The sequence below is a fragment of the Leiobunum rupestre genome, chromosome 1 (genome assembly GCF_980474605.1).
Source record: "Leiobunum rupestre chromosome 1, qqLeiRupe1.1.hap1, whole genome shotgun sequence".
Taxonomy (NCBI): Eukaryota; Metazoa; Arthropoda; class Arachnida; order Opiliones; family Sclerosomatidae; genus Leiobunum; species Leiobunum rupestre.
This window is the reverse complement of record NC_143384.1, coordinates 48,360,298-48,432,386: the sequence shown is the minus strand read 5'-3', so window position 1 is coordinate 48,432,386 and position 72,089 is coordinate 48,360,298. Positions and strand designations below refer to the sequence as shown.

General features: G+C 36.9%; 2 protein-coding genes across 2 annotated transcripts; both read left to right on the top strand.

Annotated features, from left to right (window-relative positions):
* The first annotated feature begins 26,756 nt into the window (after nucleotides 1-26,756).
* Nucleotides 26,757-28,379, top strand: LOC149963129 (speckle-type POZ protein-like). Its single transcript, XM_090155892.1, has 2 exons — nucleotides 26,757-27,037; nucleotides 27,236-28,379. The coding sequence occupies exon 2, from the start codon at nucleotides 27,252-27,254 to the stop codon at nucleotides 28,377-28,379; it is 1,128 nt and encodes a 375-aa protein (XP_090012018.1). The 5' UTR covers nucleotides 26,757-27,037; nucleotides 27,236-27,251.
* A 13,762-nt stretch (nucleotides 28,380-42,141) lies between these two features.
* On the top strand, nucleotides 42,142-50,027 carry LOC149963128 (uncharacterized). The gene is made up of 2 exons (XM_090164699.1): nucleotides 42,142-42,461; nucleotides 48,852-50,027. Exons 1-2 carry the CDS (start codon nucleotides 42,142-42,144, stop codon nucleotides 48,949-48,951), a joined length of 420 nt encoding a protein of 139 aa, XP_090020825.1. The 3' UTR covers nucleotides 48,952-50,027.
* Nucleotides 50,028-72,089: the final 22,062 nt, after the last annotated feature.

Genomic DNA, 72,089 nt, shown 5'->3' with positions numbered 1-72,089 from the left:
AGGCCTTAGACACCAGCACACAATAACTGATTAATCAGGGTGAGATAAGTGTAACGGCCACGCCAACGGGGGTATACGTGGGGACAGGGGTGGGGACACCCGTGGCGAAAGTATTCCAACCACCCGTTGGGGGATTGGTGGTCGTCCTCACACGGCCATCCACAAACTCTACCTCCCAGACGCTTGGGATTACAGGAGTACGCCACTACTCCCGGCTACCTGAATCCACTCAGGTCACTCACTCCGGACATCACATAAAAAAACCATAAATATTTGATTGCTAATAAAAAAGAGTTGTTATAATAGATGGCGCTTCACGCCTGTTATGTTCTTATCGACTTTGGTACTTCCGGATCTCGCCACTATATAAATTCGCCGTCGCTCAAGCAGGGTAATCCAATTTTGGAAGGAATAAAGTTCTCTTTCTTAATTATCATTATCGTTTTATTAGTATTTTATATCAAACACAACAACAGTCATTCTCTCTAAGTTTAAATAAATACATTTTTGGTAACCTATATTGGAGATCTTGTTTAGGTTCTTCGCCACAAAGGCAAACCGTAAAACGCCTGTTCTGAACTTACGATGTTATCGCTTTAGGGTCGTCATTACTTAAATGCCGCGCATGCGCATCCTGTCCGCTCTATTCCTGGCAGACTTGGCGACTCTGTGAAGAGGGAGGGAGAGAGCGGCCTGAGCAGGTGCTTCGAGAGGCGCACGCGACGAAATATCTCTCGTGCGCGATAATAATCTCGTGGCGTTTCTCGAAAGGCGCTGGATATAAGTACGTCCGAGAACCTGGCAGGACGCGAAAAAACGAGGTCTCGCGTGAGGTTTGGGGAACACAAGAAACGGGACTTTTCCAGGAAAGAGTCGCTTTGCGGTACACTCTCTCTTTCTCCTTCAGCTCGTTGCGCGCTTATTCTCCCGCGAGAGTCAACCAGCTGTACACATTAACAGGTACGTAACGATATAGATCCTGGGGCGTTTGTGCTGCTGTAGACGAAATAATTGATCCTTTCAGAGCGCCGTTTTAAATACGGCGTCCGAGATACGCGCGCTCATTATGGGGCGAACCTTACGCGCTTTGATATATCCACTAAGTTTGAAAGGGTTATCTATTGAAAGTAGCTTAATAACAATAAGTATGACGTTTGTTATTGTTTTAACGACACTTTTAAGGCACTCTCGCCAAGCTCCGACTTGAGTAGTATGCGCTATTGGAAAAGGATCATTGAAACCAAATCTCGGGATCGCGAGGCACGTGCGAAACTTAAGATGGTTTAGAAATGCACGAGGATTTCAAATTCCGTTTAACCAGAAGTAAATATATCTCTTACGAGAAAAGTATTCATTTACATATCTTGCTAATGTTATTCGCTTGAAACCTACGCAGGTTCTTGTTGATAACGATTGATTTTTTCAAAAAACGTTTGCAAAGAAAAACTATTGATTTTCTAATATCATTTTACCATAAAATTGTGGTTTATTAATAGGTAAATATTTAATTAATTGTCTAGCGACTTGCACAATAGTATAGGGAGAAATGATGAAATACAACGAAATTCTTAGAGTGCACAAGATCTTGTGCACTCTTAGACTTTTGTTGTATTTTATCATTTCTTCCAATAGGTAAATACCCCTAAAAATAAAACCAAATAAAACAAAAAAAAATAAAAAAAAAAATAAAATAATACATAAATAAAAAGTAAAAAATACAGCTGTTATAGTATATTTTTCGAACGAGCGATTTGCACGTGCGCTAGAAAAAGCTATATTCCTCTGGCGACTGTAGCGCGCGCTCGTAGGCTTGTAAAAAGTAAGAGACTGTGACGGAAGAGCACCATTAAAACTCTTAGGTAATAACAATTTTTACATATATTTAGTATATTATCGTCCTTGGGCGTAATGGTGTGATATCTCTGAAGATCAGTTCGGTGATAATTTTCGATACTTGTCGTACTTATTTATATTATGTTACTTATAACTCTAATAAAGCTGGTGTTTGCACAAAATGTCTAAAATGTGCTTACCGTAATTTTAAACGAAATTGAGGGGTAAGCCTACTTAAGAACCGTGTACAGTAAACTTGTAGGCGTAGCTTTATTGCGTACACTCTTAGACGTTCACTTTACACGTTTTCCAGGTGGCTTTACCAATGTTGTGATAACATTTAATAACGACTTGCGATATTTCGGTTATTGCAATGTATGAGGTTTTGTGTCACTCTAAAAGAAAGATTGTCCTTTTTGTAGTTCTAACTTGGTATTTAAATTACATTAAATCAAAAACTTCTTTATGTTAACACACATTTAAAAGTGTATTAAAAATTTTGACTCGTTTTTAAGAAACTTGAAAATATATATGCAAATATGCTGTTGACTCGCGTGGCATGAAGGGCTCGCCACCACCCTCCTACGCATTGTAACCCGGCCAGCTGAAATAATGGCTTTTAAAGTCGCTTGATGACTTAAGCCTAAGGTGGTGCCTTGGGCATTAGCCTATAGCTGATTATTATTATTATTATTATAGAAGAAAATGTTTGATTTAAAGTCTTTTTATGTTTTAAATCCCAAATTGTTGCGATAACATGTAATAAAAAGGTTAAGCCAGCTCTAAAGGAACGTGTTGATTAAACTTATAGCAGTGTAGAAGTATTGTGTAGATTCTACCCCCGTTCCCTTATTCCAATGGTTAGCTTAACCTGTATTTCAACGTAATGAGGTTTGGAAAGCATGCAATTATTTAAATCATAAATTGAACATTATACTTAACTAGAGTTATTTTAAGTTAATACAGATAAATTTACCATAATTTTTTATAAGATTAACAGGGTAAGATTTAAATTCTGCTTTATCGTTGTAATCGCACAAGCATATTATCGTGAATAGGGAAGTATGACACTTTGCGTTCTTCACTTGTCAATGTAAACATATTATAGGTTTAGCATTAGATTTTTGAGGAATTTTATTAAGAATATTACCGTTAATTTACATAAAAATATCAAACGTTTTTGTCCAAAGTATAGTTTATTTTCAATCTTTGTTAGATGTAGAATGAAAATTGAAAATCTTATCAGACGCAACGACTCTAAAAATGACTGAAAACCAACATTTTTTCTACAAACACGGTTATTTTTTGCTCACAAGCTTAAAGGGAATATAACCTGCAAAGTAATCTTTAAGAAGACCCTTTCAATTTTACAAATTTCCCTGTACAGTGGCGCCAAACATTTTTAAAGCCAAAGGCAAGAGCGGCCAGAGCTGCAAACGTTGGTGTTCCACACCAAATACCTGAGGTTATACTCCATTTGAGTAAGAAGTACCAAAGTCTATAATATTGTTTCATAAGTAACGGAGTGACGTCATCACCAGAAGAAATTCTCCCCCTAGCGAGGCGCTGTCAAAGGCTACGTGTGATTCAGTTTGTCTTGTGAATAGCTCTCAGTAAAACTTTTGCATGTGAAGAATAGGAAGTGCCACACTTTTGTATCCATATTATAAACTTATGGAAGTACGTATACTGTGAGGTCGTTGTCAAACAAAAAAAAGTATTATCTGCTTATCAGTTTAATTAATGGTCGTCTGATACGGTAAATTAGTAGTTATTTTGGCCGGTCTAACGTGAGGGTAAATTGGGAACAACGCTAAAAATCGTCTTTTACTATAGTTATTCTCTTTTAGTTGAAATAAATATATTCTTGATGAAAGAAAATAACTCTACGAAAAGTAATTTATACATTTTAAAGCGTTAAACACTGTAATAAACATTTTAAAGATATGTATGGATACTTCTCCAATAAGAGATATCTTATTCACGACCGCAGCGGCGTAGGAGTAGGGGGGTACAGGGGTACAATGTACCCCCTTGAAACTGGACAGGGGCGCAAAATTGGTTCGAAAAGGGCGCGAAATTGAATTAAAAGGGGCGCCAAAAAAAGGGGGGGCGTAAATTTAAACACACAAACTGTACCCCCCCTTAATCCAAAACGTTCCTACGCGCCTGCACGACCGAAAACTATCGCTACGCCCCCTTGGATTCGCCATTGAAAGCTAGATAGGTAGCGGCTACAGCAGACGCCATTAGTTTTGCCTCATCCTTATTCGTAGATTTGACTTTATAAATAATGATACTTGCATTTTAATATAATTTATGCATCGTTTGCTTATATTTTGATAGGTTTATTTGTTTTTACGACTTTTTAATTGGTCTGTAGCAGACGCTATATCATAGGCGCTACCTCGGAGAAGCTAGCGCCGATTAGCCACGAGTTTTCGATCGCGAATAAACTTCGGTTAGCGGTAAATGCTTTTTATTTTTCAATAGAATATATCCATGAAAATTAAGTTAGATTGAAGCAAAACATGGTTTATTTCATTTTATTTTTTAAATGAAATGAAACCCATAAATTTTGCCCATTTAAGATTAATTCTAATTAATTCCAGAAACAAAATTGAGACTTACATTGTAAATAATATGCCCAGAATAATATCTTAAGCATTTGATATTTTTATATTGCTTTACGTTACTGGCAGGTTTTTGTAATAAAATTAGGTTGCAGATAAGGAGGGTTTTTGGGGGAACTGGGAACATATTACGTCTAAGGGATGGGCAGTGATGGGCGCAATCCACTCATAAGAGAGTCGCTCGGAACATTTGGAGTTGGAATGAGAAGGAAATTATATTATTTTTATCTATTTCTCTATTCGTGAAAGAGATGATCGATAATCCAAATATACGATTGGTTAAATGAGCCGAATAAGGGAGTGTCTCCTTAGGGCTAAAATTGAGCGTACCTTGTAGATGAGTGCCGCGCCCCATAATAAATAGAGCTAAAGAATACACAGAGAAGAGCGAATGTTAATTAGGAGGAAAACCTGGTTTTTTAGGCTGTAAAATCTACACTTTTACGTTGATTTTTCAGAATTTCATAACATTTATATTTTACAATTTATTTTATTATTCACTATAAAAATAGTTAACCTTTTTTTTAAAGAAGTGTAATTAGTACTGCATTTAGTTGAGATCTTTGTTGAGACGAATGAAATCTATTGCTCTTTTATTGAACAGAGCGTGAGTAAGCGTTAGCTCTAATTAATTGGATGTTGAGCCAATGAGAGACCCGGCTATTTCCTTTGAAAATTGAGTAAGTGGCACGTTTCTTATGAGACAGACAGATTAAATGAACCGCTCTCAGGTCAGGTTAACATGAGCGGCTTGTGAGCTAAGTATGAATTTTTAAAAATGGCCATTACCATTACTGACTGTAATTAGTACTCTATATTAGTTAGCTCTTGGATGAGACGAGTGAAATATATTATATTTTATTGAGCTGAGCGTGAGAGAGTGTTATCTGTAATTAATTCGATGTTGAACCAATGAGTGAGCACGCTAATTCCTTAGAAAATTGAGCGAGATTAGATATTGAGCCCAAAGAAAACACTTTTGATCTGGGTGGCTATGAGAAAGAATGAGAGATACGAAGATAAGCTGAACTTTTCTTGGTTTTGAGCTTGTTGCAGCCTACTTCCAGGGGCTAGTAGGCCACACTTCGAAGCTCTCTGGCGCTCTTTTAACTCACCGTAGGGAAATGGTGAAAAAGTAGGCATACTTCTCAACTCACCCCCTACAACTCTTTAAACTTTTTGCCTAACCTTTTGAAACACCCTGTATAATGTTAACATGAGTGGCTCCGTGAGCTGAGTATGGACTTTGAAAAAATGCCCATCACTGTAAAGGGGAAGATTTATCCCATTAAAAGGAGATTGCTATAAATAATACAACCTTGACGTGCCACTATCTTCTCTTTAAATCAGGGCTCGCTTTAAAAGTTTTTATATTATTTTCCCGTTTCTGCTTCAAAATTGTTCCATTCTTTCTCGTCGGAATTTAATTTTCTTAGACGTACATGAAATATGAACTCCGACCTTAAAAAGCAGGAGTATCAAACAAAGGGAAAACTCATTATCTACAGCTTTTATGGCTTTTTTTCGAATACTTATGGCTAAAACGGTTCTTTGTAATCCCTAGCGTCGAATCGTATTAAATGAGAACGGGAATTTATATGTGATACTAGGAATGGTTAAGCCGTATACTTTGACGTTCCTCATTTGTACCCAAAAATATATTTAAAATATAAATTTGTCATTAACCAATTGTGAAATGTAATAACATTTGTGTATAAATAAGTAAGTCAGTTCGGTATCTTCCACTTGTTAAATGTTACTGAACTATTTCTAAAATAACCACAAATTTTGGTCATTATACACGCTTTTTCCCTTTAGTCATTGTGAGCACTTGCACTTCTAAGGCACATGATGTCAATTCTACGTCACTCCATACATCAATAATAATTTCGACTTTCACACTTATATATAATCATACACTAATTCTAACCTTAATTAAATACCGATTTATAAGCCATATTAATCCCATTGAAATCCGTTACGAAAAAGGTAAACAAAATTTTATTGAAAAATTATATCCAAAATTGGGCAGATCCAAATTCGACTTTGATGAAAATTTTATTAAATTTAATTCAAGAGACGCTTCAATAAAAGACCATCTCTCTTTATTGGCCCCCTTAGTGGCGAAAAGAGGATCGCTGAATGAAAATTTCCGGTTGGTCGGTTAACAGATTCACCTGGCTAGGCAAAGAAAAAACTACAAATCATACTCAAGTAAAACCAAGTCAACAAGGTTCTACGTTAAAATCGTTTTACTATTCAGTTCTACGTTCTCTTTATAAACATAATGGCGAGCGTTGGCCTTGGTTTCCACTAGCGCGCGTCAAGGCGCATCTCTCAACTTTTGCGTAGAGAAAAATGCTCTAGTGGAAACCAAGTATTAGGATTAAAATAATTTTTTTGCAATCACGGAAAAATTTTCGTTAGGCCTAACACAAGTGGTTCGCGTCGACCCAAAAATTCCAGTTAGGCCAAAGCCTTGGTTTCCACTAGCACTCCTCATAATGCATTATTCCTTACGGGCGTCCAAACGTTTGTACGTCCTAAAGTTGTATCACGCCTCGTTAGTGGGCAGGTGGAAACCAAGGCTAATCCACGTTTTTCGCGTCGACGCAAAATCTTCCTTAAGCTTGGATTCCACTAGCGCGAGTAATAGCGCCTCATTCAACTTTCGGACGTATAATCGTTTTTACGTGCGTAAAGAAATATATATTATGACGCGTTCTAGTAAGGCTAAAGCCTAACACCAGTTCAATACAAGGTTCCTTACAAAATTAGATTCAAACGAGATGAGTCTCCATTCGAGTTACATCCAAATTTTGACATTGAATCCAGTAATTTTCGTACGGAATAGTTTTAGAAATGAATTTTGAAAAAGCCAGTTGATGGATCGTGGAAACGAAACTCTTCAGAAGTATAGGAACATAATTAACAAGGAGACTACCCGAGGTGTAACACACCGATTTTGTTCAAACTCGGGGGTTAAGTAGGCCCTAATGAATCATGAAAATTCCCAAAAGGAAAAGTTGCAACGGGCATTAGTTTTGCCATAGCAACCGAAAATGTTTTTGACAACACAAAATGGAAAATCCCTTACCGAAAATAACATGGGATTTTGAAAATTTCTAAAATGCAAAAACTAGAAAAAAATTATCAAAATTGACTAAAGTTAAAAGTTTTTATTCACTATAAGCACTTAAACAAACTGACTAATTGATAAAAAAAATCTAGTTTTTTGCATATAAATGTTTTTTAATTTTTTGGAAAATTTTCAAAATCCCATGTTATTTTCGGTAAGGATTTTTCCCTTTGTGTTGTCAAAAACATTTTCGGTTGCCATGGCAAAACTAATGCCCGATGAAACTTTTCCTTTAGGGAATTTTCTTGATTCATTAAGGCCTACTTAACCCCCGAGTTTGAACAAAATCGGTGCATTACAACTCGGGTAGTCTCCTTGCAAGTCTAACTTCCAACTTTTATTAACAGTCGGATTTGATTTCAGTTGACGAAAACGAAACCCAATTTGAAAGTAGTGATTTATTTATCCCAAACCTTGTTTCAGAATGTCGCGAGGCAAAATGTCATTGATTTGGAAGGGAACGAGCACGCAAGCTCGTGCGCCAAAAGCCATTTGGTCCTATAAACACGACTCGCCCGTTCCAGGGAAATAGGTCTTGAATGACTGTTGCCCGCGTACCTTTGCTCAACTAATAAAAAATTGTATATCGATCTCAAAATGTGCAATAACGATACAACGAAAGTGAAAAATATCAGGACAAAGCGAGGGGCATGTCGCTATACTTTAGGGGTCATTATTAAATTATTAAATTTTTTATAAAGGTTTAGTCATTTAAACACGCTTTAATCATTTGTAACACGATTTAATAGCTTCAATTAGGATTAAATAATTTTAATCACAATTTAATAATTTTAATAACCAATTTATAATTTTAATAACCAATTTATAATTTTAATAACCAATTTATAATTTTAATAACCAATTTATAATTTTAATAACCAATTTATAATTTTAATAACCAATTTATAATTTTAATAACCAATTTATAATTTTAATAACCAAATTATAATTTTAATAACCAATTTATAATTTAATAACCAATTTATAATTTTAATAACCAATTTATAATTTTAAGCACAATTTAATAGTTTTATTCACCATTTAATAATTATAATTACCACTTAATAATTTTAATCCCCATTTAATAATTTTAGTCATCATTTTAAATCTTGATTTCATCATTTTAAATCTCGATTTCATCATTTTAAATCAATTTCATCATTTTAATCATTTTAAATCTGATTTCTTAATTTTAATCATTTTAAGTATGATTTCATAATTTTAATCATTTAAGTCTGATTTTATCATTTTAATCATTTTAAGTCTGATTTCATCATTTTAATAACTTTAATCGTATAAAAATTTCGTTTTCATCATTTTCGTCTCCATTTCATCTGTTTATTGTGCTTAATTACTTTAATCACCAATTCAATCAGTTGAATATAATCTTGATCTAATAAATTAAATCACGGTATAATAAATTTAATCGTGATTTAATAAATTTATTCATGATTTAATAAATTTATTCATGATTTAATAAATTTTATCATGATTTAATAAATTTTTATCATGATTTAATAAATTTTATCATGATCTAATGAACTGAGTCTTGATTTAATAAATTTAATCATGATATAATAAATTTACTCATGACCTTATTAATTTAATTATGATCCAATAAATGTAATCATGAATGATTTATTCTTTTGACTGCTAGGCAAAAACTTAAAATAAGGATTTAGATTCTTCTGCAACACAAGTATTTGATCGATAAAATATATGTAAATCAATCCAGTTTTAACCACGCACGTGCTGAGATAAGTTTAACAGCTGATACCAAAAAATGTTACACTTCGATCTTTACCAAATCTTTTAATATAATGTAAAACCAGGGTTGTTTGATTTAAATCAAGTTGATTTAAATCAGCGATTTAAATCGCAATTTTAATCATATGATTTTTTTTTAAATCGTTGATTTAAATCTGTTCCTATCAAAGATTGTTTAAAAGGTATTAAATTTCCATAAATGAGAGATTTACTATTGAATTATTATATTTTAGACAAATTTTGTCATTATTTTACACTATTACCTCTCACACCGATAATACTCTTCTACCACGATCCCTTCCCCACCTCATTTTTGGGTTTTTGAAAATAATGGACTCTCCCAACCGGGAAAGTTTTAGTTTTACTTCTCCTGTGATACAAATATACTTATTTATTGGAATAAATATTTTTTGACACGATAAAACTGTCTACAATTGAATATTAATTACACAAAAATAATAATTATATCAATAAGCTTATATATTGCTTTTAAAAAGTGACAAAAACCTAAAAATTAATTAAATTTAAAAAAATCAAAAAATCAACAACCCCGTGTAAAACATTGTATTAAGTCATCAATTTTGTACATAATATTTTATTATCTACTCATAATGTTTTAATGACGTTTTTCCAAAAGTAATGTTACCAAAATACACAAATACTATACTGTAAAGATAGCTAAAGATTTAAGATGTTGTTGGTGAAATGTAAACTTTATTTTGAAATCAAGTGTTAGCTACCGCGTCAGGGCAAAACACGAAAAATAGTCTTCGTTTTCAAACAATATCGGAAAAATATTAAAGAAATTGGTTCTAATGATTAACTTAAAATGTATCGCCATCAACTGATACACTTTCAAGAAATAAAGAAAACTAATATAAGAAACACATGGTGTTCAAATTTTACTTTATTGAGGTGTATACGACCCGCAATAAATACGTGCTGAGCTTTCAAACCCAAGGTCTTTTTCGAAGCAGTAAAACCCAATAATCATCAACATAACAATTATATACCACGTTACCAAAAAAAAAATTAAAATTGCTAAAAATTATAAAAATATATAAATTAAAAGTCATCACCCAGTTTTTTTAAATAGAACCTTTTTAACAATGTTTTACTTCTTCGTAAACTTAATTTAAGTTCATTAATTTTTTTGAATAATATAAACGGCCTCAGGAATCCATACCTCTACTTGGAATGCTTATCCCGGCAAATTTTCATCGCGATGTGGCTGACGGTTTTTTTGACGTCACTTTGTTAACTTTTAACAAACAACAACGTGAGAGGGGAGCGCGCGCAGAGGGGATTTTTTTTCTCTCGTAGGCGGAGCCAAAGCCGTCAGAGTGAGCTTACCATACGCGATACGGCAGGATAAGCATTCCAAGTATAGGTATGGATTCCTGAAGGCCTCTGTGAAGCGACGTTGAAAAATATTACCCTCTTTATACAAAACTTCGGGTTCATCAAATTTGACAATCATTCTTCGATTTGCATATATGAACCGCGGGGCTATTTTCACTATCCCCTTTTAATGCAATCTTTATGGCATCTTACGAAAAGGCCATTTTGTTTCACCTATTTATTTAGTTTAATTTACAGTTAACCTTGTACACCGCAGCCCGAGTGTTCACAATGTCTTCTTTTGTCTCATGTGTTTATGAAATTAACTAACTATTCCTCTGAGGTTACCCCCTCCGTCAATTTATTAAGGTTACATTCAATTTTCGAAGAAGTCTTGTCACCTTTTCAGTAAAACTTTCTTTCTACTTTTTGACACTCACTATTAAATTTTTTTTATAGTATTTTCTTGGAAAATAGCACCAAATACTTGATGAGTGTAATAATCAGCTAGGCTATATAATACCCAAGGCACCACTCTATAGGCCCAAGTCATCTAGCGACTTTTTTTGCCTTAATTCAGGTGACTGTGTTATACTGCGTTGGATAGCCCGAATTAAGTAACAGTTTCCTGACAATATTTTTTTCCACATCTGGTTTATCAGAAATGAACTCTGCTCTACGTTTTAATGCCTTCATAACACTTATTTTTGTTTATTTTGTACGGTAGGAATCGAAATGTGAAAATGGTTTGCTATGCGCTGGTTTCTGGTAAAGGGAAATAAGCAAAAGACGATTCTTATTCGCGGGACGCCCGTTGGAAGCACTCCTATTGCGTAAACAGTCATTAAGAAAACTAGTTTCGCGGGGAACTAGGTTGTGTCATACTTATGTTTATTACCTTACTTATGGCGGGGCCAATTTCTGTTTGAGCACTTAAATCTTTGTTGCGTTTAGCGGAAATAAAGAGCATCTGTCCGCCCAATCGGGTCTTGTTCCCCAGTGACTGCAATTACGAAACAATCTCGTTAATGGAATTCAGCGCTTTCAACTGCACTGCTTTTCTTTGTTACGTTCAAACTCTATGTTAACCATGGATGTCTTTCGAAATTATAAATATATAGAATATTAGATTTTATTATAAAAATAATTGGTGTTAGATTTTAATTTAAATATAATTGATAATAGATTTTGCTATAAATAAAATTGATATTAGATTTTATTATAAATATAATTGATATTTCATTTTATATTAAATATAATTGATATTTCATTTTATATTAAATATAATTGATATTCAATTTTATTATAAATATAATTCATATTAGATTTAATATAAAGAATAATCTAATATTTAGATTAAATTTAAACTATAATCTAATGTTTAGATTTTATTTAAAGTATAATCTAATATTTAGATTAAATTTAAACTATAATCTAATGTTTAGATTTTATTTAAAGTATAATCTAATATTTAGATTTTATTTAAAGTATAATCTAATATTTAGATTTTATTTAAAGTATAATTTAATAATAAAATTTTCCATAAAACCATACTAATTTTATTTTAAGTATAATTAATTTCATATTATATTTTAAATATAATTAATAAAGCTTAGTTTTTTCTTAAAAAAATTAAGATTATCCATAGTTTTGTTCAAATTGCTTAGTTTTTCCCGATAAAGTTTAGTTTTGGCTAAACAATCTTAGTTTTTCTTTAGTGTTTACTTAAAAGTGTATTTTTTTTTAAAAAATTAGTTTTCCTAAAAGCTTTCGAGAAAACAACAAAAAAGCAATTAGTAATATTGAGATATATGGCTTTAGTAATTAAATATTTGAGTCTTACGCCAAATATTAAATGGCGTTGTAATTTCTTGAAATAAATATTAAAACTTAGTTTGACCATGGATATATAATTATAATCAGGATTGAGAACTTTCCACGAGCTTTGTTACAAGTCTTTGAAATCATGAAATAACAGTGCCCGGAAAAAAGTCGATGGCAGTCTATTTGAAAGCTAGGCAAAGGCTTATTGAAAATTGATACGCTCTCAACAGTATGAACTAAATCGAGATAAAAAACCGCGTTTCACTTGGTTTTTAACGAAACTAACGCCAGTTATCCCTAGCTTATTTTCACCATAGTGGCAGATATGTCAAATTCGTTGATACATAATAAATATGGAAGTTTATCGAAATCTTTCCGAGTCGTACTTACGAATAATACGTTACTTATGTCCGAAGTATTTAATTGGAATGAGCGACGTCAACCAATTTTTCGGTCAATATAAAACGAGAAAAGGTGTTGGCCTTTGGAGACGCGACCCCTGGCGGCGGAAGCATCAACGGAATTACAGGGTGGGGCGTCTTTGGGGTATACATACGCTTGTACAGTTTTTGGATATTTTTCGCGTAAGCCCTTCAGAAATAAAGAGTCTCGAAGCTGGGTCAATATCGTACGCGTTTAACAAACGAAACGCCCACTTTGGAACAAGAAAATTACACTTCCGACTTTCTTCAATGATATATTTATATACTTGAGCAAGAAAGTATAGGGTTCACGTAGGAGAATACGAAACTGCAACTGCAGCCTCTGCTTTCGTGGTATATATATACGAAGAGAAAGCGTACGAACGTACTGCAGTGTCTTCCCCTTACCGGGAGAGGCGGAGGGGCGTGGTTTACCATCCAGAAATCATGAGGGGAACAGCTTGCAACAAGCAAATTCTCTGTTCATCACCATATATTCTTGATTGGACGTTATATGAAATAATAGGTTTATACTGAAACAAAAATATATAATACAACCTATGGACTGTGAGAAGGATGATAAAATACGCGAAAAAGTACTTTTTCGCGTATTTTATCATCCTTCTCACAGTCCAGTGGTTTCTCCTGACTTAACTTATCGTATATTCTATTCTCCACCACACTCCCCCCTTTTTGGCTTTCCGTTGCTATGCAACGCGTATTGAAATTTTTAATGTTTAGGCTTAGTTTCTCTTTTCGATTTGATAGTCGCCAGCCAGATTTCCCGCACGGTACTGATGAGTTCCAAATAGAACGAAACCGGTCTACCGTTGGAATTTCTGGCTATTTTATTTATTTTTAATTTAGTTTATTACTCGAAGATCTATTTGATCCGAGTTTCGCGTTTTTTGTTTGCTCGAAGACCTATTGGTACGAGTTATTAGTAAGTTTTTTAATTTCTTCAAATTTGTTTAGGATTTAGCTATATTATCCCTTTTAATTATGGATTTTTCTACTTTTTCACGTATATATAATACAATACTACCAACGACGAAAATAAGTCTACATGATAATTATACGTCTACACCATTTAAATGAAACGTGTACCTTAGCAGGCAGATTCCAGGTTGCAAAGCATCGCCTTATGTGGTCTCGGTATATATTAACAAAATAAATAAATATAAAAATTGGACGTCGTAGAGATATCAACTTTCATTAAAGAAACAATATTTGATTACGGATTCACCGTCGCACAATTTTGTCTTCCGAAGTGAGAGAAGCGACTAGCGAGAGCCTATGAAGGTTCATGTGTCATGCGAAAAATATTTTATACCGTAGCCTATTTGTTTTAAAAGGCTTGGGCACGCACCTGACTATTTCTTTGCTTTTGAGGCAAAACAACCATTAATATTAAATCCATATAGGTTTGTAAGTTATCTCCCTTCTGGTTAGAGCATTGTTTCACCGAGATTTTAGGTCTCCCCTTTCCATAATAACTTGCTGAGGTTAACGGTAACGGTAAGTTTAGGGAGCTGTTGGCTCGCGTGGCATGAAAAGCGGCTTTCCACCACCCTCCTACGCAATTTAACCCAGCCATCGGTAATTGGCTTCACAAATCCCTAGTTGAATTAGGTCTGTATGGTTCCTTGGGTTATATTTCATGAAATATGTGTCCTCCTCTCTTTTAATTTTGGAAATATAAAGCTAACCAAACAAATATTTTGTTGCTGGTCTTGACCCGTTGCCCAGATACTAGAAAAACTAGTGACCAGATAAGACTAACTAAAATGCCAGAAATGGAATTAAGAAATTTCCCGGGCCGGGTATGGGTCTTTATAATAACGAAGGCAACGCTTTAAAGGGTTACATCAGCCTCGTAAGGGGAGGACAGGGGGGGATGAAATATAACTATTTTTTTTCGCGGAAGGAGACAAATTTTTGGTGATACGAAACTTTACAAAACACGAGGGCATTTCGCGGAAATTCGGATTTCGATATCGGCCTAGTTTGCTTTTATTGGGATTTAACTAGAATTAATATGAAAAGTTGATCGTGTTCAACTTTTGACCGATCTTTTTTCAATTGATTTTCTTTTCGTTGATCACGTATTTCATTATTACCATTAATTTCATGGCTCAAAATTGTTAAATCCGAAAATTTTAAAACAGACTGTCGAACTCGAGGCCGAATACTACTCGGTCATCGTATATTCGTTTAGCGCGACGCGCGCCCTCTAGTGGTGGTAATCGAAATCCAAATCCAGACTGGCTAGGGGGGGGGCGCAAGTTTTTCCCCTTACGTGGCTGATGGAACCCTTGAAGAGTTTGCGAGTTCACTATACGTTTGAAATTTGTTTTGGATCTCGCTTGCGGATTTCCCCGAATTGAGTGCCAACGCTGCGTTAATCTTCCTACACCCACACTTTTACACTTTCCCTTAATCGATTTTAGGGTGGTTTATCTTCTCTAATGAATGTAAATAAACGAATAAAGTTTCTGTTCTCAGTTAATCGGAAAATCCAAAGCATTTCCAAGTAATAGGGAAAGTCTAAATCAATCGAATCAGGAAAGTCTATATTTAGTATACATCGAATGAAGAATGAATGGAGGTGAACGGATAATATGTATCCAGTATTCTGCGTCTCCCGTGGATTCCCTGGAGATAAACCACGCCCTTGCGCCAATCCTAATACAATGTTATCCCCTTTTCCCGCTAAGGGGGAAGACACGGTCACACTGCAGGTTCGATCCCAGATTGTAGCACTGGCTGAAAACTCGAAACAACTCCTTCCGCGTTGAGTTTGCGAGTTCTCGTTCCACTGGTTAAATGGGTAATAGTTAAAGTAGGGAGCTGTTGGTTCGCATGGCATGAAGGGCTTGCCACCACCCTCTTTCGCAGTCAGGAATTCATACCTCAAACTTGGAATGGTTATCCAGCCGTATTCCCTATGGTAAGATCTCGGGTACAGTTTTCGGTGACGTGTATGAGAAAAAAATCGCCCCCTCACCCGCGTCTCCCCTCTTTAGAAGTTTTTACCCCGCGCAACCTCCCATTTTTACAACTGTAGTTTTGTTGTCGTCTGCTCTTCAAGTTCATCAACCAAAAAGTTACCTAGAAGTTGACTGAAAAAAGTTTCTTTTATTTCAAAGTACAAAATAAAATTATATACTTACAATTCCTAATAATCCGTTCAGCCAAAGTTACGATACTTTCTACAATTTTTGAATTGGTAGAGTACCATGCCCGTAAAAATTTTGCCTTCTTTATTATTTACTATAAAATCATTAATTCATTTTTCCCACAAAGCTTTGTATAAAGATTCGAACGTGTTTTCCTTATTCTCATTGAATTCCAATATATTTTTGTGGCTCTCCGTAAAATTAAAATGACCATCTACTATATCCAACGTTTTTGTTTCAATAGGTTTAGTGTTACTTTCGACTCCCCGGACATTTAGAAATTTAGGGTTAGGTTTTTCCAGATTATCTAGCAGACAACTATACTAGGTAACTGGGGGTTCCAGGATATTTTTCGTAGGAGATTTTTAAGCCAATAAAAATCGAAAGAGAAAACTCGTATGCTCTGACGTCAACAGGATGAAAAAAAAAAGGTCCCCTAGATCAGCGGTTCCCAATTTTATTTTTCTATGGAACCCTAAATTATCCACCTAATTCTGGCGGAACCCCAACTCATTTTTTTTACTCATCTTAAACTCTTGACACAAACAAAGATGGCCGCGCTGCGAATTCTCGGAACCCCTGTGACCCTTTTACGGAACCCCAGGGTTCCGCGGAACACCTTTTGGGAACCGCTGCCCTAGATAGAGACGGAAATCGGCCGAGATAACCATTCCAAGTTCGAGTCATGAATTCCTGTCGCAGTATAACCCGATCGTCTGATTTAAAGGCATCAAACGTTGCTCGATCACTTCGTTATTAGCTGAGCTGATTATTGTTATCATTGTAACGGAGGCTTAAGTTGCAACTACCTATTCTTTGCTTACCTAAATACATTCTTGGTTGAAGCAACATAATACAAATAAGTATAACATTTCCTATGCTACCAACGCAATTTTTAAGATGGCCAGTTTCGCTAAGGACCGCATAAATCATAATGTGGCCAAGGACTGAGAATATTGCCCTAATATTTATCAGCCAAGGCTTAGGGAAAATTGATATAATAATAGTAATAATAATAATTACTTCGGTAAAATTAACGTGAATTATTGCCTTTTATTTACACTAGCTTCGTTACTGAGGGTAATTATTTTATAATTTGTGACTTAAACGTGTTTTAATGGTATTTATCGCCATCACACTAACCTGGCTGTAATCGTCTCAACCTAGTTGAAAATGTTATGATTAACTGATAAATTTATATCTCATAAACTTTTGTTACCCCAACGCTCGAAATCGTATCACTCTAGTTGAAAAGGTTATGCTTAAGTGATTTTGGGACAATTTATAATTAAAGGAAATCTATCAGTGTCATACTGATGTATATTATGTTACTTATGGTTGAATTTAAATGCAAATCGCCATGTATGATAAAGTCCCCTTTTAAGATTACGCTTTTTCACAATATTTTTATATTTCTTTACATTCTTTAGTTTGTCTGTAGGGACCCCTACAAATATCTGTTGCAAGCCTAACGTCATACTTACGTTACAAGTTTATCCGGGTTGGGAGAATAACAGTACTCTAAAGAGGGGGGGGGGGCTATAGGCCCCGTGGGATTGCATACAGGTTGCCTTTGAAAAGCTCCTGGAATATCGTTGCTGGGGAAACCGTCCACATTTATGTTAAGGTCTTCCATATGCCATAGTGCTTGCTTACAGAACGCTCTTCGCCGAGTTATATTGCTTTTACCTGCTACGATGCTTCATTACTAAGATATGATGTTTTAAAGGGAGCTTCAACTTCCATATTTTTGGGTTATTAACGAGTTTCACATTTATGACACTAGCTTTAACAGAATCTAGAGGTGATTAAGGAAAGTTTTTTTTTCGAGATAGAATATATTCTACTTGTATTTCAATCAGAGGTGGTCATTCTGAACAATTCTGGTAAAATTGTAAACTAAGAAATGTATCTTTAATTTTAATATTTAAAAACCTTTGTGACGAATATCTGGCAATAATATAATTTTAACTTTATTTGGAACAGAATCGATACTTTGAAATAGCTTGTATTCATTGTTAGACTTATCTTACTTTTAAAAACTAACCAATGAACTTTTCTGAGTTGTTATTCATTTTCGCTCTTCGCCGATACAAACAATTTTAAAGGAAAAGTCCAGGTTGGGTAAAACTTGGGTCTATTTGAATGATCATGTTTAAATATACTCAAAAATATCAGTCGTAAAATTGTATCTTTTAATGACGAGAAATTAATTTTTAAACGAGCCAAGCGAGCTGCCATTTTCTTTCGCCTTCCCTCCGCAGACCGCACGCAGGGAACAGAGCGCTGTTAAAGCCTGTTATAGCGCGAACAGCGCGTGATTAAAGTCCTAAAACGTCACCGCGAAACAAAATGGCAGATCACTTGGCGGGTAAATTTGGCTCGTATAAAAATTAATCTCTCGTCATTAAAAAAAGATACAATTTTACGACTGATATTTTTGAGTTTATTTAAACATGATCTTTGAAATAGACCCAAGTTTTACCCAACCTGGACTTTTCCTTTAATCATTCGTCAGGTTCAAGGCGGTGTACGGTGTTTTGCGGAATTGTTTTGGATACAATATCAGTCTCTGAAAACCAAGCACTGTAAGACCCATGCTCATTAGACATTTTCTAGCTATTAGGACCCATAGAACACGCCCTAGATTGTATGACATACTTATTGGAAACACCCTGTATATTCTCGAAATGGTACGTATATATTTGACGCGTTCGGAGGGATTTTCTATCTGGATTTTGAATATCAGCACCACGACGTGAATAATAGGTTCCTTAAATGATGCGACTCCAGTCTCTGGCTGCTACAGACAATGTAGACTAGTCTCTTCCAAGTCCAGTCTGAGTTTTTCATTCAATCTGCCTTCAAGATAAATGGAAGAGGCGTGTTTTAACAGAAAAACTACCATCAAATTTAATTTCGTTAATACGTCGATTTTTCTCTCGAACCGAAGAGGGCCAAACATAGACGTGTCAAAGCAGACGACAAAATGTATTAATTTTATCTGGCAGCCCCGCGAAAGAGAAATATAATGTGTCGAACAAATAAAGTCTGGTTTCCACTAGAGGCAAAAAAACGCCGCGACTGGGTGCGTCAACGCAAACAATCTCCATTAGCGTCGGTTTTCACTAGCGCGCATAACGGCGCGTCACTCAACTTTTGGACGGAGAATCGTTTTGACGTGCGACCAAAAAAAATGCATTATGACGTGTGCTAGTCAAAACCAATTATAAGGCTTAATTCAATCTCTTTTCGTCGACGCAAAACGACTTCCGTTAGGTCCAAAAAATTTCTATGCGTCGACGCAATAACCTTATGTTAAGATTAGTCCCAAAATACAGAATAGCGTTTACCCACTTCCTTAATTTTTTTTGTACGCGAGTGGTAAGATATTAATTTGCATCGACGCCAAAATTATCCGTCAGGCTTGTACATTTTTTGTACGCGACTGGATAGATTTAGACCTATTTTTTTGTGTAATTATCCGTTACACCTATTGCAATGTGGTTTTTGGGTCAATGCAAAAATTTTCGGTTTCGGCAACAATAATGTTGTTCCGTCAATGCAAAATTTCTACATATGGCCTAATACATTTTTATTACGGCCGCCGCAAAGGTTTTTACGCGCGTTATAAAAATAACATTATTGAGGGCGCTAGTGGAAACTAAGGCTTAAGCTTGGTTTCCACTAGCGTGCTTAACGACGCGTTTTGGATGTACAAATGGTTTTACTTACGTTAAAAAATAACATTATTGCGGGCGCTAGTGGAAACTATGGCTTAGAAGTCACACAAACTTTTTGACGTGCGTAAAGAAAAATACATTATGACGCGCACTAGTGGAAACTAAGCTTTAGGACTAATATTTTTTGCGTCAAACCAAAAAATATCTGTTAGGCCTAATACGTTTTTTCTTTTTACGTAGACACAAAATTTCTCCGTTAGAACTAATATGTTTTGCGTCGACGCAAATATATTCGTTCTTTACGACAACATTTTTCCGTCCTAGTGAAAACTAGCCTCGGAAGTGGGTGGGGGTCACCCAACCAGCGCCCAGTCCAGGGAGAAGGGCATAAAAATATCATTATCCGAAGAAACTATCTTTTATCTATTGATTTACGTCTATCAGGGGGTGGCGTGAAGAGTAGAAACCAGACAATTTTTATCAAACGGGGCTCTGCTTCATAGACGGACTGCAGGTCATGGCTCTATTATGATATTGGCGTCGTTCTGAGTTAATCTTCGGAAGTGCTGACGACTTCTTAAAACTCAGAGCAAAACCCGAGCAAGTCCAATAGTGCCTATTTCAGGAAAATTGAATTCTTCACGTTTTATATCTGTATTATTAACAACCGAATTATGTAAGAATTCCTCTGTATAACATTTCCTTAGAACCAATTTCAATGAGACCTTGTTTCACACGGAACATGCAATAAGTGGACCCATTAATTGTAAATTAAGTTATAATCCTTGGGCAATTTAAGGGTTTACCATAGCAACGAAATCACCTGATCTCGAGGCACGAGCTAAATTATAGATGGTCAATAGGAAAAGACGCTTAAATAAAACCCGTTCAGCGATTTGCCTAGAAGTAGTAATACAGAGAGCCAGAACATAGTTGTAAAAGCGTGATATTTTAAAGCGCGCGCTGCTCAATATTTCAATATAGAAGGGCTAGTTCAATTTCACACACGCCTTCTGAAAGAGAAGAATGTTACTTCTGTCAGTTTAGTTGCAAGTCCAAGTCGGAGCTGGGCGAGAGTGTCAGTATCAAACAAATTGATTAAAACAATAGTGTCATACTTATTGTTATTATGTTACCTGTAAATAATGGTTGATAAATAATATTAAAATTAAGTAATGAATCAGTAAAAAATTTTAAAGCCATTTAAAATAATAATCCTGTTAAAAAGGTCACGTATTCCGATTTACTTGACTTTTGCTGCATGGTAACGAAGGGCGATTTTTTGGTCACTTGCTAGTCTCTCTCGTTGTATGGTTTCCGGCCCCGATAGTGTCGACAGATGGCACGCATCATCGAGAAATTTGATCTATTAAATGGGATTGGCTTCACTCGTTACTTTCTGATATTTTGGCCTAGGTATATAGCAGTAATAACATTTAAAACTAGGCTCTTAATTTTGAAACAAAAAGCAATGAAGTTAAATGTGATATCCGATGACTGGAATAAATGATGTTACTAGGAATGGATAATCCGGCTTAACCAAGAATTGGTACATTTAAGCCTTGGCTAAAATTAATTAATTAATTACGTACCTCATTCGCTCTTTTTAAAAGCCGACTACATAAATATTCGGTTTACTCTGTCTTTCACTGGAAGTCGGCTGACTGCAATTCACGTATGCCATGCAGTCAGCCGACGTCCAGTGAAAGACAGAGTAAACCGAAGATTTATGTAGTCGGTCTTTAATTAAGATACGAAAATTAATTATCAAACCGGTAAATTTTTGATAAAAGCCATTATGGTTCCTTAAATTCATTTCCTGTTGTGTTCAATTTTACGGCCAACATCGTCCTTTTTTTAAAGCATTGACGTCAGAGTGGTTTACTTTAATTAAGTTAAGTTTCGATGTTTATTATTGCACCCTTAGAAGCAAAGATCTCAGAAGCTTAGTATTTTTTACCCGAGGCAAGTTTTTTTTTGCATTATTTAAGGTTTGATCAATTATGTCTATTGGTTTAGGAATTAGCAGTAAACTTTTGTGATGTAGAAAAGAAACTAACATTGTAAGCATAGAGTTACCCACTCACATAGAGTGGAAGGCTATCAGTGAAACACTTTTCGTACGCAACGTCTTGTTTTCGAAATTAACAAGTTGGCCTAAGGGTATTATACAAAATCTAGATAAAAACGTAAGTTTATACTCTAAGAATTTAAAAACAACACCATCGTTTCCCGGACTATATTTATTCTCGCCTCGAAAACCAGTTGGCCCGTTAGGTTTATTGTTTCATGCGCTTCCATAGGGCCTTCACAAGGAGAGTACCCGAGGCGTTTATTGCCGATTTTGTTCAAAGTTCGACGTAATGTAGACCTATATGAGATATGAAATTTCCCAAAAGGAGACGTTGCACTACCCATTAGATTTGCCATGGCAACTGAAAATGTTTTTGACCACATAAAACTAAAAAATCGTCGTTTAAAAAAGCATTGGATTTTCTCGGTTTACGAAATTTAAAAAAAAATTGAACCATGGATAGTAGATTTTAGAGGATCGGTAAAAAGCCTGGTTTTTAGCCCCCGTAAACGGAGTGCCGGATTAAGAATTAGGCACACTAGGCACGTGCCTAGGGGCCCCCGAGGGTCAGGGGGCCCCGAATGATCCCACGTCAATACGCTAGTTCAAAGAATAAATTATTTGAAAAAAAAAACATTAAGCTTATTTAAATTTAATAACAGTTTTACGGCATGTTTTTTCAGAATGAAAACAATCAATAACTTTGAAACTATATTGATTCTTTTTTTAATATTTATAATATAAATGAAATATGAAATACTATTCCGAAAAACACTAAAAACGAATTCGAGTAAGTCGAAATAAGGTACCGCGTAGCAGTGGCCGACTGGCCATAGACTGGGCCTAACCGCGATGGCAAGGAAGGCCCCATGATAAATCTGGTCAGTGGGACACCTTAAACCTTCAACAATATGTCAACATTATAGTAGCTTCAAAATATAATAGAAGTTCCAAAACTTTCAATATTAAATTATATTTTTACTGAATAAAACTAAAAATTAATATTTTATTTATAAAAAAAAGTTCCAATGACATCGTCGGGGTGCCGAGGCGCTGGCGGTTCAGCGTGGATTCATTTTCAAAACAATTTTAACCATTTTTAACACATTTTTAAAAGTTTGGCTAAGCCCGAGTACCCGACGAAAGAAACTACGTAGTTGAACAGTACTAAGTTACGTCTTATATTTGGCAGGGTCCCGCTGATTTAAGAGTAAATGTGTTTAACCTAATAATGGACCGCATTGTCCAGTCATTAGATTCACGTTTTTTACAACACAAAAAGTTGTATAAAGATTTATCTTGCTTGGACACAGCAAATTTTAAAAATATTACAGAGAAGGGCCTAGAAGATGACGCCTTGGATGGTGTTAAGCTTTCTCCACGAATCAGTAAAGATGAAGTTATGTTGGAATTGCTTTCTTTTGCTTCGAACTTTGACGTATTAAAATTATTGCTTAATTGAAAAGGAATTGTTAGATGAATTGGATATAGAAGCAATTATTGACAGATTCGCACAGTCATCTAGTGTATTCCAACGATTACTCAAAATATAGTGGAAAATGAAACATGCTTTTAAACAACCGGTTAATAAGTAAAATTTCGGCATTTGTCTAAAATATAAACTAAAAATAACAATCTGTATAATTATGTTTACATTTAGTATCGACTGTATATTGCCTTTAATATGTTATCTGTAATTATTAAAAACATTAAATCGCTAAAACATTTCTTTTATAAATGGCGACGAACCAGCGACCTATGAGTTGCCGTTTCAAAGAGTATTCCAATTGAAAGGAACTGTTACAACTAGGTGATTTTTAAAATGATATGGCTTAATAAAAAATCGGGATATATTTTACGCGAGACAAGGGAACACCTATATTGTGGGCTTAGTAGTCCAAAAGGAAGAGGCGTTGGGACCGCAACCCACAGGTCGCTGGTTTGATTCCAGCCTGAGGCATGCCCAGTGGTATTCCTTGATTTAATTAAAAATATTATAGCATTTATCCTTCTAGTTTTCGGCAGTAGCGTAGTTCGCACACAATTGAGTAAAAATAATGAAAGCGAAAAAATTATTAACATAAAACAATATTTCAGGGGGGAATGTTCCTTTTTCAGAGGGTGTCTCCCCCCTGTCTACGCCTCTGGTTTTGGGTGGGCCCCCTTTGACCCCTGGCAGTCCACATTTTTAGACCCAGTCCGCCACTGCCGCGTAGCCTCTATTTCGTTTTACGGTGATCTATAGAGGTAGAACCGTACCAAAACGACTACCTTGTAACCTTGCATAACCAAACTCTTGTCCACTCTGTGATTCCGTGTCAGGCCGCTGAGCATAGAGGGGGTTGCCCCACCCTTGTTCATTTTGTTTGGCCCCAGAATAGTTTTTTATATAAACATCGTTAGGATTTGAATTGACAACATTTTCCCAGCATTAAACAAATTTGAATAGTCGAACTATAATTTGGATAATCATGGTCCAGTTATTACTTCCTTTAAGTGGGTGCAATGGCATTTTTATTTATTTTTTGGTTTAAGTTACGTTGTGAATTGTTACATATGGAATTCAGGAACGTGTGTAATTAAGTGCTTCGTCTTAGAAGGGTAGGGCGAATAGTTAGGTTTTTGCCTAGTCAAATAGAAAAAGGTTGGTTTTTGGGTTCAAACAAAGTTCAAATAGAGAGGAGCATGCAGTGGCATAACCAGATGGGTGGACCAAAGGGAGAGCATGGACGCCGGCAGAAATTATTTCAAGTCATATAGCGAACTCGCCCGATGAAATATACAACCTTTACACATACAACGATCCGATAAATGAACGAGCTATAGCTAAAGCTTAGTAGGAATAGGGATATAAGTTTCCCGAAATTGATGTAACACACATTTCAAGTAACTGGATCACTCTTCTTCGTCACTGCACTCCCCAAAACGTTCGACAGAAAAAAGAGGTATGGCTAAAGAAAGGGGGGGGGGGGTGGAGCAATTTCCCCGTTTGCCCACCTCTGCGGGCGCCCATGGAAAAAAACCATTTCCCATTTTCAAAATGGTCATTGTGTCAACTCTAGAAAAAGTTGGTTTGCTTAGCTACCCTCTTACTCCATCCTTGAGTCCTCTACTTGTATTAAAGGGGCCCCCGATAGCCTAGTGCCTAGAGGCCCCCAAGGGTCTTAATCCGGCACTGCGTAAACCAATCACACTAAGGGAGTCGTCCAAGGTTATTTGAAAAAAAAACCACTATCGCTAAGAGTGGACGATACTGTTCGAAAAAAGAAAAAAGATAAAGTACATTTTTACGCCAAAAGGTATTTTTTCACGTTTTTATAGATTAAATATGTAATACTGAATATCAGTTGATAGTTTTTATTGAATTAAAAAAAACAAAATTAAAAATTACTAAAATATAAAGCGCAAAAAATTACGTAACAATATCAACCGCATTAGATTGCCATTTTGAAATTTTAAGATCACGGAGTCTCTTTCGAGCTGATTGATACGCGGGGAGAAATAAAATGCACTGTGGAAGGGTATCGAAAACCTGTCCTCTTAATTTACTGTCCCTGTTTGAACTACATTTCGGTAAATTTCATCAAGTTTGGGTAAATTGTTACATTTTTGGGGTTAAAATTGTAACACTTTTTGGGTAAAATAAGGAAATTTTTTATTTTTGTTTTAAGTGGTCAAAACCACTTTCCGTTGCCATGGCAAATCGAATGGGTCTCCTTTTGGGAAATTTCATATCTCATATAGGTCTACATTACGCCCGACTTTGAACAAAATTGGAAATAAAAACCTCGGGTACTCTCCTTGTAAGTGCGTGGGTTACTATGGTCGTGAAGATTCATTCAATTAATAATTTGCTTTTTAATTTAACGAGTTCCAAGTAAGAGCAGAATTAGATTAGATCTAATTAAATTTTGACCGGTGGCGGCGATCCGGTGATTTTCCATCGGTGGCGGCAGCACGATCGGCGTGCGCCGACTTTTTTTGTCGGCGGAGGCGTAGAACCAAGATTTAACGGCGGCGTCGACGGGGCACGTCGTTTATATGATTTTTTTGCCACTACCAAAGTAATAATTGAAATGTGATAAAGAAAGAACTACATTTTTGTTAAAGCTGCAAAGAGACTGATATAAACGGCAAATCGGATAGCCCTGTTAAAAAAATATTATAAACCGTCCGCGGCGCATGGTCAAATATCAACCAATCTGGTGTTCCCTCCCTAGCTAGCGTCCCGTTTTTAACGAGCAACGACGCTTTAAAATTCCATCCCCATTTATTTTACCGTTTATACATATTTACCGTTTTGAACTTACCTTGAAAGCTGGACAGAAAAATACTGAAATTTGGTGGCCTAGATACCACCAGACCTAGGCAAAATTGAATCTGAATTTTTACGAGTATGGGGTAAGTCTAGAATTGGTTGGTGGTGAAATTAACAGTTGTCGATTTTTGTTTTATGAAGTCTTGTCGCCTTGTTATAGAAAGGTTTCTTTTCATGTCACTGGCGTTTTAAAACATATGGCAGCGTTGTCTATTAACAACGCCTGTGACGTCACGCCATAATAAACCAATGACTTCTGGTTTTTCTGATGGGCATCATGACGTCAAAACAGAAAACGCAAAAAGTCGTATACGCAGACATTAGAAAATGATGACATCAATTACTCACCGATTTTTCTGATGAGGGATACTCAAAGTAACCAATGACAGTCGGTGTTCTAAAATTTGACAGGCTAGCTCTGATATATTATTGAAAATCAATGACATCGCACAGCTCGTTTTGTCATTAGTCGGTCTATACATACTCTGGATCATCGAGTTAATTAATTTCATTAGATGGCGAACTTTTTAAAAAAATAGTGTGTGGCTGGTGTTGGCTATCTTTTAAGTGTTTTGGTGGATGTACAGTACATGTAATTTCTTTCGCCGTTATTTGAACAAAGTAAACAATTACGCAGTCAGCATTAGTCACGTCTCCAAACTTTTAAGAAAAAAATTGTGAATCTCCCTACGAAGAACGCCATTTTCTTTACGGTATATAAACCCAAACGTTAGTTTTGGTTTCGTTCAAACGGCCGAACGACGTTTCTAATCCGTTTTTGCCTCCTCGAAGTTGATCAACGATTCTATTAGAGATTTTGAAAGGTTAGTTATTGTTAAAACTTATTGAAATTTTTATTCATAAAGGATTTAACGAAAAATAGCTGGACTTCTTAGTTTAATTCTAATTCTTATGATTAAATTCTAATTCTTACGTTTAAAGTGTGTCGCTTATCTTCAATGCAATTTTCTGAAAATATCGCTTTGTAATTTAAAATCTCTAATGGATTTCTTCGTGTACAGTTATGATAGTGAAACCATGGTGAAACGCAAAACACGTTCCAGCATCATGACTCCGCCGAAAGCAAAAAAGACCGGTACAGTAACCGACGCGGCAGCAGCTCACCCTGCTATCAAAATATGGAAGCACACGAAGGTTTGGAACATTGGCGAAGCGTTCTTGGCCCTGTCGGATACCAAGTGTCCATATTTTTGCTCGTACAACCAGGGTCCAGGGGACCCCGATGAATGGTGCTTCAACATGGACGTTAACACGGACAGGTCGGACAAACGAAGGTACCTGAGCATCTCGGTCAGCAACAATAACAAAAGCGGATTGGGCTACAACCACGGCTTCAAGTCCTTGCAGTTCGTCTTTAAAGTACAAATCTTGGATAAGCACGGATTTCCGGTGTTTTCGTTCGGTCGCAAGCAACTCGGATCTTGGGACGTAAACGTCGATATCCGGAAGTGCGTCGCGGTGGAAGAGCTCTTCAAACGCAGATCCTGTTTCCCGGAAAACGGAAACTTGACTCTCAATTGTCAATTGATCGAAGTAAGATTTTACGATAACGAAGCCGGTTCCAGTTCCAGTTCCAACCGTGTTATGTCAGGCTTGGGACAAAGCAAAAACTCCAACAGCACCTTCAAAAGAATGCTGGACGAAATGATCTTCACGGACATGAACATCAAAACGGCAGAGAAGGTGTTTCCTTGCCACAAAGCGGTCCTGGCTTCGGCTTCGCCCTTCTTCTCGGTCATGTTGAACACCAACATGAAGGAGAAGAACGAAAACCTTCTGGACCTGAGCAACGTCTTGGACGCCGCCACTGTGGAGGACATGCTGAAGTTCATCTACACGGACGAGGTCCCCAACATCGAGAGCACTTGCGAGAAGCTCTTGCTGGCGGCCGACGTCTACAACCTGTCCGCTCTCAAAGAAAAGTGCGAGAAGGAAGTGTCCAAAAAGTTGACCAGCGAGAACGCCGCCGAGATCTTGCAGTTGGCCGTGAAACACAACGCCCAGCTTTTGAAAGAGAAAGCGACCATGTTCATCATTAACTACAGCAATGAGGTCCTTCAGTCGGAAGCTTGGAAGAACATCCCAGACGATGTCTCCAAAGTCCTATTCGAAAATGTTGTTAGTCTCGTTGACTACTTAATTTAATTTTTTTCCTAGTTTCAATGTTATACGTGTAGTATAATATATTCTATGTATGTTTTGCGTTTGAAATAAAAGCATTTTAAAAAAATTCCCCACCTGGGTTTCGTACGAAATACTACACATTTATAATTGGATAATTTCTCAACCAAGTACATGTTTTAAAGGTTTGTGGCTTAAAGCAAGTGGCGGCTCTATTATTGCCACCTGTATTAAGAAAAGGCCCCTATTATTAGAGATGGCCATGAATCCGATTCTTTGTAAAACGCGACTTTAGTGGAGAGCGTGGTGCCATCTATTTATGGCAAAGGAACCTGAATTTAAAAATAGCCTAATAACAACGTCGTCATAGAGCCATTGTAGAGTATTATAGTTAGACAACTTATACCGTATTTACTGGACTTTAACCTAAATTATATATCCTGTATTAAATATTGCAAGCGAGCCAATGACGCTAGCGACATCTATTGGAAAAAGAGCTACTTCACGTCAAGCCGCCACTTGCTTTAATATAGAACATTTATGAAAATAGGTATTATCCGTAGTAACGATAAGTAACATAAGCACAGCCATTCTCACTCGCATAGATGTTATGATAGGTGGTGATTTCAAAGAGTATAAAAACTACGTAACCTAGAGATATAATGACGGTCGAAAGCAGTAAAGGAAGTTGTAGCGACCGGGGGGGAAGGCACTCAGTGAATTTGCGCTTCAAATTTCGGTACCGCAGCGCCACTACGGCAGTATTTAGTACAATAAATAATAAAACCGGAGAAAAATGGCAGTTACGGTGTTGCGGAGGTGCTAAATTTGGCATTTTGGATATTTAATTGTCTAATATCTGTCAATTCAAAAAAAGTGACAGTAATTGGTTACTGTTTCGTGATTTTTTTAGTTAGAATTTGTGGATTCGTTGTTTCGGTGTTTATTTTCAAAAAGTGAAGAATAAGTCGTTTGTTCTCTAACGTTGCCAAGTCCTAAAGCTAACCAATTCCTTAAGGAATTTTCCAGAATGTTGAACTAAATCAAAATGATTGCCACTTAAAACTGCCGTAGTGGCGCTGCGGTACCGATATTTGAAGTGCAAATTCACTGAGTGACTTCCCCCCCGGTTGCTACAACTTCCTTTACTGCTTTCGACCGTCATTATATCTCTAGGTTACGTAGTTTTTATACTCTTTGGTGATTTAGGAAAATTCTCCAAAGTGCGTACGATCATCCTATTGGCTTCTGCTAGGGTGCTTTTTCCCTTTTGATTATAAAGAGATTTTAATTATCAGTGTGAACCCTTAATCATATACCGGTTAACCTTTCTAAAACAAGCCTTTAAATGCAGCGAAATAACCATATTTTAATTTTGTATTTTGAAATGTATAATATTTTTTTATTTTGAATATTGATGTGACTACCTGAGCAATACGCCAAATATCGCCCTTAGTTTGAAAAATGGTACTTTTCGTACTGTGCCTTTTATACTGCTTACTTATAAAAACCACCTTAGCAGTGTTGCCTGTCATGGTTTCTAGAAAATGGCGGCTTCTAAATTTTAGCGCTAAACAAAGGCAATGTAAAGGACTTGTTGGAGGGGTCCCATGTAGAGATGAGTCGGGTCGGGTTTAATTTTTTGGTTTTTTTTCCGGGTCGGGCTGGGGCGGCCTTTTTTCCCAACTGGGTCTGTTGCGTCCTGAGTTGTAATAAAGAAGCACTGGATTTGTGTAAACTAAATACTATTTATTGATAAGTGAAGAACAGATGATTTTGATCACATTCATTCTCTCCTTAAGAACTCTGATCTCGCTTTAGCTAGGCGAGCTCCCTCTATTGAGTAAATTATGACTATACATATATACGCGGGAATATTTGAATGTATATTACAAAATGTGATTATTTATATGACTATACAACAGGGTCGGGTCTGGATTTTTACATAAAACTGTCCAGGTCGGGTCGGGCTTTTTATATTTTAGTTATTGGGCCTTCAAGTTTCCATTTTATACGCCACAGAAAATCTCTAGAAACAGAAAGTGAATCATTATAACGTGTTAATCATACTCTTGGAAGGTTCACTAATTTTTAACCGTTCTCAAAGAGCTCCAAGCGCCATCTACTGTCAAAATTTGAATCTATGAGGCTGCTCTAGCATTTAGTACAAGTGTATATTATAAACATAAAAAGTACAAGTTTTTCGGGTCGGGCCTGGTTTCAATTTTATCGGGCCTGATCGGGTCGAGTTTAAAATGTTAAAAATTTTCTCGGGCCGGGTTTCATTTTTGGCAGGCCGGGTCGGGTCGGGTCTGGTCAGGTTTTCGAAATGATTAGTTTTGGCGGGCCGGGTCGGGTTTTAATTTTGTATTTTTATACGGGTTGGGTCGGGCTTTAAAACTAGCCGGTCCGACTCACCTCTAGTCCCATGGACACCTCATGTCTATTTTTCGTGAGGGTCCTTGTACTCAGTGGGTAGGTGTAATCAAAGAAAGATAAAATATTTGGATTTGCAACTGAAATTAATATATAGTAAACTCAGTGGTATTTAGAGATAAGCATTATTTGAATAAAATTTTATCGAGATAATTTAGTAAATAACAAATTATTCGTCGAATTGACAATGGCGAAATATTTTAAGTCTATTTATTTGCTAAATACGAAATATTTGTCGAAAGCTTATCTGGTAATTACTCTTACAAAAATAATATCCGTAATATTATCTTTAATGTTTAAGGAATATTTTATCTACGTTTATTTGCTAAATACAGCTTCCCAAAATATTTTTAACAAAATATTTTAATCGGTACGGGAATTTTCTGTGTAAAACTGATTAAGGTCATAGTGGTTTTTCCTTTGGTCAGTTGAGGAAACGATTAATCGTTATTTCGGCTTTCGCTCACTACTTCCTCGTTGAAAGTGGATATTTCTACAGTAAATGCTCAAGATAAAATCATAAAGGCTCCCAAACTCAAGATAGATTTTGCTACAGTGATCAGTCACATAGACAAGGGGGTTCCATCAACTTTCACGCAACTGGTGATGTTAGTCAAACTCCTTTGGTGGGCTCCGTGCTGTCTTGGGCGATGTCATGTCCTTTTTTTGGGCGCCTTATATTTGTGTTAATTACTTTAGCTTGGTGGCCACAAGTGGGCATAACTCCGCGTACTTCGACTTTGGAACGAACAGTTGGTCCCATTGTCCAACTAGCTTCACCGTACCCGTCACCAGTTCGTGTACCGTCAGCCACATCGAGACGAAAATCTGCCGCGATAAGCATTCCCAGTAGAGATATGGATTCTTGTTGCCGCTCGATAATCACGGTATACGATGTAAAATACGTCACTTCCAACTTCGTGACGAAAAACGCGTCATCAACTTTATAGGAGTTAAACGGAAGTTGGTGAATCGAATAAAAGATAATATTTAAATTTACGGAATATAAAAATTAGAAGTTATATATAAAATATATTTTGACATTTTGTATAGAAGTTTCTCATTTAAATTGGTGGTCCCAGCATTTGGTTTGAGAGTCAATTTGTCTATATGGTTAGAACCTTGTTCCATAATTATTATGAAGCCACATATAAAGTAAAGCAGGGTACGCGAAAACAAATATTTGTCTTTAGACAATACTCTTCATTGTGTTTTCAACACTTTTTACCTCTCCGAGGGGACTTTGTACCCTAGGAGGGGTTATACAACCACCGTGCAGTGGCGGATTTACCATAAGGCTGAAAAGGCTGGAGCCTAGGGCGGCAGATTTAAGGGGCGGCAAATTTGGGGACCGAATGTTTTTAGCCGTTTTACAGAAATCTTTTTGATTTCTGTAGGACGGTTTTCTTATATCTAAATATGTCCACAGGACATTTTCCGGTGACTTTTCCCTCTTCAATTTCATTGTATATTCAACGTACCGCAAACTTCTATAAGTTCTATGGTTAAACACCCAGTTCCTTGCCCCCAACCAGTAATCGGCCTCTGCATCTCTGCCCATACTTTGTATGAGTGAGAAGAGAGCAAAATTGCGGCAAATATATTTTACACTCTTTCCACTACCGGGACTACCCCCCACTCATACAAGTCCGACTACTGGTGAGGGGTGGTGAAATAGGGTACGCAGGGTACGCAACTGTGTCCGGACTCAAGGGTTTTTGGGGGCGCAAAAATTTATAGGACTATTAGGTAAGCAATTTTTTTTAGTTGGCGCAGTGGCGGCGTTTGGAAGTTGTCTTAATTTTATTTAAAAAATATCAAAATTTATCTTGCAAAATTAATCTGATGCACTTTAAAAAATTAAGTTACGGAGTTAAATATAAATAATAAATAAATTTAATAATAAATAAACTGCATCTGTATTAGTATTATCCAAGATTCCAAATACGAATTTGGTTTTCCTGAGTCCGGCGGCAACTAACGTAGTAATAGCCGTGCTACTCCATCGAGGTTTTAGCCGATCGTATGCAGTTTTTAGATTAACGGACTCCGGAGTCAAAGGGACACAGATTATACAGATAGTTGGACACCCTGTACATCACTCATGTGTCACTGACGTTTAAATTTATTTTCTGTATTTTTTATTACTGCATTAATTTTTTGATACATATGGGTATTTTTTATTGTTAACCAAGTTTATTCAATATTCATCCTGAATTAACCTTCGAAATCGAAAATTTTACATAATCGAAACGCCCGAAAGTAAATCTAAACCTTTATTGTTTCCCTGAAACTTCCATATTTTCTATGATGTAGTAGGGTGCACGACCACAAAAGAAGACATAAAAATTTGTTTAGGTAATACTTATATACCGTTATAAATTATATTTTAATTCCCACTAATTCTAAGTTGTCGCCTCGCAGCAAGAGGAGCCGGGTTCGACCCCAGCTTGTGGCACTGGGTGAAAAATCCGGAACCAGTCCTTCTTCGTAGAGTTTGAAAGTTCTCTCCCCACTGGTTAAAGGGGTTTTACCCCAAGATCTTCGGCTTCCCCTTTCCATCAAAACTTGCTGATTAACGAGAATATTAAGTGTATCGTCTGATGGTAAGTTCGTGCGGCATGAAGGGCCACTCGTAAATAAGGCAATAAAAAATATACATATATATATATTGTAAAAAATAATATAGGAACTGACAATTGTAAAGGTAAGGGCGGCAAAATGTGAACAGCCTACTCTTGGGAAATGTGTAAATCCACCACTGCCACCGTGTCTGTCTGTCTGTCTGTGGGTCTGTCTGTCAGGCCTGCGAACGCGTTCGCATTTTCGGGGCAAAGGGTAATCGCTGCGTACGCAGTTTCTTAGAATTAGGGAAAAGGTTTTTCCAAAAGGGCCCGTTTTTTGTTGTCATTGGGTGTAGTATAAATATTAGGGATGCAACGGATAACCGGAACCGGAACCGGAACCGAGAAGAACCGAGTAAATTCTAGGAACCGGAACCGAAACCGGAACCGATAATATAAAAATTTGATAACCGTATCCGGAACCGGAACCGATATTTGTAAAAAAATGATAACCGAAACCGGATCCGGAACCGAGTTTTTCATTGTTTTAAACGGTTTTTAAACGGTTCTATAACTTTATTTACCAACATTTAGCGCATGTTGAAATTTAGTAATTAAACTTCCTAATTTAATATTAGTTTTTCATATAAGCTCATCTTTATCCTATCTCAGATAACTCCATGTGGGTTTCTACGTAACTGTCAACTGACATATGCTTACGTATTCTCAATTAAAAATGGGCTCGTTCTGCAAATGTTTGCTTTAAAAACTGGCATAATACGGAAATCCACGACAGTTTTAGTTTTATTTTCTTCAGTCGGAAAACTCGACACAATTTCACAAATGTAGCAAAGGCCACAAAAAATATGTGTCGTCTACTGCTACTAATGTGCCTTCCGAGCAATTATTTAGTGGGGCAATGGGCAAGCATAATTTTTGATCCCCTTCGCAACCGACTTAGAGGAGAAACGGCAGAAAAGCCAGTGCTGTAAATAACGCCCCGGCAGACTCCGCAATGGGGGGGGGGGGGGGCTTCCATCGAGGGGGCCCCAAATTGCCTTTGGGACTGGGTACAGTCCAACCACGCGAGGCCTTGTCTAGTTTTTTCTCTTGTCAGCTCAAGTTAATGTTTTACTTGCTTTAAATATTTCTTTATTTTTCAACAAGCGCGCCCAAAACTTAATAAATACAACCACAATAGCCCATTATAGCTGTCGCATAAATATCCAAACAACGTACATAATAAAAGTAACATACTGAAGTTTGAAAAGTATCGAGACACGTGTTTTATAGCAGATCGTTAAACCTTGTTAATCTGAATTGAAAGTTTTTAGGTAAGGCTAATTCGTTTGCATAATATAATCGCTGGACTTTGTAGTTTTTGTCTAGAAAATCTTAAATATCAACTTATGCATTTGCTTACATTTCACAATGGCAATGCTTATTGAACGAAATAATATGGACTCCATTTAGAACGATATACTCAACTGAAATCAAAATGAGTCATAGAAATAACGTCTTTATATTTTTCAATGAAATGAGGCAGGGGCGTAGGAACCAGGGGGGCAATGCCTCTCCCTAGAATTTTTCTGGGAGGGGGCAACTAATGTTATTGCCCCTTCAACTTTTTGGTCAGTTGAAATCTTCAAAAGCTCAAATTCTCAATTTAGAAGCATATAAAGCTTATAGAAGCTCAACTGTGTCTTTTCCCGCCAATTTACATAGTAGTGAAACAGTAACGCATGCATTCCGTGAAGCTACACTCCTTTAAAAATTCAAAACCATTCTCATTTTATTATTGGGGATTTGTGTATCTTAAATTCATAAACGACTCTAAAGACTAAAATAACTGTTGTTACTGTTAATGCCTTAATGACATTCACTCACTCTACATCGTGGGCTAAGCTCCCCCGTTTCGTTTCTCTTTGCCCCCTTCAACTTCTAAAACGTTTCTACCCCCTGAAATGAGGAGCGGAAGGGAAGGCTATGTCTCCCCAAAACTTGAAAGTACATCCTTTTGCCCGCTCGCTTTTGCCCCCAGCCTCCATCTTGAAACGATGAAACCGTGGGAATTTTCAAACAGAAGATTTCATTTTTACCCTACTTTATTGAATAAACAAATAACGCGCTTACATCCCTACGAGAGAATAGCAGCAATAACTTTTTTTAAATTATTTTACATTAAGTCATCTAGATCGTGATTCTGGTCGGACTTGGGAGTCTGTACTCCAGACTTCCAAGTTCTACCAGAACCTTTGTTTTTAATGCTCCAGACGCTGATTGCCGTGATTTATCTTAATCGTTTCACTTAGGACTTAAAGCCATTTTTAAGCGTTTTATATATTTAACATGCAAGTACGTGTTAAATCTAATTGTACAAGGCGATACATGTTAGCCCTAACTCGGGATGGTGATAATCACGACTCGGCCTTAATGATTATAAGGGACCCCAAAACAGTTTCGCGGGAGGACCCCGAACCCATAGCTACGTCACTGAGAAAGCTACTATTTTTAAAATAAAATTTATCAAAAATAAATTTTATATTCTAAATGAATAAATGTGGGGGATTTTATTTTCTTTTTAACTTCATTTGAATTGCTGGTGTATTTAACTTTAATTAATACTTAACACACTGGAACCGTATAGGAACCGTTTAGGAACTGGAACCGATCGGTTCTAAATTTTGAGAACCGGAACCGATAAATTAAAATTTTAAGAACCGTAACCGTAACCGGAACCGATAAATCAAACATTTAGGAACCGGAACCGGATCCGGAACCGAGATAGTCCAAAAAAGTGGAACCATTGCATCCCTAATAAATATTTTTCAATTTGCGTTAGTACCGCGCGGAATTCGAACCCGAGCTCTCCTGCACGTCAGGTGAGCATTCTACCACAGAACCACGGATACATTGTACACTTCACTGAAAATTAGAAACACTTCCGAGGAGAGGTATATTTTGGCTTGCCAACTTGTTTATTATCTTCATGTAGGTACCTGAGTTTAGCAATATTTCTTAAATGTTTTAAAATTCTATCGTAACTGTAAATGTTTTCTTTAGTAGACAAAGTGAAAGCACACTTAACTGATTTTAAAGAAATTAATTTAATGAACGTCTAGATACTCCGGACGTTGTCGTTCAAACTTCTAGAGCGTTCTGCTTAACCTCTTTTGTTTTATAAGTTTATTGCAAACCAGGAGGTTAAGCTATCTGTTCTATGAACGGGATCGTCCTGTCTTTCACAGTGCTTGGCAGACGGTTATGTCAACCTAACTTGGCAGTGCTGTCCTGCTTTATCAAAGTTTACATTTAAACGTTAACATGGCGTGTAGGGAGAATTTGAACTTTTGAAGGAGATTAGTTTGTACACAAAAAAGTTACGTCATTTTAAAAGAGTGGTTTAACCCATCACCTTACAGGAATAGTTCTCTGGGGTACAATATTTGCTCCAGACGTACGCTGGTGGCCAGAATTGTCAACGACCGGAAGTCTCGATTTTACCGATACACGGGGGAAAAATTGCAAAGGGGGTGAAATCGCGATAGACGAAATTATTATTTTTGTAGGCCAAGGCCTAGTTATTGAAAACTTGTTTACAGTTTGAAAGCCTATAAACAATATAACGAAAAATTAGGTGATATACATAAATGACTGAAAAACAATATGAAAAATGTCGCTTACAGTACTTATTTATTTCCCACATTTAACCAGGAAGCTCCAGAGCCACTGAGGTACTGACCACGATTGAATATTTCAATTTCAAATGTATTAAAACAAACCGTTGGAAAAATATTAAATTCGCCAAAATCCGCCGCGAGATGGCGACGTGTCAAGAAATCTTGTTCCGGATTTGTATCGGTAAAGGGGGTAAAATTGAGGGGACGGCAAAAATATCTGGCAGCCTCGTTTGAAACAAACATCTTCAACTCGTAGTATAGTAAAATGTATTAGAGAGAACTATCCCTGTCAGGTTATTTAATCCATGTTTAACCAGTATATTTTTGGATACTAGTAGACTGGCCCTTAACGGGTCAGAGTGTGCAATAACTGGTGACTTTACCGGGGGAGTCGGGGTCCGGCTCTTGTAACCCATAAGGGTGGTGGCGCACTGGGAGATGTTAGCTCTGGTAAAATGGTCCTATCTCCACCTCCGACTTCGGTCAGGTAGGGGCTGGAATCTGAGTTTCTGCTCAGGCTATCGGAGAGGGTCCGTGCAAACTGGCCACCTCCGCTGATTGGGTAGCCTGCTGTGGGGTGGAGGGCCTCCGTATGAGGGCACGGCAGTCCTGTTTCCCGGCCTTTTGGAGTCACACCGGTATCTCCGGTGCCAGCTGTGCCGGGTTACTTGGACTGCTGTGTGCTCGCCGTTCCTCTTTAGGAGCTCTCTCCAAAGGGTTTGACTCCTTACCTACGTAGGTAGGGTGTCGGCTGGAGTTGCTAAAGCATCCACTCTTAATCCCACTGCTGTGTGCGAAGTGGGAAAGGGTCCACCCATTGCTGCACCTTCTGCTGGGTTGAGTGGCTTGCGTCAAAGGTGCGACCATCAGTAGTAGGGTACTACCCATTCTGGATTTGTCACCTGTCCGGGCTAGGTGGACGCTGGCGTAGGGCACTACGATGATAGACCTCCGGTGGTATGGTCTCTGTTACTAGGTACACCGGGCTATAAATTCTGACACACTGGATACTAGTAGACTTTAATTATTTTGGAGTTCGTATGTTTTCCCTGACATGGTTACTAATGCTATATTTATTTGTAAAAGTTAGAATTCAAGCAATAGACACGGAAAGAGGTAATCTATGTTCAAAATTAGTACAAAACTAAATTCACGAGAAGTTTCATGACAACTTCCGGTAAAAACAAGCGATTTCCGCGCTGACTATATGCGCTCTAATAGTAACCGGAGTTCTTTATTGAATTTAAAATTCTCCATACGAGTACCATGTCGGTAATATGAGATCTTATGTCGGAATCATACTTATGATTGACTTATGGTAGTATGTTTTCCCATCAAGAAAATATTAACAAAATGAATGACTTGATATAAAATATTTTATTAATGGAAATTAAATCATTAGCTTCTTCATCGCTTAGCTAAGATCAAAGTGTAGTATCTTTTATCATATTTTAATGAGTGAATATATAATGGGGTTTCGAAATTAAATTACGCCCTCCACCAATTAATACCCCCAATTTTCAAAACACTCGCTTCAACTTAAACGCAAACAGGATTTTAAGCACTTTCTAAGTCTTCTGTTGTATAACTCTTATCTAATAGTGGAAGGCCACTCGGGGCACGTGCAAGGTTTCCTCTCTCGTTACGTCGCCTAGATTAAACTAAGGCCCATTAGAGTTGAGAGAGCTCGTGTTTTATTAATCGATTGCCGTATAAGGCTTCAATTTTTCATGTTAATCAACGAAGGACGTTGACTCGACAAATAAGCCAGCTATCGCGGGAGTCGCGATTCTGCTAGGGACTGTTCCATTTTTGAAATTGATAATCACCTATTCGTCGTGGAGTTCAATATTTGAGATCTTTGCCAGTGTTAAATCTTCAGTTAAGGAAGGTGTTTGGTCGTTCAGCTGTTATGGTTTTATTTATCATTTATTGGTGTAAATAAGGTCTGACTAGGTCGTTTCTTTGGATAAGGATATTGGTCGTTCATTGGCTAATAAACATCGTAATTGAGGTTCGTTTAGACATAAGGCACGTAATAACATTAAGTATGATACTATATATTGCTTTTCATGCTAATTTTCTTACCGATAGTGGCAAGTTAACTACTACCAGGGCTTCTACGCTTGAGCTTCATTAGGGTATCTTTAACTATACTCCCTTTACCGAAGGGTTTAGACTACTCAGCCTATTACTGCTTACCGATTCATTTTGGGACACAAACTCTCACCCAGCTTCGACTGGGACTTGCCACCGAACTTAGTAGTATATTGTAATAATCACCTAAGCTAATACCCTAGTCATCTATCGACTTATAATGCCTTTAAACAGGGTGGTCGGGTTACAATGCGTAGGAGGGTCGTCTTTGGTAGTAGGGCATATTTAGACACTAGGGGGTTCTGTGCTGAATTAAGTAATGGTTGCGCAATATGTGTGAAACTCAGTTCGGTGATATTATTTGATAATTATCCTACTTATGGTTATTGTGTTACTTATGTTTTGAGCGATATCCAAATAATCAAAGAGTACGGTTGGTTCATGCACGACTTAAGTCGAAACTATAGTCAGTTTTTAAATATCTTTAAATATTTTAAATAATAATAATAATATTAATAATAATAATAGTAATCAGCTAGGCTAATACCCAAGGCACCACCTTTCAAACTTTTTAATTTGTCATTTAATGAGAGAAATAACTTACAAGGAGACTACCCGAAGTGGTTATCACTGATTTTGTTGAAACTCGAGGGTTAGGTAGGCCTTATGGTGGTATGAAAATTGCTAGGGTAACCGAAAATGTTTTTGATCTCTCAAAACAAAAAAATCTCAATTTAAAAATTAAAAAAATTATATTTTCAAAACTACCCAAAAAAGATAAATTTGACCTATTTTGGGTAAAATTGATCAATTTTGATTAAATTTTAACAAAATTTTGGGTAACCGAGAAAATCCCATGCTATTTTAAATGGAGAGGTCAAAACATTTTCGGTTGCCATGGGAAAACTAAAGCCCATTGCAACTTTTCCCTTTGGCAATTTTCATACTACCATAAGGTCTACCTAACCCCCGAGTTTCAACAAAATCGGTGATACCCACCTCGGGTAGTCTCTTTGTTAGATATTGAAAGAATGTATTTAATTATCGGGATAGCGTCAGTTCGAAGGAGCCAATGAGATACTGGGTCTGATTGGATTTATTTAGATCGTGAAAGGGCTTGGTAGCAACGCTAAAAATCGTCTCAACATAATCATATTATCCCGAAGTATTAGTAAACCAATTTTTAGTTATTGAAGGAAATTTTAACCTCCGTGTGAAATGCAATGTGGCGAAAATACTAATACAGCAGTGATGCTCTCAAATAAATTTCAGTTAAATTATCAGAATTTTACTCCCATAATTAAAAAAAAATCTGGTCTGAAATATTAATATTGGTTTTCCAAACCGGTCTTAGGAAATGCCAAAAAAATGCTTTCTGTATTTTTCACCAATCTCGGTAAACAAGTGATTAAAAATTCATACCAATTCTAAATCAGTGTTGGCACACCGAATAATTTCCTTTGAACAGTTTTGAATTTAAAATTTTATGAAAGTGATGTACAAATTTTGTACATTGATAAAGATTTTCGTCGATTCCTAAATATTTCTTTCTATTAACAATAAATTTATGATTTGGAAGTTTTTAAAATTTCCATGATAGATTTTTTGTCGAAACCAAGATTTCTATGTTTTTTTAGTGTTACTCTGGTCTAAAAGATTTCTTTCAATAATAAACAATAGGTGTTTATACAAAAGATCGGTGGTCACGTGTTTTCAGTAAGTTTGCGTCACTACGGTCAAAATGAAATCTCGAAGTTGGCCGATAATTTAGTGTCGTCCGCTATTTAAGACAAGGCTTACCGGTCGTTTAGTTTAACAGTAAAGTGAAAGTTCTAATTGCTATAGAAGATTATTTATTTTTGCTGAGTATTTTATATCTTTCAAGGTTAGTAAATAAAAAATAACTAAAACCAGACTACCTTATAATATACATAACACATAAAAATATATTTTTAATACAACCCTAGCCTTTATTTATCTATTTGTAACGCTGTTAATATTTAAAACTAAAATTATCTAAACGCGGGCCTTAGTATCAGCAGCCGGATCTTAGCAGACGATGCCTTGCTCAAACATACTGAATTCCCATGAGCCTCTATAGCGAATTTCGAAAATAATCTCACGGATTTCCTAAGATTTAGAAACGTTTTTGGAAATTTACACAAGATTTAAAGTAAGCAATTACCGGTTAAGGTTAATTCTGGTATTTCGAGTTGTAATTTTTTTACGTAGTCAAGTTCAAATATTTCTAGCGTGCGTGCAAATCGCTCGTGCGAAGAATATACTATTAAAGCTGTGTCTTGTGACGTAAGAACAACCTTTTAACAAGTTGGGCAAGACCACTTTTTATTTTATAAAATCAACTATTTATACTAGATGGCGTCAATTTAATATTTTTATCAGTTTAGAGAATAAATTCTTACTGATTTAAGCAACGAATTATGTAAACATTATAGTTGTAATATCTCGCTGCTGGTGTATATCTCTCAACGATACTTCAATTCACCTTAGCAACGGGATGAAAATTTCCTGTTTTCTACTGCGTTCTAGAATGACGTGCCCTGTCCCACGAGTGCGTATTAACGGAAGCTTGACCTTCCAGAACCTACCAAAACTTTGACAACAGAATTGACAGTATAAAGTTAAACTAGTTTGAAGTCCAGTCGTGGTAGCACAAACGCGATATTTGACTTTGACGAGGATTTTATGGAAATACCTATTATAAATGTTTTTTTTCGTTCAGATTGAAAAGATCGCCGCTGGATGGAGCTAGGTCATTTCTGTCGCGATGGATTTCCGTAACTCGAAGGGCGCAATGCAGCGGATCGTATTATGAAAACGCGTCGTCTGTTCCGTCGAATGGACTGGCCGAAGGGCAGATGGCGCTACGTACTGATTCTGTGGTTCGTGTTGGCTGTGGCCTTGTTCGTGGCTGGACTGGTGTTCCTCGTCTTCGGCGCTTGTTACGGGCGGGGCGGGGTTTGGCTGTTCGCCACGGGTGCCCTCAGCATGTTCGTGGCCGTGCCAACGTTAGCCGCGTTCTTCTGGTACGTCTTCTGCGCCAGGAAGAGCCACGACACCCGCAACAACCAGCAAGGACAGTACGCGTACCCGATTGGTCAGCCGACCACCTACGATGGACCCCTTTCGGTGATCGATGCCAACCGGTCGCTGTCCGAGGCCGAATTACGGTCGGATTATCCCATGGGGCCACTCCTCATCATGACGCTGCCCAAACCCCGGAAGAGCAACGAAAGACTCGCCAATATTCCCTCCGGAAACAGCCCCGGAAGCAGCGCCACATCCACGCCCGACTTCCTCGCAAAAAGGTAATATTTGCTTTTATAAAGGGGAACGAGCTTACGTCGTGGCTTCACTTCCACAATCGCGGACATTCTATGACCAGGATGAAAGACTACATCGAAAAACTTGTTGAGGTTAACGGTAATAGTTAGTGTAGACCCAGGGAGCTGTTGGCTCACGTGGCATGAAGGCTTGCAAACACCCTTCTACGCATTGCAATCCGGCCACCTGAGTTAATGGCATTAAAAGTCGCTTTATGACTTAGGCCTAAGGTGGTGCCTTGGGTATTAGCCTAGCTGATTATTATTATTATTATTATAAGGCGCCTTAGATGTCTTTGTTTTCTTACCATCATTTTTCGAGCATCTTGAGTCAAGGGCAGAGATAGTCAAAAACCAAATTTCCGAGCTCGCGCTCTTCTCTTTCACAGTGAGTAGTTCGAGCCCACGCTCGCGCTCATCTCTTTTAGTAAAAGAGGGCGAGCCCGCGCTCGCGCTCATCTCTTTTAGTACAAGAGGGTGAGCCCGCGCTCACGCTCATCTCTTTTAGTACAAGAGGGCGAGCCCGCGCTCGCGCTCATCTCTTTTAGTACAAGAGGGTGAGCCCGCGCTCACGCTCATCTCTTTTAGTACAAGAGGGCGAGCCCGCGCTCGCGCTCATCTCTTTTAGTACAAGAGGGTGAGCCCGCGCTCGCGCTCATCTCTTTTAGTACAAGAGGGTGAGCCCGGGCTCGCGCTCATCTCTTTTAGTAAAAGAGGGCGAGCCCGCGCTCGCGCTCATCTCTTTTAGTACAAGAGGGTGAGCCCGCGCTCACGCTCATCTCTTTTAGTACAAGAGGGCGAGCCCGCGCTCGCGCTCATCTCTTTTAGTACAAGAGGGTGAGCCCGCGCTCGCGCTCATCTCTTTTATTAAAAGAGGGCGAGCCCGCGCTCGCGCTCATCTCTTTTAGTACAAGAGGGCGAGCCCACGCTCGCGCTCATCTCTTTTAGTACAAGAGGGTGAGCCCGCGCTCGCGCTCATCTCTTTTAGTACAAGAGGACGAGCCCGCGCTCGCGCTCATCTCTTTTAGTACAAGAGGGCGAGCCCACGCTCGCGCTCTTTTAAGAGGAAGAGTTAGAGCTCACGGTCTGCTCGTAATGAGAAGCGCCCTCTCTCAGAGGCCGATAGATTCTGGGAAATTCACATTCAGAAAAAGCACCACGTGATGTGATTCGTGAAGAAGGCGGGAATCAATTGTTTTAAATTTCGCTCTCTAAGGGCGGCACTGAAGCTCACGCTCGCGCTCTTCTCTTTTATCTCAGAAGCTGAAGGTCGTGGTCTTCTCTTTTTTTTCAGAGGCTGATTTCGTACTCGCGCTCTTCTCTTTTTTTCTAAGTGGCTGAGCTCGAGCTCGCGCTCTTCTCTTTTTTCCCAAAGGATGGAGCTCGCACCTGCGCTCTTCTCTTTTTCCCCGAAGAGTGGAGCTCGCGCTCGCGCTTTTCTCTTTTCTCCGGAACAGTGGAGCTCGCGCTCACGCTCTTCTCTTTTTCCCCGAAGAGTGGAGCTCGCGCTCGCGCTTTTCTCTTTTCTCCGGAACAGTGGAGCTCGCGCTCACGCTCTTCTCTTTTTCCCCGAAGAGTGGAGCTCGCGCCCAAAAATAGCTCTCGGACTCTTTAGAGCCCAGAGTCCGCTGATCTCTGGTCAAGGGGAGTCGATTTAAACAAGTCATGACGTCACGTTTCGAGAACGTGTTTAGAAATTTGGAAAATAAAAATTAGTCAGCTTTCTATAAAATAAAACAATAAAAATTAGAAGTATAAAATGTTTTTATCCACGTCACGAGCGCCAGTAATTTAAGTGCTTTACTGGCTTGCGGGTTTCAGATCCCGAAGGGGTTCGCGACTGCAGCGCGTGCTCTCTACCTTCAAGAGCTACTGTCTAGCTAAGAATTGCTGCACACCAAGACATGGTCTCGGGCTCAATCTCAGCAAACTTTCTGTTTGGCCTTAGTCTCGTCTCGGTCTCACAATAATTTCCCCAAAAACACGAGAGCTCGTCTAGGGATCATATTTTTTTCCCTAAGCACAAGAGCTGGTCTCGAACTCACAAAAATTAGACATAAAAATTATTTTATGTCTAATTTTATCACCTTTTTATTTCTTATTCACTATGAAATCAATCCAATCCAATTTCACTGTGGTTAGGCCTAGCTACTTGCTCTAGGAGTAGGAGCTAAGGCTAGGCTACCTTACACACGCGGCTCGCGGGTGACGCAGCACAACACGATACAAATGTCAAACGAAACAACAATCTTCGAAAATTCTAGAAGGTAGTTTACTTTGGACCAATCAGAAAACGACTAGGTTAAATCACGTTATCCGAAATAGCCAAATACGTAAATTCCGTATTTAACCAGTAGGCCAGAGCTCTCTCCAAGGGCGACACGGCCAACTGTGATCACGCGCTGTTATCCGTGTCGGTGAGAGAGAAAGCTTTACGGTTACGGCACGTGTTGATCTGCGCCGCAGCGCTCCCCAATGACCAAGAGAAACATAATCGTTCAAGAACGGACACATAACCGTCTCTTAAAAATTAAAAGGTTCGATATCGGGCTCGTCACAAAAATATGGTCTCAGCTCGGCCTCGTAGTAATACACTATATTATATTGGACTCAGCTCAGATTCACAGCAATTTACTATATTTTAATGGTCTCATCTCGAGTACACAAAAATACGCTATGTTATAAAGGTCTCATCTCAAGCTCAAATTAAATGACCACAACGTTTTGGTCTTAATAAAGCCTGCGCTCGGTCTCAAATCAAGCTCGGGCTCTTAGTGTGAGACGAGCCCGTTCAGCTATGCAGTTAAGTGACGTCGACAAAACATTGTCACGTGACCTCCCGTATTTTATAGAAACACCTTTTGTAACTGCGTTGTAGCTTCGCTCTATTTAGGGGAAATCAAACCTTAAAATGGATTCTCATAACGAAGACTGCTAGCCATTTTGTTTGATTACATCGATTCCCGTGTCCAGCACAATCAAATTGTACAGCGCTGCCAGATTTTTGGACAAATATGGAGGAAGGTATTACCATGGGCGACATAGAAATCTCATGGGTAACTAGAATGCTGCCGCCTACGGCCGAGCTTGACGCCAGTTCGCCTTGAACCTTCAGCCAATGAGAGGCCGTAGAGTGGTTCCGCCAAGGAGGATAATAATCCTCCTTGGTTCCGCTACAATAGCGGGAGATGGGTGACGTAATTCTCTCCGGTAACATTAAATTCTTGGCAGAACCGCTCTTTGAGCTCTGATTGGCTGAGATCTGGCTTCGTCTGCCACGGCGTTTGGGCCATTTGCCAGTTACACGGCAGCATTCTAGTTACCTATGAGATTTCTATGATGGGCGATTGATTTAATTCACCCGCCCCAGTAATTGAATTTCTATGATATCACGAGATAAGTCGGTTTCTAACGCACCTGAAAATCACGCGTGACAAAATTTTTATAATTTAAATTTCTGATGTTACGAGCAATATTTTATAATTCTAGATGTGTTCATTTTAATTTATTGTAACTTAAAGGGTGATTCTACTTTATTTTCAATAGTTTTAACAGCTTTTAAATTTGAAGTTGAAAGGGGAGGAGAGGTGGGGGAAAATGAAGTCCAAAAGAAGCAGTAGTGTCGCTAAGCACCGGAAAAGGCTAGCACGCTTATTGATTTTAAGGCACTCGACGGAAACGCTACCGCCATCTATCTGCGTTTAAATACAAAACACGAAAGAACAAACCAGAAGGTGTGTGCATCGTCCATCCTAGTCTAGCCTTCTATGCGCTCTGTCTCAATAGCTGCCAGTAGCCGCTGCAAAGTAAACCTCTGGGAGGTTTTCCGTTTTACAACCAAAAGAACAAACCAGAAGGTGTGTGCATCGTCCATCCTAGTCTAGCCTTCTATGCGCTGTCTCAATAGCTGCAAGTAGCCGCTGCAAAGTAAACCTCTGGGAGGTTTTCCGTTTTACAACCAAAAGAACAAACCAGAAGGTGTGTGCATCGTCCATCCTAGTCTAGCCTTCTATGCGCTCTGTCTCAATAGCTCCGTGGCCAGCCCCAGATGCAAGACTTAATTATGTCCGTCCTATGCCTGAATGTGGTCCGTCCGTGACAATATACATCTAGCACCTACTAAAAAACTCTCTTCATGAAATGAGAAAAGCTTTTATTGAATATAAGATTTGGTCCAACTTCAATAGAACTGTTTAAATTTTTTCACCAAACTGGATTGAAGAATAAAAAAACAGCAATGCCCTCAGTTACTACGAAGCTTTGCCATGACAGTTCATTTTTATTCTCCGAAAGCATACGATTTCTAGAGAAAACACCTTTGTTTACCATATCCCAACCCTCTACGAGAATCGATAAACAAAATTGTTCCAAGTTTTAAAAATGAGAGTGAAAAATCATATCATCAACTTTTAATAGCATTATCTATTTTTGAAACGTTAATCAAGAAACATACTGAATGGACAGGGAATTAATTTTCCGGATTCGAAATTGCAACATCAGCCCTTGTATTTATGGCTGTGGCTATCAACGGCCATTGGAAAGTTCCCATAGGATACTTGTAAATATAAGATTAAGGAAAATCAGCAGATACATTAACGATAGTCAAAAGAAAGAAGCAGTTCGAAAAAAACTTACCACAATAATCCTTTTCCAAGGACAATTTTGTATGCAATGGCAGTCTATCAGAAATATATTATTACGATTGATAATTGTATTTAATCTTGAAAATATGAGGTAAATTTACCTTTTTTCTCTCCAAATCAGCGTTGCCAGATAGCCAAAATCAAATTATAGACCCAAGGACTAAAAATTATAGATTCCCAGTCCAAATTATAGGACACATTGTATTTGGCGGTAATTTCAAGTTTAATGAAATTTTAAATGAAAAAAAACTGAAATATTAAAAATAATAAAAACACATTTATTCATTTTTATCATAAATTTAGTATTTTTCAGTCTGATATTATATTGAATTCCCGAACCTGACTAATAAATTTTGAAATTATTGGATTTATAGGTCATCAATATCGAAAAATCAAAAATTATAGATTTTCCCTATAATTATAGGGCGTCTGGCAACGCTGCTCCAAATATCGACGTTGTTTACATTCTGCCCAACTGGTTGCCACAAAGGGAGTTTAGTTTCTTAGATGGCCGCTTGTGGCGCCACGTGTTTTCTTCCCTATAGCGCATAGCTCGCGAAGGGGGATAGAATAGCACCGCGGAACAAACCCTCAGATTTCATTGTGCCTCTACTTATTTTCTATCTCTATGGTCTAATTGTATTACTACCAGATTGCATGAAATACAGTTCAATTTCGGAGGGGAAATAAGTCAAAATTCGTAATTCCATTGGCTGTGGAGAGACTGAGAGCACAACCTTTATATCGTTTTCATTTTACTGGAGAGCGTCGTGCCATCTATTTATGGCAAAGGAAGCTAAAATTAAAAATAACCCAATGATAACGTCGTCAGAGAGCCATTATAGTTAGACAACTTATACCCTATTTAGTGGGCTTTAACCTAAATTGTATATCCCATGTAAAAATATTGTTTATAATTGCTGTAAATTATGTTATTGAGTAATTTGCAAACGATCCAATCAACGCGAGGGGTACCTATAAGTACCGTCTTTTTAATTTCGACGCTAGCGACATCTATTAAAAAAAGAGCTACTTCAGGTCGAGCCGCCCCTTGCTTTAAGAAGTAAAATTCGAGATTTCCGTGGATGATCTCAAACACAACTATATACGCGATCGCGATTTATGCGTCTTCCAATTTAATCAACAAGCAGTATTTAAACAGTAACCGTATATAAAATTTCAATGGTAACCTTTTTATAATGAACATATTCACATGAGGCTAACAGATCTCATCAGATAAGGTTAAATAGGGCAACGTGTTTTGCCTATTATATGATTTGTATATGATATTCCTTAAAAATGGCAAACACTACACGGGTTACAGGAATACGAAACTATGTACAGACTTTGTTAATGCAAAATCTGTTATCATTTCGGCTGTCCCATGCCCAAACCCTGTAACTCCATTTTATTATTTATTCGATACATTTAATTTTCTTTGCTTTGATTACCATTATTCATTATTGTAATCATGTAAGTGATATTTGCTGTTGTAACTCAACCAGAAATTGTTTCTGGCTGAGATTATTCTAAGAGGAGTACGATTCACATACTTACTTGAATTTACTACTAACTTGAAATTTTCAAAATTGGCGTTTACTAGGTTTTGCCTTTGGACAGCTTATAAATCAGTTAGAATTTTAAAATTTATCGAATCGTGTTTTTAGATCTAATAAGTTGTTGCTAAAAATTCTACTTACTATTGTCTAAAAGTTTGAATACCTCGTTGCAGGCACAAAGTGTTGAGAAAGAACACTCCGCCATTGGCCAGTGAGGAGACACTCTCGCCCTCGTTGAAGTCATCAGTGCCCAGTATCGACGTCGCCGAATAGACAAGCCCCTTTTCCGTTCATCGCTTAATCATTCGCCGCTTTTTACGGCTAACGAAAGAATATATCTCTTACGATAGAAGATGCTACTTCAAAAAGCGTCACTTTGTATGTCAGTTATTAGGCGTGCGAATCTTCGAAAATGGTCATGGCAAATTTCAACCAGATGATTGGTCGGATCGGATTCGGGAAGGGCGGTGCTACCATATTTTACCCCAGATTATACAAATGTTGATGTTCCCCTTTATAAATTAATCTAGCCGTGTCAGAGCTACGTTTTTAGGTGCAAAGAAAACGGTCCTAAAACGTTTACATCGTAAAAAATGTTATTATATATCACAAAACAATAATGAAATTTAACTTAAGCACGTGGAGTAATATGCGCGTGACATTTGGATTCAGTTCACATCCTTTTAAACTGGCTAAGGAAGGTACGCTTTCTGCGTTGAGTTTGCAAGATATTCCCCAGTAGTTAAAGGGGTTTGGTACCCGAGTTCTTCAGCTCCCCCTTTCCATAAAAACATGTCGAGGCTAAAGATAATAGTGAGTTTAGGTAGTTGTTGGATCTCGTGGCATGAAGGGTTTGACACCACCCTCCTACGCAGTATAGCCCGGAAACCTGAGTTAAAGGCATTAAAAATCGCTAACTGACTTAAGCCTAAGGTGGTGCCTAGCTGATTATTATTATTTATTGTTAATTTAAGGCCTAACTTCTCTTGAAAGAGATATATTTTATACAACAATAGCGGCATCCAAGATCAATTTCACTAGTAGTTCATTGAGATAGCAGTGTCCAACTGCTGTTTCGTCGTATTCCAACATATGCCGATGCAAAAAGTCATGTAAATTGTTCCGTTCGAAGCACCATCTACCGCAATTAGAAGGTCGTTTCAGGTTACATAGGGCGAAGTAGAGTCACGAAGCGACCCACGCGAGAAGTTCATAAACTGCTCGATTTTAATCTGCTAAATTAAACGCTTTGAGTCTCATTAGCAGTCGAAAATCCGTCACGTGGCTCTATGTAAACTAAGAGGGTTAATAGGGGCTTAAATAAAACAACTTAAAGGAAATCGCCAAGAAGTAATATATCCGAAAGCCATGACCGGCAAATTACTGTTTATATAGTATTTGTTGAAATAATGGAAACTTTTCACCTGTAAACAGAACGTCGTGTTTTTGCTAAGTTTTATTATAAAAAAAAGCTACCGGGTTAAAAGGAAACATTTTTTTTTGCATACCGAACAGGTGGAAAGTTTTCATTATTTCCAAAAGCACTATTTAAACCGTAACTTGCAGGTCCTGAATCTCGGAAACATTACTTCATGGCGATTTACTTGAAGATGTTTTATTGAAGCGTCCATTACTGTGAAGCTAATATTTTATTTAAATAAGCATTACCTATCGTGCAAAGAATAAATTTAATGAACACGGGGAAATGTCTGGAAACCAATGAAAATTCAGATATATATAAGAAATAAACTATTCTGATCTAGACATTTTATCATTGACCTTTGCCTTTTATACTTTACCCACAAACCAACTTGACAGCAACCAATCAAGTCGGTCACAGATACAAGTCTCATCCTCATTTAGTTTTCTCCCCTTACTTATCCGATAGACACAGTTCAAAGTTGAATACTTCTACCTTGATGAACTACCTTGAGGAACTTTTGTTTAAAACATTTGATTAGTAAGTGCTGTAGCAAGAAATATATAAATTTGTTATAAGCGATATTGTAAAAATTTCGACACTTGTATAGCGGCACGATTTAGAGTTTCACGTGTGTTTTCTTATCAAGGGCGTATCCAGGATTTTATTTCAGGGGGGGTTTTGAGGGAAAATTTCAAGGGGGGGGGGTGCTGACGAAAGTTTAACTGATTTTTATTAGGCACCTCCCCCCCTGTCATCAGCATTTCGGGGGGGGGGGGGGGGTTGAACCCCCAAAACTCCCCCCTTAAATACGCCCTTGTTTCTTATTATCGCTTCTTATTGCTACCTTAGTTCGAAAACCAGGTAACTTGACTTACGTGAATTTCCTTTTTTTGGCGTTTTTCAAAACCCATTTCCACCTTCTTTTTTACATAAAATATTAAAAATAGAGAAAAAGTGGTGGATATTACCATTTAAAAAAAAGTGTAATGCTTCATTTTGAGATTTAAATAATATTTTAGTCAAATTTTGTTTTTTTGAGATACCTGATTTTGGAACTAAGATTTGCGAAATATTTTCAATCTAGTCAATCAGTGTTACATAATATATAAACATATCGTGCGTATACTTTTATCAATCATGTAGCAATAAAGAGTTTTATTTGATTTTACGTCCAGTGTTTCTTTATTTTTTTCCATAACATAAATAAATTTTACTCTTTCTTAAGCTGCCTTCATACGTTAAAATTTCAGAGCGTTTTAACTAAAATTGACCATGAACGCAGCCTATGTTCAAAATGACTCCTCTAAACCAATATTTTCGTTTGACTTAGAATCTTGCTGAAAGCTTTTCTTCCTTTGCTAATTTTGTGATTTGGCGCCAGCCTCGCGTGGGCAACAGGCCCGTACACGTGGGGCGCCAGGGGATGCTCAGCGCCCCCAAATGAGTACTTGAGCATCCTCAATCCGACCGACCCAAAAAAAATCGATTGCTCAATTACCGAAAGATATTATCTAAAATATTTGTATATTAATCAAAAAGGAAAAATACTTTTCCTAGAGAGCTAGTATCAGTAGATATTTGAAACCATTTTACTAAAGTTTTTGAAAATTGCTTTCGCGCGTCTCACTGCACCAGAAAAACTTTTCAATTGTAGAAATATTGAACCAGCTTATCAAAAATGTTTTGACGGATATTTTAGGGCTACAACCGGATTAGTATATTTACTAATTTCATAGGTGGGGAGATAAAAATTACTCAAGGTATTGGCACCCCCAAAAAGAATTTGAGCGCCCCCGAGTTTTGGCGGCTGTGTACGGGTATGGTGGGCAAAGGCTTAAATTGGCGCAGGGTGGGTGGAAACTTCATATGATGAGGAGAAAGTATGGTAATTTTTTTAAAATTCCTACGTATACAAATAATTTAGTTAAATATTGCAAATTTACTTAATTATTTTGTTGATTCTTGGTAATTACTTTGAAATTTCATAAGAAAACCCATAGAATTATCAATAACTCGATTTTTTTTTTAAGATTTAATCAGTGATCTTTTATAACCCGGAGCGGTTCCGGAGTTTTCCACCCCTCTCAATATACACGAGATTTCTCTCCTATACGTATTTCCCGGGATAATTCATATATAAAAAACGGACCCAAAAAAGTTTCGCCCGCTCGGCACCCCCCCCCCTTGCTACGCCACTGGGTTAAATTTAACGTTCAAGCTATTATTTGTTTAAGGTGACCTCAAATTACCATAGAGCAACGAAAAAACCGAGGGGCTAACCACTCTTAGAAAATCTGTACACCAGATTACGCTTAGATTACCACTGCCAAAGGCAGGGACTTCAAAGATTACGCGTAATCCCATTAGTACAGTCAAAGGTACGGCTCTGTACACCGATTACGCGGAGTGATCAGCCCCTCGGAAAAAACCTTATCTTGCACACTGTTAAAAAAATTCGTTCAGAAGACGTTCAACTTAGAACAGTCTGTTCAAAAATGAACGAGAGCGTTCTAAAGGTATGTAACCGAGAACGGTGTGTTCAAGATATTTTATTTCGTTCAAATAAGAACGAATGCTCTTTCGCCCTCTGGAGGAAGGCTTGTAAACTACACAATAGAATAGATTCGTTCCCCTTAGAACCGGTTTTACACACAATCCTATATGAATTTCTTTGTATTGGTTTCATGTACATGTACTAACATATAAGTTGGACACTTTCAACGTATGACCAAAAGTAACTAATAAGTGTGACACTATTATGCGGAAAACGTCGTAAGGCCAAAAGTAACAAATAAGTGTGACACTATATTTGCGGAAACTGTCGTAAGGCCAAAAGTAACAAATAAGTGTGACACTATTTTGCGGAAAACTTAGTATGGCCAAAAGTAACAAACAAGTATAACATCCATAAAGTAATAAATGAGTGGTTTAGAGTGCGCTTTGTTATAGGTTGCTTTTTCGTACATTATTAGGTTGTTTTAAGTTAGTCTACTGGTTGATTAAACTATTACTCGTAGTAATTTATTTATAGGGTGAGTTAGAACATGTTGTAATGAAGTTGTATGAACAGTGTGTTTGGAAATTTACCGAAGATTCAATATCATTGCTCGAGTGTAGCTCCTAATTCACTAGCGACTCAAATGGCGTTTGGTCTGTAACGCTGTTTCTCAGAAACTACCCCATCTTTTGAAAAGAAACTTAACACAAATAACGATATAAATAACCTCCGTGTCCTAACGAAGTGGAAAATGAAATAGGGTTGTGAAAGGTCCGAATTTATAGGACACGCACCGTTTTTTTTAAGTACATTTTTATTTGATTGGCAAGGTAGACGAAATTCGTTCGGAAATGTAATTGCCCAAGTTCCAGAATTAAAATTTACAGAAAATATTTCGTAATATACTGCAATTTGGTTTGACGTTTTCAGCATAGAAATAAATTATAAAATCGTCTGTTACCAGTTCTCGGCCTTACGGCTGAGATAAGAATGTAAAATCTTTTGCGCTATGAAAAGGCAAAGAAGGTTTGTTCAATATTGAACCATCTTTCTTTATCGAACGAATACTTTTTGTTCATATTAGAACAAAATGGCGTTCTGTTACAGGGACAACCTTCTGAACGGCGATTTGTTCAAATTGGAACAATTTTTTTTAACAGTGCAGCTGATGATGCTAAAAACCGAACAGTAAGAAACCGGATTACCCAATAGGCGCAGTAATTGTAATGGGATGGTTAATTTTAAAAAAAACCATGTATATTATTCATTCTTCTTAGTATTATTAAAATACTTTCGAATATAAATATTTCGGCGGGTTAGAATTTGCCCAAAATCGTAATTGCTTGTATTCTGTTTTTGGTTATCCTGCTTTGCCCTTATTATTAAAAATTGCTATGTTATCCAATAAAAACGGTGTACGTGTTGGCAGGGAGCTTATATAAGGGGAGAATTGGAGACAGGCAAAATACAAGTAACCCCTCTTTTTGAAATCAGTCGGCCAAACGAGCAGTCGGCCAAACGAGCAGTCGGCTAAACGAGCAGTCGGCCAAACGAGCAGTCGGCCAAACGAGCAGTCGGCCAAACGAGTAGTCGGCTAAACGAGCAGTCAGCCAATCGAGCAGTCGGCCAAACGAGCAGTCGGCTAAACGAGCAGTCAGCCAATCGAGCAGTCGGCCAATCGAGCAGTCGGCCAATCGAGCAGTCGGCCAATCGAACAGTCGGCCAAACGAGCAATTGGCCGAATGAACTGTCGGCAAAATGCAATGTCCATTTGATCGACTGCCCATTTGTCCGACTGAGAAGTCGGACAAATGTACAGTCGGACAAATGTGCAGTCGGCCAAATGGACAGTCGGCGTAACGTGTATTTTGTGGTCGGCCAAATGAGAAGTCGGACAAACGAAATCCCTGAGAAAAACGTCTACGGTTGGCAACCCTGTTCCTGGTTGTATTTATTTACACTTTTTTAGCCAAGGCTTCGAAGTTATGTGGGAAGAGACTATCAGACTTGGCGTGTAGACGACTTATTTAAAATTAAGTACTTTAACGTGGATTTTATTTAGTTGAATAATAATAAAAGGGTGCGAACTATGAACTGTTGTTACCGTGGCTGTCGAAATGATTCAAGGTCCTTGAAAGGCGCAACTTTTTACTCTTTCCCTAAGCCAAAACATAAACTAGAAAAATGTAAAAAATGGCTTAAAGCAATTGGAAGAAGTAATTTAACACATGAGCTTCAAGTAAAAGACCACCATTATGTATGTAATGAGCATTTTGTTGGCGGTATGGGACCCACCAGAATTAGATTAGGAGAAGTTACTACCGAGCCTGAAATTCTGGAAGCGCAAAAGCCTTACAAAAGCGTGGGGGTTAAGTTACTTTCTCGTTGAAAATTCCACCCCCTCAAAAGGAGAGAAGATTCTCGAGGGACGCTGGGTAACGATACCGCCATCTAACGTGAGCTAACGAAATGAAAATATCGTCTGCTATATCGTACGTTTTACAAGGCTTAGATATTAAGTGTTGTTAGACATGAAAGCGTGGGACTGCGATGACACCTATTTACCGAAGTAACTAATATATTTAAAATAGATGTAAGTTTATTTGTTCAGTCAAGAACTGCGTTATTTAAAAAATATGCTTCAATGTTTTATAAATTTTTTTTATCATTAATGCAAAAATTCCTAAATACAAATTTACTTACTTCATAATTTAATTCTACATGATAATTAAAATTGATCATCTTTGAAATATCACAAACCAATATCCCAACTACCACTGATTAAGTAAGGGTGGATTAACTCTTCGTTTTGATGTCAACATTGGTAAATTTGTTAGCTTTTCAATCGTTTTTCTCTGTAATTTCTGGCTTAAGAAACCGATTTATTAATTTGCTAATTAAATAATAACTATATTGAGTTGATGCATCCTAGGATCGAGGATGGAAATTCATATTCCTAGATGCATCTGTCTCACTTTCTAATTTGTTAATATCCATAATAGATTGCAGAGACGTTTCAGCGGTTATATCGGCTGCCATTTTCCCGTGTTTCTATAAATTTCCACCAGGTACTAATATCGGTCTTACTCACTTGATAGGAGGGCAAAAATTGTCATCCCGCCAAGTCTTCCCCCTCTCTCTGGTAAGTCAAATACGCCCAAAATGGGCTCTATGGCTCCATGGACTAATTAACAACTGGGACGGCCCAGATCTATAACATTTTCCTATAAAGACCCCAAAAAAGTGTTAACGCGTTCAGCAGCGTTTCCAGGCAAATATCTTTTATCCTGGTGATTCAAACGTCATAAACAGGAAACTGATTTTTCAACGGTTTTAGCGGTTGTGATCTGAATTTTCCGATTGTTGTTTACAATGGAAACCCCAAACGTGTCTCATAACCATCCCTGTTATCACGTTAAATAAGTATTGCTATTATTTTAGTATAATTGGTATAGTTAAATGATACATTTTCCACCTCCGATTCTAAGATAGATTCGAAATTATCTCGGAAATTATTCATCATAAAAAAGGTAAACAACTATTAAGCCTTGGTACAATCATTTATATTTATGAATAATATTATATTATGATAATAATAATTACCGTAACAAATTTGGGAATTTCTTCCAGACGGTAAGCAGAATATTTTACTATATGTACTGTACGATCGGAAAAGCTCGACATTCTAAATTTTTTACGACGATTAATTTAAAAGACTAATATATTAGCACCGCATGGTAATCTGGTGGTTCAACTTTTAAGTTCCAAGCATTTCAAGGAAGCTTCTTTCCCTATTTTATCCCCTCCGCTTATTTTGAATTACCAGCCTATACGCTCTTAAAAATGAAGAGTTAAAAAAATTGGGTTGTCTCACTGCAACCCAAATTTGGGTTATTAACAACCCAACATTAGTTAACTTTTTAAAATTTGTTAATTTTTTGTGGGTTGTTTTATTAAACCAAAATTAGGTTAAAAATTTTGGTTGAAATCCATATAGAATCTTTTCAAATCTCATTTGGTTTCAAAATTTTAAACAATGGTTAGCTTATTCCTACAGATTCTCATATTTGTTGAAAAGTACATATTTTGTTACTTTAATAATTAAAAATAAAATGTGTTGAAAATTCAAAAAAATGCATGAAAATAATACAACGAAACGGAGATATAGAAATTTTCAGCATGTACTCTCTCGGGGGATATCATTATTATTTGTAAATTTCAATTTAGTTTTTGAACGCTACGGGGTAGACGAAAAGTTTCAATAAGCACATAGAGCATATTCGAAACCTTAAAGGGAATATAACCTCAGGTATTTGGTGTGGAACACCAACGCTTGCCGCTCTGGCCGCTCATGCCTTTGGCTTTAAAAATGTTTGGCGCCACTGTACAGGGACATTTGAAAAATTGAAGGGGTCTTCCATAAAGATTGCTTTGCAGGTTATATTCCCTTTAAATGGAATTGGTCTGGTGGAAATCGGATATTTCGTCACTGAAATAATTGGTCATGAAAAACAAACACGCTGGTACTACCACGTAGCGTACAAAACCTAACACTTCTAAAGTCGTGAAAAATTTCATGATATTTCTGAAATTTACAAGATATAACGATCTCCCCCGAGAGCGTACATACTGAATATTTAAAATTCCTGGGCCGATCAAATAATGACACCCTGTATACGAAAAATTAAATGTCCCTCTTAGATATGAAGGTTTTTTTTATGGAGAAATTGTAGGAGTATAAGTTAAATGGAGGACACACATAGATTATTATTTATCAAGGCAAAAACTCTTGAGTTGTCGGCCCGCGGGTCTTTGTCTAACTAACTTGAACAAAACCAATTTTCTTATATATATCGTATCGTAAAAAACCCAAAAAGTTACCAATCGTTAAAAAAATATATTTTTATTTTTAACAATTGATATCTTTGTAGTTTTTTACGAAACAATATATATAAGAAAATTGGTTTATTTCAGTTTAGTTTAACAAAGACCTGCGGGTCGAAAGCTCAAGACAGTAATTGTCTTGAGGAATAGTAATCCATGTGTGGCCTCCGTTGAAATTTCATTCCTGTAATTTCTCCATGGATCCTTTAAATGATTCATATCTAAGAGGGACATTAATTTGGTCTTATATAGGCAAACGAAAATTTTCAGGTCTAAAATTTACCTACCTAGCTGCACGGCAAATCACGTGATTAAAAGTCAACCCGAGGAGGGGTAGTTTTCAACTTAAGGCGGGGTAGATTTCAACCCAAGGTTTGGTAGATTTCAACCCAAAATCAAGTTGAAGTTTTAACCTTTAATGGGTTGAGTCTAAACAACCCAAATTTTGGGCTGGGTAAATACGGACCCAGGTTTGGGCTGAATTTTAACCCATTTTGGGTTGAAAACAACCCAACCTTTTTAAGAATGTACAAGCATTTCCTGTTATGCCCACGAGTACCGCTAGAGTGCGTCGATGCTTGTTCTTTTTACTTTTTTCCCGGGCCGGACCGTCCCTGTTGTTAATTAGTCCATGATGGCTCTATGATAACTTCCTCTAATCTAATTCTGGACCCACGGATGAACACCCTGATCCTATTCCATACCAACATGCGGTATACCATTATCGAAGCTCTTTTTTATTCAAAGAAAGAGAAGGGCTGATACCGCGAGCCCCATTAACAAAGCATTTTTAAATTCCGTAGTTTTCCCAACAACGAACACGTGACGATTCCCCTCTTACTACGCCAAAGATCTCGAGATGCGCGTCAGTGTACCAGTTTTGTTTCCGCGTTATATACCTTTCCCCTTACCTTAAAAAGTCTCCCCTTATAGAAGCTCCCTGGTGTTGGGTATTGAGACGCCAAGGTTGCTAGAGATGCTGCTAATATTTTGAGACTCTTCTCGCCGCACTGAAATGGTTATGGGTATAGTTTGGATAAACCCGAGTACCCGACGAAAAAACTACGTAGTTGAACAGTACTAAGTTACGTCTTACATTTGTCGTTGCAACTTCTAGATTGATCTGCTTAACCTCTCTAAATACTCTAAAAAACACAATTATATTATTTGTGCGACGCAAACTTTAATACGTTATAGCAAGAATGATAAATTTGTGACTACTGAGACGAATTTAATTTAGGTGTGCTTGGTCAGCTCTTCATCTCGTGCGTGCTGTGTTTTATAAAAGCAATCTTTATTGAAGACCCCTTCAATTTTTCAAATTTCCGTGTACAGTGGTACCAAACATTTTTAAAGTCAAAGGCAAGAGCGGCCAGAGCTGCAAACGTTGGTGTTCCACATCAAATACCTGAGGTTATATCGGCTTATATTCCCTTTAATATAGTTATATAATGTTAGCGACTTTAAACGTAATGTATTGCATTTAATTTTTGGATAAAATTAGCATAAAATACTTCCTAGCTAATCTGAAGTCTCAAATAATGCAAGTTCAATAAGGTTATTTACAAGTCGTAAAATTTCATAACGTTCTGTTTTGGGATAAGTAAAAACAATGCAATTTAAGTAATAATGCCCAGGAGGATAGCTAATAGCTATCAATAACTTAAGAATATCAAATCATTCCCAGTTTCTAAGACTGTAGGTGCCAACCAGCGCTTCCACTTGGCGGTTCTAATAAATCCCTTTTTATCCCTTTCACAAAGAAAAATGTTCTCTTATAATCTGTGACACACTGACACTGGGAGAATGGCACGCTTGGAGACAGAGCATGTGCTAGTACGCCTGCGCCTGGGATTCCGAAATCCCAGTTTATTAGACCCATAGACATAATAAAGAAATAGACACCTTACGCGGAGTTTGATTTGCCAAAAATATACGGGAGCGATAACTAGCAGACAACCGGTATTTGTTCCGTATTCCTGTGGTACCACGTTTAAGCGACGCCTGTCGATTAGGCGAGAAAATACAAAATCATCACGTGACACGTCACACATGTTCGTGTTTGTAATCTTTTAGGTACTCTGACGTGATTCGCGAATTTTTTGGCTGTGAGAATTTAAAATAAGGTAAATTTTTATTATAATTTTTAAATAAGTCAATTAATTCTTTCAAAACCCAAATAAAAAGCAGCGGCTATTTTTAACAATAGGTACTTTTGTTTTTTTTTGGGTTTTGTTTATTTTTTTAGATGTATTATTTGTCAAGGATTACAATAATGCAAAAAGTTTTAACCGCAATTTATTATTTAGAAAGATATGATAAATTTAAAATTGTTACTTGCCATCAATTTTTACCTCGGAAAATATGACATATTTCGAGATTTTTGTACGTGTTGGATGAGGTAGGACTGAGGACGAATTAGATTTAACGACAAGATATTACTAAATTTTTAAAACGTGTGCAAACCGAAAATGTGTTTTCTACTTTAATACGGCTTTTTTTGGTTTTATTTATTAATGGTCAAGGATTACAGTAATGCGAAAAGTTTTAACCGCAATTTATTATTTAGAAAGATATGATAAATTTAAAATTGTTACTTGAAAGCAATTTTGGGTTACGTGTAGAATAGCTGCCCCCCACCTGATTTTTTTATATATTTTTTTGGATAGAGGGCAAGATGGGGATTATTTTAAATTTTTTTTTTTTTGGCGGAATGAACAAAGATATGAATTTTTAAACATTGGCCTTTTGCAGTGAATTTTCCCTAGGACGATTCTTTAAATTCCTAGATTTTAATGCGTTGTGGATAACGTGGGGCTGATGACGAAAAATAAAATGTGGAAATGCAAAACATACTAACTTACTTTTTTATTTTCGGTATTTTCGCCGTATTTCAATGCATTTTAGGGGTTTTGGCGCGGTTAATAGGTTAGGTTATTTATATTATTAGGTTAGTTGGATTAATATCGGGTTGACGATACTTGATGCGTCAGGCTTGGTACTGTCCCCTAGGTACTGTCCCTATCTAGTGGTGTGATGGGGTCACTGGAGCCTGTGGGGGGCTCCATACCCGGCTCTCAAGGTCATGTGATCGGGGCGCTGGGTCACTGGAACCTCATGGGTGTTCCACACTCGTCATTCTGTGACCTACTAAGGAGGGTAGTTTGCGGTGGAAGAGGAAGCCACTCTAGTCCTCAGCTGTGCGAGGGTGGGTCTCGGGCAGCCCATGGTGTCGCCTTTTGTTGGGCCGTGATGAGGGCGTTTGTTTGCTATATGTGAGGCGGTCACAATGGCTGTCTCACTGGCCGAACGTTGTTTCGCAAAGCGCACTTTTGTCCGGGGCTGGTTGTTTTAGGTGGCCGCTGTAGTTCTTAACGCGGAGCAGCGGGGTACAAATACATATACTTATGTCCTCTAGGTTGCGTTATAGATGGCCCATAGCTTTTTTTAGTATGGGGTTGGGGAGGCGCCGCGCGCCCCCAGCGCTCGAGCGAAGTTAGTGCGCGGCGCCGTCAGGCGCCAATACTTAGAATAAATTCGACGTTGTTATAAGTCAACATCACACAGAAGACATATAATATGACATAGTATGGTTAAAAAAAAGGCTAAAATGCGTTGAAATACGGGAAAAATTCCCAACCCTTAAAAGTTAGTACTGTTTTGCAATTGAGCCTTTTTATTTTTCGTCATCAGTCCTACTTTATCCAACACGTACAGAAATCTCGAAATATGTCGTATTTTCCGTTGTAAAAATTGTTAGCAAGTAGCAATTTTACATTGATCATATCTTTTTAAATAATAACTTGCTTTTAAAACTTTTTGCATTACTGTAATCCTTGACAAATAACAAACCAAAAAAACAAAACAAAACACAAAAAAAACAAAAGTACCTATTGTTAAAAAATCCCAAAGCAGCAGATGATCTTATAATTAAAAACAAAAAATTCTAATTGCGAAATGATATTTTGTCAAAGGCTTAAGTAACTATCGGGTTTGTTGTGGTTATGGCTTGTTATGGGAATATTCTGAGATTCTAAATTATAAACAAAAGTAAATGGAATTTTGATGAAAAGGATGATTCTACCTTGGATTAATAATGATTCTACTAAAGGTATGTAGCTATTGTCCTTGAAATAAAATTAGCTTTGACAATTTAAGTCTGATGGCTTGACCCTTGATTTCTAGATTTTTGTCCTTCGCTAATTTGTGGAGTCTGAGCTTGCAATATAAATTAATAACTTTCTTAATGATGATGTTCGATTCCAACTTCAGGATCAAACATGTTCGTGGTTATCTGGTAAGATGTCCATGCCAACAATATTTCGTAATACAGCAAGTTCTAGCAAGACTACACTTCTTTTATAGAGAGAGGGATATCTCTTCATAACAACTAAACAAAATTGGCTAAAAACCAAGGAGATCTTACTCAAATTATAATAACATAATTAAACCTACACGAAATTATCCTTGGTCAAAATTTAAAGGTGAGAAGTTAGCATCACCGGTTTTTTCTATTTCACTTTCAACTGGATGTAATTTCTTTAAATTAAATAAAAAAATTATTTTGACTTTTGTTACTTGTTTTAATTCTAAATTTTGACCAAGGATCATTTCGTGTAGGTTTAATTATGTTATTATAATTTGAGTAAGATCTCCTTGGTTTTTAGCCAATTTTGTTTAGTTGTTATGAAGAGATATTCCTCTCTCTATAAAAGAAGTGTAGTCTTGCTAGAACTTGCTGTATTACGAAATATTGTTGGCATGGACATCTTACCAGATAACCACACACATGTTTGATCCTGAAGTTGGAATCGAACATCATCATTAAGAAAGTTATTAATTTATATTGCAAGCTCAGACTCCACAAATTAGCGAAGGACAAAAATCTAGAAATCAAGGGTCAAGCCATCAGACTTAAATTGTCAAAGCTAATTTTATTTCAAGGACAATAGCTACATACCTTTAGTAGAATCATTATTAATCCAAGGTAGAATCATCCTTTTCATCAAAATTCCATTTACTTTTGTTTATAATTTAGAATCTCAGAATATTCCCATAACAAGCCATAGCCACAACAAACCCGATAGTTACTTAAGCCTTTGACAAAATATCATTTCGCAATTAGAATTTTTTGTTTTTAATTATAAGATCATCTGCTGCTTTTTATTTGGGTTTTGAAAGAATTAATTGACTTATTTAAAAATTATAATAAAAATTTACCTTATTTTAAATTATCACAGCCAAAATATTCGCGAATCACGTCAGAGTACCTAAAAGATTACAAACACGAACATGTGTGATGATTTGGTATTTACTCGCCTAATCGACAGGCGTCGCTTAAACGTGGTACCACAGGAATACGGAACAAATACCGGCTGTCTGCTAGTTATCGCTCCCGTATTTACCCCCCGTAGAATCTTGGGTCTATTTCTTTATTATGTCTATGATTAGACCACACGAATGGAATTAAGGTCTAGACAAGGTATTTGAAGTACCGGACCAAAATATTTCTGGTGAAATTTAGGAAAATTCCCAAAATCCTTTATATACTTAATTTTTTAAAAGTCCCATAATTTTCCTTTTTTCCCTCACTCTCTCTTCCAAAATAAAATCCCTTTCAGGTCGGAAAATCCCCAAAAAAGGGATAAAATCCCTTAGAGTGGAAGCACTGGTGCCAACGGACTCCCGATTGCTTTTCTATGGCTCTTTTTATTTTGGTCTGAACTAATCATCCATACTCTTCGCACTGGGTCGCAAGCATTCGCGCATAGAGGCACCTGATGGTTTATATTTTCGAGTGGAATTGCGCTGTGTCGTCGAAACTAAACAATAACTAGATAATTTAAATAATTATCTATCAATTAGGACTTTGCAAGCCGCTTTAGTGCCTTTTCATCTGGTTTTGGGTGGGCCCCGTTTGACTCCTGGCAGTCCACATTTATAGACACAGTCCGCCTCTGTACGTGACGGTTCCACCATGCAAGCGATTAATTAATACCAATCAATAGATTAATAGATATAAAAAAATACAGTGAGGTAAGCAAAATATTTTTTTAATTTAAAGAAGGTTGTGAGGAACCTTCTATTTTTATTCAAATATATCATCTCAATAGCAATAATTTATTATTTTAAGCCATGCAGATAAATTATAAATCTGGTGCTCAAAAACGAAAACTACAGGGAACAAAGGAAACCGAGGCCAAAAAGCAACGAAATTACTTACAATCTGCACAGTCAATAAAAATGAAACATAATTTGAAGCGGAAGAAACAAAAAAAACAAATCGATGCCAGCGAGGAGTTACCGACATACTGTGATACAACAACAAAGGAAATTTAAATAGAAAATTCAAATGAAAAACACGAGATGCTAAAGATACACAAAATGAAAACTGTCACGAGCAACTAACGTTGTGAAACCTTCGGACATTTAGCTGAAATGAAAATTTAGGACAATATGGCTGCGTACCCGTCGGGTTAATTTGAATTTTTGTTGCTGTTTTTAATTGCAATGACTGTAAAAAGGTGTTATTATTGAGATTGTAAAAATTATCCAAGGCGTGAATGTAAAGGAGTAACATACCATAGGTTTCCTAACCCTGAAAAACAATTCATCAAGTTTGAAAATTGTTTATTTAACAGTGGTTGGGATTTGGCGGCTTCAATTGATAAGTTTTATTATAAGAAGAGTGCTAAATATATTTGTTCTGAACATTTTATTGGACAATCTGGACCAACTATTTTAAACCCACATCCATGTCCACTAAATAGAAAGGTATTAACCAGTCTCTTTATTATTATATTATATTATAATGATTGACTTTGTCGATGTAGGTTATAATTTGGAATGAGTGCAGAAAACTAGTACCTCTAGTAGTGAGTAAAACCAAATTGAATCTAATCAATCAGCAGATATTGACGGTGTAATAGATCAGAAGTCTGTAATTGAAGTATCTCAATCTATGAAACGAATATTTCCCGAAACAATCGCTGAAGAAATTATACCATGTAGAAAGAAACGAGAAGAAGATTCATTTCAGGTAAATTTTTAATTAGAATCTAGCTTTTTTTTGGATATTAAATTATATTAGACATTAATTGAAAATATAAAAATATTAAATTTGCAGGGTGGTTCTAGGGAATTAACTGTGCCAAATCGTGATTAGGTTGAGATGGTTAATGTAATTGGAATAAATAAAAACTATCGTAGACAGCCACTTGAGCCATCTGTACTAAATGCTGAGCTTGGGCCTACACAAGAATGTTATTTTGTATTTGACTCGAGTATTAATATTGAACCAGCTCTAATTTAGATTTTTAATTTAAGGTACTTATTACTTTTTCACTTTCATCACTAAGTCAAGGTCTTCCTATTAATTGGTTTAGCTACTATTGTAATGATATGCACAATTTGCAATTCGCAAGGGTCCTATTTAGTAAAGAAGGATATGTTAACTTCTTTAAGAGTTTGCAACAGATGGATAAACTTATCAATTCGTAAAGCCCGCCATCTGTTGCATCTGTTCATTAAGATGGCGCCACCGTCGTAATTCTCTAAACATTCATATTCGAAGCGCCACCAAAGATAATCTAGATATGGAGTGGCAGGCCACCGCTCTACAAGTGTAAAATAATGATGCCTCAAAAACTGTAAATTTCAAGAAAGTTACAAGAGAGTTTCCGGTAAACTTTACTTTGATTGGCCGATATTCGCACCATCTATTACTCACAAAATCTCGGCGAGTTATTCACAGGGTTCATACAAACCTGGAGAACCTGGAAAACCTGGAAATATCAGGGAAACTGATTCTTTCCAAAAAAATCAGGGATATATCAGGGAAATTTTAAATATTTAACCAAAACCTGGATATATCAGGGAAATTCGTTTGAGTCTGGAAGCGCCTCAATAATGATATATAATTTTTTTTCGATTAAACGAAAACATACGGCGCTTTAGCACCTGGAAATATCAGGGAAATTTCCAGGAGAAAACCTGGAAATATCAGGGAGATTATTTTTCCAAATGTTGTATGAACTCTGTATTCAGTGTATCTAGATTCTCTTTGTTTTAATGTTTTTTATAACTAAAATTAACTACATTTGAATTTGGTAGCAGTATTAAAATTAATATAACTGTAGCGCATTTAATTTATCGAATTTACACGGTTTGTTAACCCTAACCAAAATGGGAGTATTACTTTAGTCGCCAATTAGTCTCAATGTAGGATCAAGGATTTTTAAGTATTATGTAAGCATAAAAAACTGAGACCAGAATTGTGGGTCCTAAATAAAATCTATTTTAGTCTCAATAAAAGAGTTTTATTATTATATATTTAAATTAAACTCATTTTAGTCCCAGTTAGGAAGACTCATTTCTGGAGACTTGAAAGCAGCTTAATTGAGAGTTGAGTTACAATATTATATTAAAATAAGAGTTATTTAAGACTTCAATTTAGTATCATATGGGGAGACTAATTTTTGTGGACTTGAAAGAGGCTTTTTTGAGAGTTGATTATGGGTTACAATATTAGATAAAAATAAGAGTCATTTAAGACTTCACTTAAGTCTCATATTTGAAAACTCATATTTGGGGACTTGAAAGGGACTTAATTGAGAGTTTACTATGGGTTACAATATTAGATAAAAATAAGTCATTTAAGACTTCACTTAAGTCTCATATGGGGAGATTCATTTCTGGGGACTTGAAAGATACATAATTGAGAGTTGCTTAGAGGTAACAATTTGAAGTTAAACTAAAAGTAATCGTAAACTTCATGTTAAACTTTCGACTGGATCCTCTTATCTAGCTATTTTGGTAGTGTTATCTAAAATGAGTTTCGCTCACGTACCGCGCAATTGATATAAATATATGTACATTAGTCCAATGTACACCAAATATTCAGTAGCGGCGCTAAGGGTGGGCTAAAGTGGGCTTTAGCCCCCCTGCATTTCTGAGAGGGGCCACATATTTATATTAAAAGGGCCACATATTTATAATTAAGAGGCCACATATTTGAATTTATGAATTTTCTTTATCTCTAGAAATTTGTTTTATTGCCAAGAAAAATGTTCTGGAAAAAAACTTTCAAAATCAATTTGTTTTCTCAATAAGATAGTAGACCATAAACAGATAGATTGGGGAGGAAGGGAGCGGAAATTGAGAGAAAGTTGAGAGAAAGTTCAATGGACAATAGAAAGAAAAGAAAGGGAATTTAGGGAAATACCCCGGGCATGCACATGTCCACTCCAGGTCGGATACAAGGTCATAGGGGGTCCAGTAAACGCGACGAGAGCCGCACCAAGAAAATGACCTTGCTCTTCTCGCTTCCTGGAAAATTTATAAGGGGTAAGACCTTCTGAGTTTAGCCAACCGGCTGCCATTTTAAAATATCTGATTATATCACAAGTGTATGTTCATCGCGATGACGTAACGAATCGCTTTCAAACTGGTCAGCCAAGATGTGACCTAAAACGCTTGCACCACGAATCGCTTTCAAACTGATCAGCCAAGATGTGACCTAAAACGCTTGCACCACGAATCGCTTTCAAACTGATTAGCCAAGATGTGACCTAAAACGCTTGTACCACGAATCGCTTTCAAACTGATCAGCCAAGATGTGACCTAAAACGCTTGCACCACGAAAAGTGACTGTTCACATGATCGGTGATGTGAGAGTGTCTGTAGCGACTGCGCACGCCAATGGCAAACTTGGCGCCAACCCTAGAGCCATTGCTGAACTATTATTTAGCAAAGTTTACGATATATTTATTATGGGCGCGAGATTAGTTTTGCAATAAGGGTTGTCTTACAATGAATAGGATTCTCAACTTAAATTTCATATAAAACAACTCTTTATTGATATGCACAAAATAATATACATTAACACTAACACTCGGACAAATCAGGATTGGCTACCCTTTGGGGGGAGGTTAAACACAGTTTTTTTATTAGGTGTTCGGATATTTACGCGACACTTCAACTTCAAAAAAGAGGCCGTTGGGGTTTCATTCTCTTAAAATGATTTCTAGGGATCGAGATTCAAACTTTGATAGGATATCGTAGGAATGCTTCGCTACGGTTAGTAATTTTGAGCCAGGAGAAGGAGGAAGACTTTAAGGAAAGTTTCTACGATACGATTGACTTCAAGGGATGGTTGTATTTGAGGGACTCTGTCACTTCGGTGTCTTAAAGATCGGAGTATCTCAATAGACTTCGGACGGGACGGTACCAGATGAAGCGTTGTCTTGACGGGAGAATCTCGCTGTCGATTTTTCACTAATTCACTCTCGCTCTCACTTTCGGGCAGTATTACACGAAAAGTTCCTTAATTCGGGTTTCAATAGATCGAACAACGTTCCGATGTGCAGTTTTGTATCTTTGGAATATTTAATTGTGCTTTAACATATTTTATTTGATTTGTGGGAAATTCTCGGAGCGGAGTCCGACTTAAACATTTCCGGGGAAGGTTACCGTGCCTAGGACTGTCTCATACTCTTGTCGGCTTTTCCAACACTATTGGAATTTCAACATTGGAATTGTTTAATTTTTGCTCGGTCTCTTGGTTTTGTTCTCCTTCCATTTGGGGAGGGTTGAAAAGTAGGGTGCTGGAAGCGTAGGCTTGGGTGTACTAGTTACTTTTGGTTGTGGTCGTGGATGACGTGAAAATACAACCAAGTTTCTGATTGGCTAGAGGTGATCTCCATCCGTTCAAGTGGCAAAGACTCTTTTGGGCATCGTAGTTTCTCTTTCCTCTCGGGTGCGTGGATGACAAACGGAAAGTCTGCGCTCGGAAAAGGGTAGGTTGCAGAGACGGTAAGGTTTCCATCAAGGGGGTGGTGTTTGGGGGGTTTCATCCTTTCGTGAGCAGGTTTCTAGGCGTGCTGGGGAGGGGGGTTTATCGAATATATCTTTCTTGTGCTTGTGCCAGTCTGGCAGGGTTCGGGGAGGTGTGAAAAGGATAGACAATGGGAAGGGTCTCTTTAACTAGGCCTTAGCTGGATAAATACCTTATTTTGATATTTAATGTTAATTCAAGGTTTATTTAATAGCTTTAATTTTATAATTGGTTTGAAGGGGATTTTAGAGTTACCAAATATCAATAGGGTCAGATTATAAAAAGCCTTAATTTTAATTGTATCACATTTAAATGATCTTTTGACCTTTCCATAATTGGGAAGCCAATTTGTAAAGGTTAAACATACGTTACACAAGAAATATAAACACAATGGTAATAGCCCTGACACAAAACAAATAAACACTTTCAATCATACAAATACACTTGGAAACAATATTATTGAGGATATTTAGACTATAGAGGTTTTTAATCTTTTATAATTGAAAATATATGCACCGCCCTTACCAAAACTATCGTTCGAAAATAAAACTTTAAAAAACACTTATTAAAAGCGCCTAATAAATCCCGAATAAGTCTCCCATACTCCAAAACTCAGACTAAAAATATACTTAAATATCGATACAATCAAGTTTTATTTAGGTTTCTTTAAGCTAGATTAAAAGAAGACCTGTTTATAGCTTTATTTAAGATCCCGCTTTGAGACTCGTTTCAATGTATTTTCATAAGACCTAATTTGCGATTTGTTTGAGACTTGATTTAAACCGTATTTCCGTGATTTTTAGGAGATTCGATTTAAACCCATATTTTTTAATTTGTAGGATACCAAATTCAGACTAGATTTTCACTATTTGTAGGAGACTCTATTTAAACGTATTTTACGCAATTTTCAGGAGACTCGATCTAAACTAGGCTTTTGAGGTTTGAATCAGCTACATAAAATATTTGGCAATTTGTCTGACATACTAGAAGAAAAACAGTTAAAGCTATATCAAAAGTTTAATTTTCCGCCAGAGATTCCAACAGCAGACCAGTTTCGTCCTTTTGGGGCTCTTCAGTACTGTGTAGGAACTCTGGCTATACTCGTAAATCTGCCGATATCAGTAATACTAATATACATCCAGGGTGGCCTATACTTCTACGCACGGGCGTGCGTTGAAATCCAACGTTAAGAGCGTAAAAGTTGTTTGCTGTTATCTTAACGTTGGATTTCAACGGACGTCCGAGCGTAAACGTTGTCTGCTGTATAGCAACCGCCATGCAATAATTGGTGAAGAATTTCACTATATATTGCAGTGGACTGCTCACATAAGGGCACCCTGGATGTATATTAGTTAAAGCTAGGTACCGAACGTTTACATTTTCCAGCGTTACAGTAACGATTCACCGATATGGGGCAGTGATATCGGCCGATTTTAACAAAGTTACTAGTATCATAACAGCAGTGTATATGATAAAATCATTGTAAAAGTACACTGTCAGACCACTTGTTTTTATAATTTTTCATCAAAAAACGTTTGCTAGAGCATATCCGAATATATTTATTTTCCTTTTACGTGATACATATTTTCTATCACAAATTAAATATCGTGGTTTTGAATTGGTTTGCAGTTTTGCACTCGTAACCCCCTGTCTAAAAACAGGTATGATCTAGCTTCTGAAACATGGCGTACGTGGCACAGCCAATAAAATAAAATATTATCATTAGTTAGTTAATTAATTTTCTTATTTTTAAATGTTTTTCTGAAAAAATATTCTTATACCGGCTTAAGCGAAGCCGATATTGGCTGATACCGAAATTAGAAAAATAGGCCGATATATCTATCGGTGCATCCCTAAGTTACACCAAATTTACATTTTCATTTCCAGGGTTACGCCTAAAAATTACATTTTCATATCTTTAAGTATATTTCTTACTCCGCCACACTTGTTGTTGATTATGATTACAAGGGTATAATCAGGTTAGCTTAATGTGAAATTCACAGTATATGCCAGAACAAACACTAAATGAAAATGTATTAGAAAAATCAGGAAACAAGTTAATAATTATAAAAAAAAACATGATTTAACATTTAATTGCATTTAAAACTGTTTTTCTATTGCAACAGTGTTTAGTAGCCCAAGTGGGCTATATTTAGATAATTTTGGAAATGGAAACACGTAAAACCTACATACCAGTGCCTATTTCCAATAGTTTTCCTTTTCCCTCACCAGATTTCAATTTAATGTTTCACTAAAGTTAGTGTTTTTTCAGCAGTATTACCTTATTCATTTTAAGTACTAAATTAAGTTTTAATCTTAAAAATTAATATTCTAAATACCTAATTTTGTAATGACCCTCTAGCAGGCTACTCAAACACTGAATCAAAAATGACTACTTTGTTCAGCTTCCATGCTTTATTGCAAGTTTTTAATTCTCCAGACTTCATGGCTGGCTCTAGATTTTACTTGAAATGAAATATCGATATATTCGTGAAATATCCTACTTTAAAAATTTCAAGTATATAATTTAGTAAATATACTGTTATTTTATTACAAAAATTTTAATTCTAAGTATGAGAGGGTTTCTGGTGAGTTGAGCCTAACCAAAATAAGCTTTTATATTACCTGTTTAATATTACACTTAAGGGGCCATTATAGTAGAACTTATGAAAATGAGTTTAGTTGTTTGGACTACACTACAATATAATTATAATTGTATAATTCAGAAGTATAATACAGTAGAACAGATTAAATATTTGGTGTATTATTTGGACAAAACTACATATATTTTGGTGCCGCACGAGAGCGAAACTCATTATACAGAATACTACAAAAATAGCTAGATAAGAGGATCCAGTCGAAAGTTTATCATCAAATTTACGATTACTTTAAGTTTAACTTCAAATTGTAACCTCAGAGCAACTCTCAATTAAGTCCCTTTAAAGCCCTCAAAAATGAGTCTCCCCATATGAGACTTAAGTTAAGTCTTAAATTACTCTTATTTTAATCTAAAATTGTAACCCATAATAAACTCCAAATTAAGTCACTTTCAAGTCCCCAGAAATGAATCTCCCCTTATGAGACTAAAGTGAAAACTTATATGACTCTTATTTTAATCTAATATTGTAACCAACAATCAACTCTCAATTAAGCTTCTATCAAGTCCCCAGAAATGGATCTTCCCAAATCAGAATAAAATAAGTTTCATTTAAAAAATATAATAATAAAACTCTTTTAGTGAGACTAAAATAGATTTTATTTAGGACCCACAATTCTGGTCTCAGCTTTTATGCTTACAAATACTTAAAAATCCTTAATCCTACATTGAGACTAGTTGGCGACTAAAGTAAGACTCCCATTTTGGTAAGGGTGATAATATAATGAAAATTCTTAAAATACTGTCCATTTAAATGGGAGATAGAATACTGAGTTTTATATTTTATGACATTTCTGGGTCGCATTGTTAACGTCTTATGAGGAATATATTTTATGGGAAACCACACAAATATGATAAATAATACGGTTTTCCAGGATATTGTCTACAGGGGGCAAGGCTCCTAGGAAAATCTCTTATAAAAGCTCTGTGAACACTAGAAGCTGTTGTCTGCTAAATAATGGTATACCAACGAATCTAGAATTGACGGTAGTGTAGTAACAAAATTACAGTAGGTTGAACCTCTAGTATATTTTCTTAACTTGACGGTTTGTTGGAATTTCGCGTTTATAGTTAAAAATCTCTATTCTTCTCCGAGTCACATTTGAAAGCCTCTGAG

Coding starts and splice junctions, on each gene's coding strand:
- LOC149963128 (XM_090164699.1), top strand. CDS start 42,142: ATGTTCGTGGCCGTGCCAACGTTAGCCGCGTTCTTCTGGTACGTCTTC. Junction 42,462..48,851: donor CCCGACTTCCTCGCAAAAAG/GTAATATTTGCT, acceptor ACCTCGTTGCAG/GCACAAAGTGTTGAGAAAGA.
- LOC149963129 (XM_090155892.1), top strand. CDS start 27,252: ATGGTGAAACGCAAAACACGTTCCAGCATCATGACTCCGCCGAAAGCA.